The sequence below is a fragment of the Astatotilapia calliptera genome, chromosome 3 (genome assembly GCF_964374335.1).
Source record: "Astatotilapia calliptera chromosome 3, fAstCal68.1, whole genome shotgun sequence".
NCBI lineage: Eukaryota > Metazoa > Chordata > Actinopteri > Cichliformes > Cichlidae > Astatotilapia > Astatotilapia calliptera.
This window is the reverse complement of record NC_137424.1, coordinates 31,958,248-32,030,336: the sequence shown is the minus strand read 5'-3', so window position 1 is coordinate 32,030,336 and position 72,089 is coordinate 31,958,248. Positions and strand designations below refer to the sequence as shown.

At 42.6% G+C, this 72,089-nt stretch overlaps 3 protein-coding genes across 6 annotated transcripts in view; 2 read left to right on the top strand and 1 right to left on the bottom strand.

Moving 5' to 3' along the window:
- LOC113012116 (uncharacterized) overlaps window positions 1-15,057 on the bottom strand; it is a 63,499-nt gene extending 48,442 nt beyond the window's left edge. Inside the window, exons 1-4 of one of the 4 annotated variants that reach the window (XM_080299849.1) lie at window positions 14,747-15,043; window positions 13,354-13,447; window positions 10,688-10,791; window positions 9,206-10,244 (exon numbers count right to left, since the gene is read on the bottom strand). In XM_080299849.1, coding sequence (XP_080155975.1) covers window positions 9,336-10,244; window positions 10,688-10,791; window positions 13,354-13,411 — 1,071 coding nt within the window. In that variant the 5' untranslated portion in view covers window positions 13,412-13,447; window positions 14,747-15,043 and the 3' untranslated portion in view covers window positions 9,206-9,335. Of the gene's footprint in view, window positions 1-9,205; window positions 10,245-10,687; window positions 10,792-13,353; window positions 13,448-14,746 lie in introns of those variants that run through there. The other 3 variants (XM_080299851.1, XM_080299850.1, XM_080299848.1) reach the window with 3 other exon arrangements.
- A 31,639-nt stretch (window positions 15,058-46,696) lies between these two features.
- Window positions 46,697-55,272, top strand: LOC113012050 (interferon-induced very large GTPase 1-like). Its single transcript, XM_080295209.1, has 7 exons — window positions 46,697-46,828; window positions 48,304-48,373; window positions 48,460-48,568; window positions 48,684-48,794; window positions 49,367-49,388; window positions 49,649-49,692; window positions 49,832-55,272. The coding sequence occupies exons 2-7, from the start codon at window positions 48,368-48,370 to the stop codon at window positions 54,424-54,426; spliced, it is 4,887 nt and encodes a 1,628-aa protein (XP_080151335.1). The 5' UTR covers window positions 46,697-46,828; window positions 48,304-48,367; the 3' UTR covers window positions 54,427-55,272.
- Window positions 55,273-69,449: 14,177 nt separating this feature from the next.
- LOC145423074 (interferon-induced very large GTPase 1-like) overlaps window positions 69,450-72,089 on the top strand; it is a 3,666-nt gene continuing 1,026 nt past the window's right edge. The window contains exon 1 of the mRNA XM_080295203.1: window positions 69,450-72,089. This exon is cut by the window's right edge and continues 1,026 nt beyond it. Within this exon, the coding sequence (XP_080151329.1) occupies window positions 69,450-72,089 (2,640 nt within the window).

The window sequence follows — 72,089 nt, the reverse complement described above, 5'->3', positions numbered from 1 at the left end:
CACGCCTACTGCGCCGCTGCTGCTTGCCATATGGGTGGCCATCAGGCCAGCTCCGGGGCTTCCGCTGGAGGCGCGGGCGACCGCCAGAGTGGACACTTCCCTGTCGCTGGGCTGGGGCATGGGGCGTCGATGGTCTGGGTCGATTCCCTTGCCTGCTCGCGAGGTGAGGTGAAGCGGGCGAGGGGGGTATGTGGCAGGGTGTGTTCTGCGATGCCGCTGCAGGGTTGGTGGTGGTGATGTGTACGGCTGCCAGTGGGAGAGCTGAAGCCGTTGAAAGTACTGTTACAGCAACCGTGTGATTATTGTAAGAATAAATGATGCTGCGAAGCATGAAAATGCCATCGAGTCTGCCCTGGTGGCGATCTTTTTTTTTTTTTTTTTTAAATCTTAAGTGCACGCAAACCAGTAAACAAATTAAAACAAATACTGTTGATAAACTATAATACAAAAATTACAATTAAAATTCTCAACAACAAAAAAATATATATAAAATATATATAATATTTTCGAAAGGAGCCAGCTGAGGTGGTTCGGGCATCTGACAAGGATGCCCCCTGGGCGCCTCCTGGGTGAGGTGTTCCAGGCATGTCCCACCGGGAGGAGGCCCCGGGGCAGACCCAGGACACGCTGGAGAGATTATATCTCTCGGCTGGCCTGGGAACGCCTTGGTATTCCCCCGGATAAGCTGGAGGAGGTGGCTGGGGAGAGGGAGGTCTGGGCCTCTTTGCTTAGGCTGCTGCCCCCGCGACCCGGCCCCGGATAAAGCGGATGAAGATGGATGGATGGATGGATATATATAATTAATATGTAAACAACTTAACAACCCCCACCAGCCCACCACTACTTGCTACCATCCTTGCACCTCTCGTGGGAAACACCGCACACCACATCAAGAACTCACCGACAAGGTCCAGAAACTTACCTTGGATCCAGATGAAACCATGGTGTCCTTTGATGTAGTCTCTCTCTTCACTTGCATACCCACCAAGCAGTGGTGTGTGCGTGTCTAGAAAATTTTTGTTGGGGGGGGCCAGGTAAGGGCACAGATTTGGAGAAGGGTGGCAGATGTAATTGGCAGATAATGTTAAAAAAAAATTCTACCAACCGTTAACCATAATTCAGTAACCCTGTAAACCTAAAAACCGAATGCGCTTTTAACTCTTATTAGAATGAGATTTTAACCACTAAGAACAACACTGGCTGATGATGACATACAGTCAGCTGGCATGGTGACACTGCTGGACTGGGACAAAAAAATCGGGCATTTTGACTAGAGACCGGCCCACCAGGTATTAAAGCCAAAAAGCCTTTGAATGAAAACAAATGCTGTTGTGACAGTGATGTACACTGTCTTATTGGTATATGTATGATTTCTATACATTTTACGTCAGATAAAAACTTTGTTCGCAAGATTCAGATAATTATTTAATAAAAGCTAGATATTTTAAATGAGAATAAGAAAGAAAAGTATTTTTTGTGCCCCCAACTCGTTAATGAGGAACAAATCCTCATTTCATCCTATGATAACAGCATTTTCACCATTTCAGCCAGTGTGAGTGGAGAACAGCCAAGTCTCCTCCCCTGAGAAACCTCCACATGTACCACCGAAAAATTAGTTTGAATCTGAAATCAGGGCTCAAACTTCTTGTTCTGAGACCATTTCTTTATTTTTCACACCAAACTGTTTAATAAGACAAACTTTACACAGAGTTCATAAAATATAACTAACACTTTAACATTATCAGGATTTCATAATGCAAACTTCAAATTAACAAGAAAACAGCTGCAGAACATGTGGATCAAAATTAATTCATTAAAACAACATGTGGACTTCAACGATACAGTAAATACACTAAAGTGAAAGGAGGAGCCAAAAATAGATGTTTAATAGAATTTGAATTAACAAAAGGGTCCTTATGTGTGCTGCCGTTTTTAACATTTAACATTTCTTTGAAATGAATACATTTTAACAAAAAGAAGTTAATTTTGGAAAAACTAAGAAAGTTCAAATGAAAGAAATTGATATATATATCCATATCAGTAATTTTGATCGCCCTGCATGTAGTGACAGTGACAGAGAAGCTGCATGTATAGATGTACATATCTATACATGCAGCTTCCTAAATGTAACATTCAGGATTATTCACTGCAGGTCCAGAAATCAGAGCTACCTCATCAGATCCAAATGTGACATCAGCTGACACTCTTTACAGGAGATTCCATCTGAACTCTGTGGAGCCTGATCTCAAGGTTTTTAAGTCCAACCCTGAAGCCAGAAGAGGATCTTTCTCTCTCTTCAGATTCATTGTGATTCAGTGATTTCAGTCCAGGGGTCCGTTCTTCGTACCTCGCTTTAAGGATGGGTATTGATAAGATTTTCACGATTACGATTCCATTTTCGATTCTGTTTAACAATTTGATTCTTTATCGATTCTCTTATTGATTCTTTTTTTTTTTTTAAAAAGGAGAACACTAAGCTAGCTTAGAACTTTGTTTTATATCTTCTCTTTGAACAAGATAGAAATTTAGGAGTAACATGGCCTTACAAACCCAGCAGTGAGATCTTAACCCTTTAAAGCCGATCGGAGCGGACACGCTCCATTTTGCGTAACTATTTTAAAATCCCGGTAGCACTGCAATCACGTAAGCTAGCACAATAATTTTTTTTTGCATATGAAACCGGAGGAGTTGTACTTACATCTTATGCCATCAGCTTGTCCTAGGTCACAGTTTCCTTCCACATATAGCTTTGCAAAAATTGCATAAAAAGCGCTTGCAGCAACAAAAACATAATATTCCAGAAACACGCTTCGCCGATCCGATCAGCTGTTTGTAACACTTCCTACGTCCATCAGCGTGAACTGTCGCATGTCCGCCATGACATGGCCGAAACCGGAAGTGACGTCATTTTGCGGAAATGTAGTTTTTTACCATGAGCCTATACTGGTGTTTTTAAAAGTTATGTTTGACTTTATGACTTTCTGTGTCGTTTCTGGGATGCTGAGGACTCATATTGCACTGCTGGAAATAGTTTATTTTGATGCATATGCTGTTATTTTGCAAATTTGCATTATAATATTTATTTTCGTTTTTCCTGCAGTATATGAAAATTGGTGTATTTCAAAAATAAAACTATGAAGACACTCAAAATAAGTTTTCTGTGGTGGGAAACTAGTTTGTGCAACTTTTTTGTATTTACAGTTTTGAGGGATAAGCCTCTTAAATTTCTCTAACTAGAAATATATGTTAAAAAATCAAAAACGATTTTCAATTTTTTTGTAGTTTATTGCACTTTTTTTGCAATTTATGTAATTACTATGCACTTAATGCATACATATTATTAAAATTTGGGCTATAATGGTTGTATTGATGTATAGCAACTTGAAATGCTCCCAAAAATGGCTCCACAGCATGTAAAAATATAATATAAGCTCTGGCGGACTTGGTTCTATGGTAGGTCTTAAAGGGTTAAGAGATCCAGCCTACGGCTCTTCAATGGGGTGTCACAGGGTCCCAGGAAAAAAAAAATTGTAAATGTAGAATAATAAAAAAAAAATTCTTCTGTAGCAATAACAAAGTATAACATAAATTATTATGTAGCAATTACACAAGAATATCCAGTAATGTCCCTGCCTACAATTAAACACATTCACTTACCGAAAATTGGGGGCATCTGCTGTGCAAGGTGCAAGCCTTTTACCACAAACTTAGTCACTGCTTGGTGACATTCGTCTATCCTGGCCTGAAAGGAGATGCTACCGGTAGACTGCAGCGAGAACTGCCAGCATCTGAGCCAGAATCTGTCTGTCTCTCTCATCATGGTCACCTAAATGCAGCGCACAGTAATGGCAGGTTTTGCAATAAGGCAGATCGCGCTAACATAATATGCACTGTTGATTATTTACCTGCCGCATTAACGGGACAGGACGTGCAAACGTTACCGCTGCTGCTGGGTTGAGATTCACGAGTCCGGAGAGCGGAATTAAAAACATGACATTCATTTCAGGTTATCACGTGTTTTGTGAGTAAATGCTTTTGCATATTCGTAGTGTTTCCTCCCTTAAATGAAATATCTACTTTGCAAGTATTGCAAGTTGCCCTGTTGTCATCCGTTCTCGTAAAGTATAACCAAACTTTTGAGCGTTTGAACCGCCGTGTTTCCTGCCAGGTAAATGACGCTCCGCAACGTGGTGACATCATTCGGGGCGACTGGAATCGCTAAGAGAATCGATTGCAAAAATGGCAAACAATTCCAAGGAATTGAAACAGTGGGAACCGGTTCTCAACAAGAACCGGGTTTCGATACCCATCCCTACCTCGCTTACTACATCCAAGATCAAATGACACATCCAAGTTCAAATCATCGCGCCAACTTTGAGCTCGCTATTCCGGGTCTCCAAACACACCTGTTGTTGACGATTAGTACAGCTGGATGAAGTAATGTGAGATCACTGGGTGGCCCAACAGGGGCTACGCATCGATAGTAGAAACATTGATCTGCAACCCTTTGATTGGTCGGCGAAAATGTCGAAGGAGCACGCTCGGTATTTTTCGGCAGCAGAGCAAGAACTCCTGATTGAGGGATTTCAGGAGTTTCAGGGTTTAATTAAAACGCAAGGGAACACTGCAAAGGCTGCAAAAGCAAGGAGAGAGGGCTGGACGAAAGTTGCTGACAAATTAAACTCGTAAGTAATTTATTAATAATAATAATAATAATAATGGATTGGATTTATATAGCGCTTTTCAAGGCACCCAAAGCGCTTTACAATGCCACTATTCATTCACTCTCACATTCACACACTGGTGGAGTTGCTACAGCTGTGTAACCAAGAAAAGGGCAGAGCAAAAAAAGACAGGTGGTGGTCCTGCACCCTCTCGTCAACAAGTTGGTTAAGTGAATAATACCCTCACGGGAAAATCGATATCTCTCTATGAGCACACTGTCGCGCTGAGCTAAAGGATCCTGTCTATCACGCAGTATACGCTGAATTCTGAAAACTCTCCTTATCAATCTTGCACCTTCCGCAATGGGTTGCTCGTGTACAAACGGACAGGACATGGCTGCGACAGACTTCCCAAATCCACCTTCACTTTTATAGCTGTGGTCTCTCATCTTGATTACACGAAGTAATTTACTATTACTACTCTAAAATATGAATTACATCTGAAATAATCAAATACATGTAATAGAATGTCAATAGTACATTTCCCTTTTTTTAGGAAATGACCTGTATGTATCTGTATGAAATCAATAAAAGAATCAAATACTGCATTATCTTTAGTTACATTGATAATATTTATTTATGGAAATATAGTGATAAAATATCGCTGTTGCTTTCGTATAAATGAAGCGGACATACCTGAGTGGCCGCAATCTAATCCTGTTTACATAAAGTAAGCCTGCTCCCAAGCAGGTTTACGCTTACGGATCTGTTGCTATGACAGCAAGTCCCGGATGAGCTTCGGAGAACTGAACGATCCAAGATCACGCAAAATTGTCAACAATCAAATCCAGCTAACTTACTTGGCGAGGTACAAAGAACGGACCCATGCATGATCAGGCTGATGTTTGCACAGAGCAGATAATGAAGTGTATGTTTTGGCACATTGGTAACAGTGAAACAGTTTATTTACAGCGTGGAATCGTTTGTGTTTGGAGTATGAACTGAGATTCCTGAAGCTCTTGTCACACTGGTCAGAGCTGAAGTTCGCTTCCATGTGTGTACAATCATGTTTGTTACGATGACCTGATTGTGAGAAGTTTTTGTCACAGTGTCTGCACTTGTATGGTGTCTCTCCTGTGTGGATTTGCTAATTCTTGTTCGTTAAGCTCACGTGCAGTGGTGAAGGATGACCCACACTAGTCACAGATGTGCTGTTTGACCCCACTGTGGAAGAGTTCATGTATTTTTAATGTACTTGGTGTGTGGAAGCCTCTCCCACATTCTTTGCAGTAGTTCATTTTGTCTCCAGGGCCCTATTTCAGGAAGCCGGTTTAGTGCAAACTCTGAGTAAGTATACCCTGAGTTAACGAAAACTCTGGGTTTTCGGTTTCACAAAGCGAGTTTAGATTAATCCTGAGTGAGTTACTATGACGACACACTCCGTGAAGCTAACCTGCCCCCTAGCAGGTTTACTTCAACTAACCCTGACTTTCTCCGCCTCTTTGTCGGAAACCTGACTGTAGGTCAGACATGGCGTGCCCCTTCCTTGAAGAGCCAGTAGATGTTGAAGCCCAAATTCTCCGCAGAGCTCTCCGCCGGGAGAGAGTGATTAGAGCGGGAAATTAATGTAGCCTCTAACTGCAATTGATTTACATAGGACAAACAGATCAAGCACTATGGCTCATAATACAATTTCACCTTACCTGTTTGGACTATATTTTTATATTTCATTTTTACTTGTTGCCAGGAACGTTTGGGGCCTGTTGGGTTGCACCTGCGCTCACATCACATCACGAAATAAAATGTATAAAATAAAAAATGAAATATAATAAATAACGTGTTAAATGGGTGGAAATCCCTAGATCAATGTTTAAATTAACACTCACGCATTGACTGTCAGCTATGTTTTGCCATGCATGCTCCCTTTCTTTTGCAGCTGAGGCTGTGTTACTTTTTTTCTGCAAAATTTGCATGTTATCAACATATGCTGCCATCAGAATTTCAGCCTCAAGCGCTGTAAAATACATTGACCGTGCCTTCTTTCCCTCCGTCTCCATGGTGACTCGCTTAATCTGTGCTCCACTAATCAGGGCTTTATGTATCCTCGTGTGCGCGCTTAACTTGGGGTTAAAGCAACTCCGCGTTGATTGAACTACTTGTTATCAGCCTTTCTGAAACAGAATATTCCGAGTTGGACAGTTCAGGGTTACTCAACCCTGAGTATCGTTTTTCACTCTGAGTTTTCTAAACCGGCTTCCTGAAATAGGGCCCAGTGTGTCTACGTTGACGTGGTTTAAGGTCCCGTTGATGATTGGAGGTGACTACACTACAGTGACGACAGGGTTGAGAACTGGATCCATCTGTGTTGCTCTGCTTCTAAACAGTGACAGCGTAAGTGATCTCTGCCAATGTCCAACTACGTTTTACTGTTTACATTAAAACACTCAGCTTACCAAGCGAAAATGACTCTTCATTTTTCCAAACTGTTCATTCAGTATAACTCCACAAGTTTATTGATCAGACCTGTTCCAAACAATCAGGTTAAAATTACAAGATAAAAAAAATCAATACATCCTCACAGTAACTGCACTTGTAGAGTTAATTTCTGGTGTGGATCTGTTGGTGTTTTTTTCAGGTGATGTGGAACTTTAAAAGTCTTCTCACACAGTTCACTTTTGTAAGGTCTCTCCTCAGAGTGGCTAAACATGTGTCGTTGTAACTGTGCATCTGTTGTAAACAGTTTCCCACACTGATCACAGCAGGAAACATAATTTCCAGTGTAAATCAGTGGGTGAATATTTCGGTACTGTTTGTCACTGAACCTTTTTCCACAACAGGGCTCGCAAAATCGCTAGCCCGACGTCCCGGGGCTAGCGATTTTTCCAGTCGGGCTACCAAAATCTATCTCTGCCCTGCCCGTCGGGCTATTGTAGGAAGGAAAAATATATGTCAATGCTTTTGCATTCTTTCGGAAATGTAGCTGGGTAATTATGTCATTGGCATTGGTGAGCCACCGTCAACATGTGACATATTGAAATCGCGTTTGAATTTGCGCTTGTTTTTTGCTTTCACTTTGCAATCGTGTGAACTGTGTATAGAGAGCGACAGCACTGAGTGATGATAATTTGCGCACCAATTCCTCTGACATCGTCTTATCAATCGTTAGCTTACTATGCAAACATGACAAGTGAAATTTCCTGCAGCAAGCTTAAACATATGAGAGGTTGATCGCGCAGAGAATCGCTGACGGTTATGTGTGTGTGTGTGTAAAAGCAGCAGGATATATATTTTAGTTCTGCTGAGCCAAATAAGACAGGTCAGGGTGAAGAAGTGACAGCCAAAGAAAAGCTTACCACAAAACGGAAAAGTTATGACAAATCAGACTATAAGGCAAAAAGAAAGTGCAGCTTTATGGTTTCATGGACAAAAGAATCTCTGTGGCTGCAATATGACGAGCTAAATAACCAGGGCTGCACATAAGTGGTCCGCAGGTGCGCATTCACTGTCAAAGAAAAAAAAAAGAAAAAAGAAAAAAAAACGCGCACAAGATAAGAAGTTGCAACACGTGTTTGCATACATAAGATTTTCTGGAGGAGGACAGACATTTGTTTAAAACTCTTAAAGATGTCGAAGAAGCTCCTTTAAGCAATTACTTTGGTGTTCCTCCACCTCCAAAGAAATGTCAGAAGGAGTCCGAACCACAAAAGAAGCGCGTATTCTCGGAAAAGTGGTTGCAGGAGGTGATCTGGCTTCAAACAAATGATGAACGCACAGAGATGTGGTGCGGAATGTGCCGTGAAAATCCCACTCTAGCGGACAAAAACAGTGCTTTTTATATGGACGCAAACGCGCGTTGCAACTTCTTATCTGGTGCGCGTCTTTTATTTTGACAGCGAATGCGCACCTGCGGACCACTTATGTGCACCAGTGTAAATAACATAATGTTCTGCCGGGTGTGTTGTTGGTTTTCTCTCGATTTCTGAGTCGACAAGCGCCTTTGTTACTGGGACCAGTCATTTAAAAAAAGGCCCCCATTAGAAGCCATGAGAAATGCAAGAAATGCATTATTGCTCAGTCTGCAATATCTTTCCCAGAACAAACACCAATTGCAAATAACATACTAAAAATAAACCTGAAAAATCTGTTTATAACAGCGTACTATGTTGCAAAGAGTGAACTACCACTGGCAAAATTTAGCAGTCTTTGCAAACTTCAAAAAGCAAATGGCCTAGATCTTGGTTCCACTTGTCTCTTACCCGTGACTTCAGTGGAAATTTTAAATTCAGGATCTGACACAGACTGATTCATGTTCTACACAGTTCTTACAAGTTCATAGAAATTTCTGTTCAATTAGAACCAAGTATTTGAGTTGATGATTGTAATTTTTATACAATATTATACTTTAATGTATAATATTGTAAAGGAAACAAAACAGGAAACAAAACATCAATCAAAAAATTGCTCTCTTTTTTTATTCGGACTACTTACATTTATTTTGGGCTACCAAAAACTGAAGAGTCCCTGCCCGAAGGGCTACCAGGGATTTTGAAATTTTGAGAGCCCTGCACAAAAATCGCAGCTGTACACCTTAATTCCAGAGTGGGTAACTAGATGCTTCTGTAAGTTTCGACTTTGAGCAAAAGCTTTACAACACAAGTCACAGTAGTGTGCTTAAACTACACTGTGGATGAGTTGGTGTTTTTTTAAGCCTCCAGCCAGGGTAAAAGACTTTCCACACAATTCACAGCTGTACGCTTTAACTCCACTGTGGATGAGTTGGTGTCTTTTTAAGTCTCCTGCCTGGGTAAAAGACTTTCCACACAATTCACAACTGTACGCTTTAAATCCACTGTGGATGAGTTGGTGTTTTTTTAAGCCTCCAGCCAGGGTAAAAGACTTTCCACACAACTCACAGCTGTAAGGTTTAAATCCACTGTGGATGAGTTGGTGTTTCTTTAAGTCTCCTGCCTGGGCAAAAGACTTTCCACACAAGTCACAGCTGTATGCTTTAACTCCACTGTGGATGAGTTGGTGTGTTTTTAAGGCTCCAGCCAGGGTAAAAGACTTTCCACACAATTCACAGCTGTAAGATTTAACTCCACTGTGGATGAGTTGGTGTTTCTTTAAATCTTCAGCCAGGGTAAAAGACTTTCCACACAAGTCACAGCTGTATGCTTTAACTCCACTGTGGATGAGTTGGTGTTTCTTTAAGTCTCCTGCCCGGGCAAAAGACTTTCCACACAAGTCACAGCTGTATGCTTTAACTCCACTGTGGATGAGTTGGTGTTTCTTTAAGTTTCCAGCCCAGGTAAAAGACTTTCCACACAAGTCACAGCTGTATGCTTTAACTCCACTGTGGATGAGTTGGTGTTTCTTTAAGGCTCCAGCCAGGGTAAAAGACTTTCCACACAAGTCACAGCTGTATGCTTTAACTCCACTGTGGATGAGTTGGTGTGTTTTTAAGGCTCCAGCCAGGGTAAAAGACTTTCCACACAAGTCACAGCTGTACGTTTTCTCTCCCTTTCTTCTGTGAGGTTTGTCAGCCTCCTGAGAGTGCTGACTTCTTGCTCCATGTTGGTCCTGCAGTGACAGAGGCAGTGAGTGAAATGCAGTCGTGGAACAAACTGAAACTCCCTCCGTCAGTGGAATGAAACATGTCAACAAACACATTGCTGGTGTGTTACCACCACCTTCTGGTGATAGTATCACATTACAATGATGTGACACAAAGAGAGGTATAATTAAAATGACATTAGGAAATATTGATCAGCGGAGAAAATCTTTTATTTCACAAAATTTTTTTCAGTTCAACTGATGATATTGTTGTTTCAATGTGTGTAGATAAAATATGATCTTTGTATTTTCTTGTGACTTCTGTGGTTTCTGATTTTGAATGTAGATTCTGTATATATGGATGAGCCCAGGATAGAAAAGATAAAGCTGCTGTTAACGGGTTTTTAAAAACCAACCAGCTGAACACACAGTTTCAATAAGTGTTGTGTTGTCTGTGATGTTTTTCTCACCTTTTGTGTTGAAGACATTTTTTCCTCTGTAGTGGCTGAGCTGAGTCCAAATGGCTGAAATTGTTCCTCTGCTGCTCCAACAGACTCTTCTGCTCCTGTTACTCCTGTTGTAAAAAAAAAAAGTATCAATCGATATCGATATTGAACCGTTCGATACAGTGCTTTCGGTTCGGTACGCATATGTATCAAACAATACAAAATTTTAATTTATTTTATCAACTTTTCTTCTGATAATGCTGTCTGTGTTGAGAGCTCAGTGGATCTGCATTCGACTACTCCGCCTAGGCTCCACTGTCGAGCGCAGATCCACTGAGCGCAGCACAAGCTAGCAAGACAGTAGCTAAGCTCGTTGTAACATGGCAAATTGAACCTCCCCCACCCCACCCTCATTCAGATCTGGCCTTTGGAACTATTTTGGTCTTCATGTGAAGTATGACCCTGAAGGTAAGCGCGTCATGGACAAAAGTAAAACAGTATGTTGGATGTGCCACGCAATGCTCAATTACATGGGTGGGAACTATTGTGTTAGCGCAGTTAGCCCCGCGGTAGCTCGTTAACGGAGATTTGCCGTGTTGTGGCGTTAACGTCATTTCAGATTAACGCTGACAGCACTAGTGGGAACACAATGAATAGGACTGCACATTTACGCCGACATCATCCTAGTGCAAAGACAAGTGGAAGCAGACTAAAACAACAAGCACACATGCTACAAACTTTACCAGAGTCATTAGCACACGATTCTCCTTATTGGGACCTGATGTGTTTAATATGCTGCTGAGAATATAGCCCAGAAGAAGCGTATAGTATAGCTTTTATTTAGGAAAGAGACATTTCTCTGTAATAAACTCTCATTTCCAAAGATGAGTGATTCCTCAATCAGATAGATTTATTTTTTTATTACTTGGTTGTTTCAGCAACATTAAATTTAAAAACTGTACTTGTTAAAATATATATTTATAATTTTAATAAATGACAAATTACAAAGGCATGAAAATTTTTTTCTATTGAAAAAATATCGAACTGAATTGTGAATTTTGTGTATCGTTGCACCCCTAATATATATATATATATATTTCTTTTTTTTGAAGCTTTGTAAAAGCCCGAAAGAAGCAGAAATACATAGTAGGATTAAAGAGCGTAATAACTGACTGAAAAGGAAGATGGCAGCACTGCATGTACATGCATGTACAAGCCACTGATAAACATCGAAGAAGAAGAAGAAACAGTGTCCGGCATTGTATCTGGTTTCTGGTACAGATCGGGTAGTGGCAGGGCCACATCCTTCAGAGATTTAAGAAAGAATTTAGAAGTTTTTAACTCAGTGATGCTGAAGTGTTCGTTTGACTTTGGGACCTGAAGGGACGGAGTTTAGGACCCAGATTACTCCCAGATTTACGAGCGCCTTAGTCCAACAAATATGGCAATAATGAGGGCCCGCTTGCTTTTTCTACAAAAAAAAAATGTGCTTTGTTGTGTATCTGACGGACAAACACCAAACCAGCTCCACATTACTGAAGTGGAACCATTTTTACAAACTAATTCTGGTTCATCCGTTTCACTCAACGATCCGCTTTCTCCCTTCTCATTCTCTGTTGCCGCCATGCTTTTTCGGCCATGTGCGTATGAAAACAAAGGCACTGCGCATGCGTGTTTTACCCATATTCTATCGCAATAGTCCATTTTCTTATCGTTGCCTAACATTGTACCGGTATTACCGTGAACGGTATAATATGGCCCAGCCCTAGTGGCAAGCATGCAGGCTTGTCACTAGGGCAAACTATGGCATGCAGGCTTTCACATTTCACACCATTCGAAGACAAATATAACGTCGCAGAACACTCCAGCTCACTTGTTAGTCTGCTCCAAGCATTTCCACAAAGGTCAGTGTTTTGTAGTAGTTAATACGTCATTTTTCATAACATAATTGTCCACTAAAGGCTGATTGCCCTCCCCCAGGCTTGTACCCGCGGCTTCATGTCCTGGGGGTTGGTTGTTCTCCTCCCCTGCACTCCATCCTTTTGTTCATATTCCAAGATTATTTTGTTATATGTATTCTTACCTCCTAGCAACCGCCATATTATAATATTGCAAGCAATCACAAACTCTACAGTCTCCCTAACTTCAATGTGATGGCCCGCTTGAAGCTGACGCTCTGGAGCGTGTGTCGAAAAAAACAACACACTGGTTCAGAAGCACTGTGTCGAGGCTTGCTTCGTTTGGCAAAAGTCACGTGACCAGTGACGTCCGAAGCTTCATTACGCACGTAACTGCTTCGGTACCTGATTCAAACAGATATAAGGAAGTGAATCATCCACGGGATTCGTGGAGTGTGTTGATGGTGACAGTTAGCGACGAGGTGATCATTCCACTGACAGATATGGAGCCAGCGAGGAAGAGAGGACGTTCTGGCGTGTGGGAATATTTTGAGTTGATTTTGCTCAATTCATTTTATCTGCCGAAGTGAAAAACTTGAAATGTCCAAAATCATGTTTTCATAATGTAAATATCATTACAGCATATGACTTTAGGAACACTTCCATGTGAATTAAAGCTGATGAAGACTACAAAAATGTATTTGACACTATACGTACATGACATTGCTACACAGTTTAGAAAATCATTTTGTTTATTGTTTTTAGGTGATAGTCTGCAGGACCCAGGAATACCTGCATATCTACCAACTTGCAGTGTAGTTCCTGCACTCCACAGCCTCTTCTGTTCCATGCAAGTGGATTTTCTCCAGGGCAGGAGAAACTATTTCTAAGAAAAGAAACAGACTCAGCCAGCGCACAGTAACACTAATCCTCTTGTTAACTGTAAATAACAAAAGGGCTACCTTACATTGATCATGTTTTTACTTTGCAAGTTCTTGATTAGGGGTGGGTTTTGATTATCGCTTTTCTGATTACAATCCATGCTAAATTGAATAAAGTGATATTGATTCATTAAAATCCCGTGTCGATTTGTAAATTAACGTTATTATGCCTGAAACGCCAGCATCTCAGGTTAAACCTCACAACATGTCGTCAAACACCATGCAGCTAAAACAGTAACTGGGAGCAGGTTTACGGATTCTGCATACAAACGTGAACACAGAGCGCGGACCCGACACGTCAGAATCAGATTTTGATGTGTCGGCGGGTCCGCGCTGTGTTTGCCTCTTTTTTTTTCGCTGGCTTCTGCAGCTGCAGGTTTCATAACTCTCTGTTTACATCTCTAATTAAGTCTCACATGTGTCAGCTTTCTTTTAATAGATACGAAATTATGGATATATACTGTTAAATGATCAGACTTGTAATATTTCTGACTGAGGCAAAACTTTCCAGATTCCAATCAAATTGAATCGGATCCTGTATCGAATCAAAATGATTCTACAAATCAGTGACGATGCAGCCGTACTCAGCTCCCTAAGCATTTTCCCTTTCCAGTTCACAATCAATCCCACCCCTAGGTCAAAAATATGTATAGGACAATTGGCCTAATCTAATATTTTGTATGAACCTGTCCAGCTGTCCAGTGATTAAACGACAAGTAGATGGAGGCAGGACTTCACAGCAGGGGCATACTCCATAATGTGCTGTGCATTATCATATGTATATTATATATATTGCTCACTTATTGTATTTACCAACATCAAGGAGTTATGAGCAAAGAAAGGCCACCATAGTGCATGTTTAAATAGGGAAAGTTTATTGATCAAAATGTATTACGCAAATACGCATTACATTTTTTTCAGCCCCCCAATCGAGAAAACAAAACCAATTACATGTTCAAAGCAACGGAACGGTGGCCCAATATCAGAGAGAACTCCACTCTTGAGTGAGCAGTGATAATTGAGCAGTCCGTTTTATTTTGCAGATTCAAGCTGCTCTTCAAAATTTTCACCACCAGATGTCACCGGAGAGGACTGTGTTGAAAAGCTTCGAGTAATGAACCGTTTTTCAATACAAGCTTCAGTGCTTCGGAAAGCTTCATTTGGCCATCACTAGTAAGCAATCTATTATTCTCACCAGAGAAAAACATAAACTAAAACCACATCAAAGTTAGCTCCGTGCTTACCTTTAGATGAGCCCACAAACAAGAGAACTCTGTGATTAAGCTAGAAGCCTTTCCAAACACAGTTAACAGATCAGGAAGCTGAGACACACGTGGTTCGCGCTGATCTCAGCTACAATCCAAGAGACAGCGGTGGGTAGATCGATGCAGATATCGATTGAAAAGTAGGTAGTTGTATATGATCCTGTAGGTTTACTACTTTACTCCCGTTTCACGAAAAAGCAGCTCTCTCTCTGCTCAATCCTCTCCAGCGCACACACTTTGCTCCGCCCCCTTTACCCAGCTCTGCAGCGATTTGTTGCTGTGCGTCACGTGACTCAGCTGCACAACGTAATCACGTGGTGTGTTATTTCAAAATTAGCGCGCTTCGGGATTGACGGCAGGCCGCAATGCATTGTGGGTAGTGGTGTGCGATACTGCATGTTTTGGTATCGATCTTCTGCTTTTCTTTTCATTCCAATTAAAATTGTTATACTCTTAGAAATGATAATAATAATATTTCCACTGTGGGATTTCCACGCATCAGAAGTAACACTTCTACATGCTGTTAATAAATATCACTGTACCTGCCTCTTGTTTTGAGATTTTTGGGCTCACACCTTTTTTTGAATAATTAATGTTTGGGTTTTTGTCACCATTTCTTTTGGATATTTAGGTTGTCAGCATTGTTTATATATTACTTTCTAGTGACTTAGCTTATTATTCAAGTCTTGTGCCTACAACCTAGTGTAACAGGGTCATAAATCACATTGTTATAATTACCCAAAATGTGTTCTTAACCCCCAAACCATTCTTCTTTTATACCTGACTTTTAGGACCTCCAAGCCTGTAGTTATGTTCATTATCAGTTAGAGCCCCTCCTCATTCTTTTCTTCTTCTTCTTTGGTGCAATCCTATTGTAGGTTCTGCTTATAATAACCAGTCCACTGTAACTGTATGCCAGGCGTTTATTAGCAGCCAACATGAACGTCCGTACACTCATAACAGGAAGTACACATAACCCCTAGAGGGAACCACAGCGACACCTGCTGGAACTCTCCGTAACAGCAGCAACAGGAGGCAGTATGGACAAACATAACATTGCTGTTATCTTTTCAGTTTTTTTCTTCTTCTTAGTTTTGCACTTTTCAGGCAAACCCAAATCAAACAACACCACCGTAATTGAAGAACTTATCAGGTTATGGATTACAAAACAAAATGAGGCTTCAAATATCAAATGAAATTCACAGTAATCATTGTCATAACTGCGACAAGTATGCAATAACATAACACAAGATAAAACACATTTCAAAACAGAAAATACAGCACCAGTGTGCTTTTAATCCACGTATTTACTATTCGGTTTAGACACTCTACCAGATCTGGTTCGGTACAAGTTGTCATCAGAACGTACTTGGCATTTTGTAGGTGTTATCACCTGTTCCTGCTGTTTTGTGCCATGTTGTGGTGGGTCGAGTTGAACTTGAACTGTTTCATGTTTGTTGGTTTGTGTTTTATAAGGTTCAGATTCATCCGCTCTTCGAGATGAGTCCAGTTCATCTTGAGTTGTAGCGAGCTTTTCAGGTTGAGGCTCGCTCACAGGCAGAAGATGTTGTCTGTTGCGCCTGTATTCTTTTCCACCCGACTCAACGACATATGAGTGAGGTTCAGCACATACTTTACTTACAACTCCAATCTTGTCATGTCCTCTCTGTGTTTGTAATCTCACCACCTCGTTTGGTGTTAATGGACTGAGCAGCTTGCTGGACTTGTCGTAGTGCTGTTTTTGAGTTTTACGCTTTTTTGTGAGTTGAGTTTTGATAGTGGTTGTCACTTTTGCTGTTGGTGTTAGCAGTTTTCTGCACACAGGAAGGGTTGACCGCGTTCGTCTTGATAGCAGCCTCTGTGCTGGTGAGCCAAGAATGTTGTCTCGTGGCGTGTTGCGTAGATGTAACAGGTTCAAATAGAAATCAGTTCCATCTCTTTTTGATGTTTCAAGGAGTCTTTTAGCACTCCGGACAGCTCTTTCACTGAGTCCATTTGACTGAGGGAACTCAGGGCTGCTTGTGACATGTATGAACTCCCAGTGTGTGGCAAACTCACGAAAGGTCTGGCTGGTAAACTGGGTGCCATTGTCTGAGTACAGTTTCTGTGGTATCCCATGTACTGAGAAGTGGTGTTTGAGTTTGTTAATGACTGAGGCAGATGTTAGGTTTTCAAGTTTATCTATTTCAAACCATCCAGAATATGAATCCACGAGCACGAGGTAGTGGTGATTGTCCCATTCGAATATGTCTGTGGCTGTGATGGACCAGGGAAGATCAGGAATTTGGTGTAGTTTCAGGGGTTGTTTTTGTTGGTGAGGCTTTAGACCGTTGCAAATGCTGCATGATTTGACTTTGTTCTCAATGTCAGAGTTTATTGTCAGCCAGAATACGTTGTCCCTTGCTCTCCTTTTTGTAGACTCCATGCCTGGATGTCCCTTGTGTAGTTCCTGCAGATAGGTATCATGTAGTGATGCTGGAACGATGGCTCTGTTGCCTTTCATAATGACATTGTTGTCGATGATTAGTTCATCGTGGTAGCTGAAGAATGGTTTTATTTCTATAGGCACACTACTTGCTTGTTTTGGCCACCCCTGCTGGATGTAGCGAGCAAGTGTCTGTAGGGTAGCGTCCTTCGAGGTGTGTTCGGTGAGCTCTTTTGGTGATATGAGCTGAAGTGACATTACCTCGAAGTCGCGCCCCTCTTCCTTTAGAGGTTGCTCATCCAGCGTTGGTGTGCGAGAGAGTGTGTCTGCGATGTAAAGGTGTTTGCCTTTCTTGTACACCAGGGTCAAGTTGAACTTTTGTAATCGTAGCATCATGCGCTGTAGCCGTGCCGGGACTGTGTGGAAAGGTTTGTTTTGGATTGTGACCAAAGGCTGGTGGTCAGTTTCAATCACCACTGGCTTTCCGTAGATGTAGTCGTAAAACCTGTAACATGCGAACACTACAGCTAGTAACTCCTTCTCTATCTGAGCGTACCTTCTCTCCGCTGGAGTTAGAGTTCTTCATGCATATGCCACAGGTTTGTCGTCCTGAAGGCATGCAGCCCCTAGACCATGCTGGGAAGCGTCACATGTGAGAGTCACTGGCTTGTGCATGTCATAGTATTGAAGTACTGGTGGGCTAGTGAGGCATGTTTTAAGTTTGTTGAAAGCATCCTGCTGATGTTGAGTCCAGCTCTACACCACATCCTTGTGAAGCAACTGACGAAGAGGTGCTGACAGTTCACTTAAGTTTGGGATGAACTTGCCCAGGTAGTTGATCATTCCCAGGAAACGTTGGAGAGACGTCTTGTCCTCTGGTGGTGGCATTTCATTGATCGCGGAGATTTTAGTTAGATCTGCTTTTAGCCCTTCGTCAGTGAATATGTGTCCCACGTAGCTCACTTCTTTAAGTCTGAACTTGCACTTTTTTGGATTCAGTTTGAGTTTTACTTGTCTGGCCCGCTCCAGAACCTTTTTTAAATTTTTGTCATGCTCCTGTATTCCTTTGCCTCCCACTATGATGTCGTCCACAATCACTGCGCATGGATATCCCATGAATATTTGTTCCATGGCTCTCTGGAAGACTTCAGAAGCGGTGTTGATGCCAAAGGGCATCCTCAGGAATTTGAATCTGCCGAAAGGTGTTGCAAATGTAGTGAGAAGAGATGAGGCAGGATCTAATTTGATTTGCCAGAAGGAGCTCTTTGCATCCAGAACTGAGAAGATGGTTGCTCCCGACATCTGAGCAGCTACTTCCTCCACAGTATGCATGGGATGGTGAGGTTGCATTAGTGCCTTGTTCAGATCCCTTGGATCAATGCAGATACGAACATCATCTGTATTCTTTTTGTGTGTTGCGACCATGTTGGATACCCATTCCGTGGGCTCCTCCATTGGTTCAATTACTCCCAGGGCCTGCATTCTTTGGAGTTCCTCTTTAACTCTTTTCTGCATAGGAACAGGAACGCGTCTTGGAGGGTTGACGACAGGTGACACGTTTGGAGTGAGTTTCATTGAGTAAGTTACAGGTAAGTCACCGACTTCATCTTCAAACAGGTCTGTGTATTCATGAAACACTTTCTGCGCTAGTGTCTCATCCTGATCTGTGTCAACCTGGTAGACTTCCTTGCTGAAACTAACCAGTTTCATTCGCACGCTGTCCTTTAATCCGATGATGGGTTGCACATCGTGTTTTACAACTTGGAATTGCAGGTCATATAACTGTCCAGCTAGCTTGCACTTGAGAGTAACTGTGCCTGTGGTCTTGATCTTCGTGCCTCCGAAAGCAACAAGATTTACCTGTTTTTGTGACTTGAATAGGGTTTTGTTGTTGCCGATCTTTCTGTAAGTGTCTAGTGAGATTACGTTACATTTTGCCCCAGTGTCTACTTTTAGTTTGAGGGCCTTATCAGAAACTTTGACTGTGCAGTATCCTTCTTTGTTGTGATTGTTCTCACCCTCCATTGTTAGGTGCTCAATGCAAAATGTCTCATCACTGTCTGGGTCAGCATCCTCTGAAATTTGGTTCACTTGCTTGCCTCTGTGATGTGGTTTTGCTGATAGACCTGCTTTAATAAAGTTGACATAAAATTAGTCCCACGGTCTGTCAGAATCTCACGAGGGAATCCCACCCTTGAGAAAAATTGCACCAGACAAAAAGCCACAGACTTGGCCTTTACAGATTTCAGAGGAAAAACTTCAGGGTATTTTGTGGCATAATCAGTTATTACCAGCATGTAACGGTTTCCTGCCCTGCTTTTCTCAACAGCTCCGACAACATCCATCCCCAACCGTTCAAATGGGGTGCTAATAACTGGCAAAGGCTGAAGTGGAGCTCTGGAGGGGGTTTTGATGGAAGTCTTTTGGCACTGAGGGCAGCTTTTACAAAATTGGGTCACGTCAGCATGCAGGCCCGGCCAGTGGAAATACTTCCTAATGCGAGCCATGGTTTTATGCTTCCCTAAATGTCCTGCCCACGGCACAGAGTGCCCCAAATTCAGTACCACCTCCCTGACTCCACTAGGAACCATCAGCTGTACCTGTGATCTTTGCCGGCGATAAAGAATGCCATCTTTCAGAAAAAAATCCTCACTGCTGTTAATATCTGGTTCCATCTCATGTCCTTGCTTTTTAGCTTTCTGAAAAAAGGGTGCTAATACTGGATCATTGTGTTGCATCTCAGTGATATTAGCTGGGACTCTAAAGTCCAAAGACATTTCAGGCTCACAGACAGGAGATGCTTTCACAATAGTATGATGAAATTTCTCTCGCCTTCTCTCCATGCGGGACTTGCGCAACTTCCCGGGTGCTGTCTCTAATTCTGCCTCATAAAATGGCAGAGCACTAAGGGTCTGAGTGGCATCTGCTGGCTTCATAGCTTCAGCTTGAGCCCTAGTTACTGCAACATTGCATGTGTGGCTATAATCCAAAAGGTCAAACAGCACAGGTAGATCTCGGCCTAATATAACAGGGAATGGCAAATTATCAGCAACCCCAATATTCAGGAGGTAAACCTGTCCTTGCACCTTGATGTATAGGTCCGCTGTTGGATAAGGCTTTTCATCTCCATGAACACAACAAACAGGAATCGTTTCAGTCATATTAATACTATTTAAGGGGACAAACTGTCTGTGTACAAGAGTCTGTGTGCTACCTGTATCAATTAGTGCCTTTAATGTATCACCATTAATCTCAACTGATGTCATCTTTAACCCTCTGTCTAATTTTATCTCAGAGTTATCATGGTTTCGAGGCACAAAGCACATTTGGGTTAATTTAGCTGAGTTTTCAGGGCACATGGGCTTTGTATGACCTTCCATTCCACAAAGATAGCATATCAAGGTTTTGGCCGGGGACTTCAAAGACCCATTGGGTGGGTGGCTATATGAAGCCCTACTCACATTGGCAGCTGGTCTTTGCGGGAGTGATTTCCGGCTGTCCTTCGTTTTCCAAGCCATGAAGCTCCAAGGCTGTTCCTTTTTCCGTGCCGCCACAAAAACATCAGCCAGCTTTGCAGCCTCTGCAGCAGAGGGTGGATTATGCTCTTTTATCCACACCTGCAACTCAGGAGATAGCATTCGTAAATATTGCTCAAGGATGATGATTTCCCCAATGTCCTGAATGGTTTTATCTTCAGGGTGGACCCATTTTACATAAAGCTCCTTCAGCCGTGCATACAACTCTTTAGGGCTTTCTGCAGGGTTTACATCAAGAGATCGAAATCTCTGCCTATAGGTCTCAGGATTGATATCATATTTATAAAGAATAGCTGCCTTAACCTTGTCATAATCCAAAGAATCATCAACATCCATATGTACATATGCACCTCTTGCTTTGCCCGTAAGCAGCGGTACAAGATGAAAAACCCAATCATGTCTCTGCCACCGACAGGCCATTGCAATGCGTTCGAAGGTAATCAAAAAATGTTCAATATCATCCTCATCGGTGAGTTTTTGTAACTTAGGCTCCAGAAAATGGGACTGACCTGATGAACCAGTAACTGATATACTGGGACCAGCTTGAGGAAGAATGTCATCATCTAGAGATTCTGGATCAGGTGATTCAGCTGCCAGACCTTCAGGCACAGGAGAAGTGCGGGCTTGTACTTCTACCTGTAACAACTGAAACTGGTGTTGAAGTGCTTTAAAACGTTGTTCTTGCTTTGCACTCTCCTCCTTCTGTTTAGCCTCTCTGGCCTCCTGCTGGCCCATATGTGAACGGAGAAGAGAGATCAGATCCGATATCGTTGGCTCCTTACCTTGGCCCTCAGTGCTGTCTACCCCTGCAGAAGCTCCATTCTCCTCTTGTCCTCCATCGACTTGTCCTTCTGAGCCCATTTGCTGGCTTGGTACATCTCCTCGGACCACTCTCACACTCCTTGCTCCTCTCTGCATGGTTTAATAAGGAGTGGGAAAAAAAAACAAAAAAAAACAAACACTGTACCTTTTTTGTGTGTGTATTTTTTTTTTTTTTTTAAACTGGCTGTATCCCACTGCTGCCACCAATTGTCATGATCCAAGCAGCCAGGAACACACAGGCACAAATGCAATCTTCAAAAAATAGGTTTTATTATACCCCCAAAAAAGGACAAGATGATTATAAAAATACAAGATATCAAAAATAAAGTTTTTAAGAACCAAGTGGGCCCGTAAAAGAGGTTAACATAACAGAACGCTACTCAAAAGTCACTTAACAAAAACATAACTCAACAAACTGACCTGCCCAAATGAGAAACAGCTCCAGTTATATAGCAAATGAATAAACCATTATATACACCAAAGGTGAAAACTAAAGAGATAACAGGCAACCATCATTCAAGAAGAACCCCATTCCCCCTGCATGATCACAATAGATGGTCCAGTCCACTTTATTGGCTTCTGCATTTAAACCAGCTCCACCCTCAGCCTCCTCTTTCAGCCAAACCAGGAAGGACTGGAGCGGAGGTCAGGTAACTCAGAAAGAGCAGAAATATAATCAATATAACATATACCTATATAAAATAACAAACAATGCAAAGCAAAGTCTATGCCACCATTTGAGCTATAGTCTAGTGCTGTCATGCATTACAGGTAACTCAAAATATCAAATTAGTTAACTTATGATCACAGAAGCTTTAGAGCATAACGTAAACATAAGACAAAAGACCACATGAATATTACCTAAGTATCTCAGTTGTGTGGTTGCATACATCCATCACAGTAATGATTGTATTTTTTGCAGACGTGACACTGTTGTCCGAAAGCAGGACATTGCTCCCTTTTGGCTGGATGCGAACCGCCACAGTTTCTGCAATTTTGAATGTTCGTTAGAAGTTTATTTGTTTTCCTTTTGAACTTGCCATGTTTAATCTGTACAGTGTCCACACTAGCAGATGTAGTATGCTTTGGTGTAGAGAGGGCTTTGCTATGTTGATCTGTGAGCTCGCTTATTTGGCATATACGCACCGCCTTGGCAAGAGTGAGTTCCGTCTCTTTAAGCAGGGAAAGTCTGACGCTGTCACTGGTTATAATCTGTCTCTGATTGTAGTGCACCAAAGCTGCAGGTTCTGGCCATGTTCTTTAACGTGCTCACATATGCTTTAATGGTTTCACCGGGTTTCTGTTGTCTTTTGTTAAAGTTATGCCTCTCCATTATGACATTGGTCTCTGGGTTGCAGATTTCCTTGAACTCTCTCTTTAGACATGCGGGATCTTCCCTTGATTCCACGGCGACTTCTTCTATGCCTTCAGCTGATATTACTGCGGGGGCATACGTGAATGATCGCTCTCTTTTAATGGCCTCTGGTCCCGCCAGATTGAGGAGTATATAGGCCTTAGTCTTAGCATTTTTGTCACTATGGGCAGCGGCGATAAAGATGTCATATTCGCGCTCGAACTTACGCCAGTTTTCAGCGACGTTGCCGTCAAAGATGAGAGGATCTGGGCGCCGGAATCCGTCCGCCATGTTGTGCGGTGATTGCTTTTTTCGTCGTCCTTGCCGGCTCCGCTTTTCTTCTTGGACTGTGTAGGCTTTCTAGGATATCCCACTTCTGACACCATGTAGGTTTTGCTTATAATAACCAGTCCACTGTAACTGTATGCCAGGCGTTTATTAGCAGCCAACATGAACGTCCGTACACTCATAACAGGAAGTACACAGAACCCCTAGAGCATAGGTGTCAAACTCTGGCCCGCCATACCAAATTACTATCAGAGCTGGCCTACTGGTATTATACAGCTAATATATACATTGTTTAGTATTAAGCTTTGCTTGTTCCACATTCAGTTTTTTGTATGGAAGCCCGTTTCCACCACTAAAAAAAAAAAAAAGGATCCATAACTCAAAATTTCGAGTTATTTTCTCGAAATTTCGAGTTATTATCTCGAAATTTCGACATATTAACTCAAAATTTTGAGAAAAGCAACTCGAAATTTCGAGTTAGCGCTGCCAATCAGTAATCTACGTGAATGACGTCATTTCCATGTTACCCGGAAGCTGAAGCCCTCAGCTACAAATGCTACAGCTAAGCTACCGGTATTACATCCAGTCGTGAATGCACAGATTCCTGAGTTTTTTCAGCCTGGCTTCACAAATGATGAAATCCCTGTGTTATTAGCTGAATCACATGGTGTTACTATCAGCAAACATACTTTAATTTGTTGGGATCCGTTTTTGAGTGCGCGGTCCTGCGCCATATGCTTCCGGGTAACAAGAAAGCGACCTCATTCACGTATATTTTTGATTGGCAGAGCTAACTCGAAATTTTGAGAAAAGTAACTCGAAATTTCGAGTTATGGATACTAGCTTTTTTTTTTTTTTTTTAGTGGCGGAAACGGGCTTCCATATGTTTGAGTCCATAAGAAGAGATTCATTCTTAAATCTGGAGGAAGATATTTTTCAATAAATATTAATGTTAGCCCGCGACCTTGTTCTAGTTTTGAATTTTGGCCCACTGTGTATTTGAGTTTGACACCCCTGCCCTAGAGAGAACCACAGCGACACCTGCTGGAACTCTCCGTAACAGCAGCAACAGGAGGCAGTATGGACAAACATAACATTGCTGTTATCTACACCTATAAATAAATTAATGCTAGCATGAATACAGTTTGGAAGTTGTGGTGGGTTGTGCTAACTCTCTTCCCCACTGTTTGTATTTGGTCGTAGGAGCTGGAGTGGGCAAATTATTTACTTGGAGGTCTGTTGCGAAATCAGTTTTACCCCGGTTCTTTTATTCGTCGAGGCATCCAGAGACGGCACCGGAACTCAGTAGTCATTTCACAAAACCTTTATTATAGTACTTGATCACCTTTAAATGTCACTGTTAATTTTATCAATTTATTTATCATTACTTCAACACTAATCCACTGTTTATTTTCTTTCTTTATTTTCAGTTCACTTTCTCCTATTTGATCACTACGATTTCTTAACTATTATTATTTCACAGAAAATCAACTAATCTACTTTGTCTCCCTTTTTGTCATCAAGGAATTCACACACACTCACAGGCTGGTCACTCGCCCCCACCTTGTCTTTCTCTCTCACACACACGCACATTTTACTCTTCGTTCGTTCCACCTGTGAACCCGCCCCTCGAGGCTGGCTCACACACACTTCATGCTTCTCACAGTCCCATTCAAACTTTCTGCGAGACACTTCTGCTGATTCTGGACAACGCCCTAATCAGCACACAGAGCGGGTGCCGTCCGCTCTTGTACACTTCACAAATCATTCAAACTGCGCCACGGACTCGATACCGTGGCTACTCTTCCCCAAAAAATATAAAACCAAATTAAACCCCCCAATTGACTTCACAGTTTGCAACAATTCGCGACATGGCCGCCTGCTGCGATTACTACACACCACAAACACACACTTTTAGACACAAATTCTTTTTGTTACTTTAATTGACTCCCGTACTTCAGACGAGATGCCGACTCTAACGGCGCTTTCACACACACTACACCGTCTACACACACTGCAGTCAGTGGGACGAGCCAAGCAGTCGTTCTCTCACTAACAAAGCAACTTGCCCCCACTCTCATGCAGGTTATCAACCGTGACTAGGATCCAACACCTAGTTTTAGTTATTTAGGGCACCCCGGTCAGTGTTGGGGAGTAACGGAATACATGTACCGCCGTTACGTATTTAAAATACAAAATATGAGTAACTGTATTCCGTTACAGTTACCGTTTAAAAAGGTGGTATTCAGAATACAGTTACTTTGTTGAAATAAATGGATTACACTGCGGTACTTTCCAGTTTCATTTTGTCGCGGGTCAGGACTGTTTGGGTTTTGTTTGACAGCTACGCTCTGTTGTTCCAGGCGGCAGCGTTACGGTTGCCATGGTTACAGGGCGACGCTCTCTCTCTCTCTCTCTCTCTCTCTGCGACTGTGTGTTTCCTGGGTGAGAGAGCTCCTTTTGTTGTTGTTGTTGTGCTAAGCTAACAGGCAGAATGCTACAAGCATAGCTCTAAAGAATGTAGCATCATGGGTAGTGTAGTCCGTGCTGCAGGGAGAATGGACTGCCATACACGTTAATGTGTCTGTGAGTGAGGGAGGGAGAAAAAGGCAAAGTACGAGTTGTCATCGAGCAAAAACGGGAGCTGGAAGCATGTAAATATAATAATAACCACTGCAGCCAAGAAGAGTGCCTGACGAGCCCAGTTGTAAGTAAGCTATTAAGACTCGACTGTACACCGTGTTCGTGTTTTCCTCCGAAACAATAAGTTCCGTTGGAGCAGTCTTAAAACGCCTCTCTCTGTCTCTCGCAAGAAAAGTTGACCCACACAACAAAGTAAAGCTATTTTTCGGCTACGAGCCGACAGGGACCCCGCCGTATTAGTCAGAGGTCCCTTTACTACAGTTCGGAGTCGCGGACCTTCAGTAATAGTAATAAATCACACTGCAATAGTACATTCACGTTGTTGTAAAAAGCATGATAATATATTAAGTAATCCAAAGTATTCAGAATACGTTACTGTCATTGAGTAACGTAACGGAATACGTTACAGAATACATTTTGGGGCATGTAATCTGTATTCTGTAATGGAATACATTTTAAAAGTAACCTTCCCAACACTGACCCCGGTGCCCAGGTCACCAACCCGGCAAATCCCAAGGATGTGTCCAACCAAGGGTGGAGTTGCCAAACTCGGAGCGCACACGGCCCCGCTTTCTAACTAATAGTAACACACATTTCCTGCTTTAACACACGGGGAGGGATCACACACCGCCACTTTTTTCCTAATAACTAAGACGGATCACACACCGCCACGGATGAAACACCGATTCTATTAATCCGTAACAAACGTCTCCTGCTTTAACGCACTGAGATGTTCTTACGGGGCGCTAAACATCAACTTGGAGTTCTTAAAAAAGTCTCTTGTTTTAATGCACTGAGCTAGCCGCCTTTTTTTCTACTGAGTGAATTTACACTGCGATACGTTCAACTTAGCGAACAGATAATTTAGGCTTTAAACAATATGCACGGTTCGAAAATAAAAAGGTCGTGCTTACCTTTTAATCATGTGAGCTAGCTCTCTGTTCGCCTCGTTTCACGATCTCAGCTCTGACAAATCATCCTCTCTGGGCCTCGAGCGAATCCCAGGGTTTTGGCACCAAAGGTCTTTCTTTCTTTTACCTTTTTTTTATCAGGTATGTTGGATTTCATGTTGTTGTTTTTGTTATATCTTATGTCAAATATGTTACGTGTAAATGCATACGTTATGTTTAATGTAAAAATAAATGCCAGCCCTGTAGCTTGCCTCCACCAGTGTGTGAATGTGAGAGTGAATGAATAGTGGCATTGTAAAGCGCTTTGGGTGCCTTGAAAAGCGCTATATAAATCCAATCCATTATTATTATTACAATTCCCTTGTGGGAGAGGAGCTGGAGTGGGCAAATTATTTACTTGGAGGTCTTTCTTACTTTTACCTTTTTTATCAGACACAAAGCAGAATCACACCGGTTACACTAGCAGCAAATTTTGGGCCCCACAAAATTTACTGCTTAAAACGAACTATTATGGATTTCAACATCTTATTTGTTGTTCATATGTACTTATTTTCAGTGATATCTTTTATAGCAGGAAATCAAACAGGTGTATAATTTTTTTCTGTCTCTATTGCCATATTTTTCAAGGAACCCATATTTCACAACAGCATAATAAAACAGGAAATTCTGTTTTGCCACCCAAATATTTTTAGTGGCCCCCATATGGTAGCCTTAATGAAAAAAATCTGGAGGTGCAACTGGGGGTATGATCAGAAACATTATTTCAGTAACTCCAGGGTTTAACCTAAATGGTTCCAGTTCATAGAAAATGGGGCTGGTGTCACATTGAAATGGAACGCGGCCCTTCTGTGGAAGAAAGGTAACAGGAGCAATGGGACGTCCCACACTATAAAATCTAATTAGTACACAGAACTCAAAAAACAATGCAAACTCATTGCCCCCCAAAAAATTGAGTAAAGTTTTACTTAAGAAAATTAAGTTAGGGCAACTTACTGTCATGGTCCTGGGTCGGTGACCCAGCGCTTTTAGTTTGTTATCATTTTCTAGATGATGATTGTTTAAGTTCTGTGTTATATTCGGTCTGCCTCTGAGTCTGCGTCTGTATCTGTCTGTCTATGGTGTCACCCCATCTGTTTGTGAATCTGTCTGTTTAGTTCAATGTCTTGTCTGGTTCCATGTGTCTGAGTTTCCTGTTTTATTGTGAAGGTCCGTGTCATATGTGAGTGTGATCAGTTTATGTTTCCCCTGTCCCGTCAGCCCAGATTCCTCCCAGCTGTGTTGCCCTCCTGTCTCTCATCCCCTGATTACTTGTGTGTGTGTATTTAAGCCCTGTGTGTTCACCTGCCTGTTGCCGGTTCGTCTGTGTTCCTCCGTGTCAGTCTGTGTTCCTCCGTGTCAGTCTGGGTTACTCGGTGTCCTGCTCGTCTCTCTGCCTCTCATCCCTTTTTGTTTCATCTCAGGTTTGTCATTTAGCTTTCCCAGTTCAGGTCTTTAGTTTTGTCTTCCCTCTTGCCTGTTTGCCTTCTCACCCCTGTATAAATAAACTCACCGGCATCTCATCCACTGCCTGCATCTTGGGTCCTTCTTCTAACTCCACACGGCTTGCCTCGGCAGCCGTGACAGAACGAACCGGCCACTATGGACCCAGCAGCATTCAACCCGCCCAAGGAGCTCCGGGAGGACATTGTTTACTCCGTGGACAAATTAATTAACGCGTGGCTGGAGCACGAGGGGAGAGAATTTCGCCAAGCCGTGGCTAATCGGCTACAGCGCTTGGTTTCTGGTCTCCCCTGGCTGCTCAGCTCACTTCACCCGCTCGCACAGAATTTCATTCTGAACGGACTCCGTATTCACCCCCCGGCTGCTACCACCCACCCTGCAACTCATGCTTCACTGCCCGGTCCGACAGAGGATGTTCTGCCCGGCCCGTCAACCCAGCCTTCAAGGGGGAAACGGCGTTCACGCTGCCGACGCTCCTCGCCACAGTCGGACCTGGGGATTTCCGAGCGGCCAGCTGTGGTGAGTGGACAGGACAGTATTATTGGTCTGAACTGTGGGACTGTTTACTCAGGGGTGATGTTCTGTATGGCACAGGACAAAGACTGTTTATCGCCAGAAGCTCAGTTAGCCGCCCGGCCAGAAGCTCAGTTAGCCGCCCGGCCAGAAGCTCAGTTAGCCGCCCGGCCAGAAGCCCAGTCGCCACCTCCGCCACATTCAGCCTCACAATCCATAGCTCAATTACAGTCACAGCCAGACTTATTACAAACCCTGTTACAATCCATGGCCCAGTCAGAAGCCCGGTTGGCAGAAGAATCATTAGCTTTATCCTCAGTTCAGCCTCCTGTTCAGCAGCCACCAGCCCTGCATCCTGTGTCAGTTGCTCCACCACCTGTTCAGCCATCACCTTCACCTACTCCTCCTGTACAGCAAGCCATGTCAGTCCAACCCATAACGGACAGTTCAACAACTTCGTACTCTAAGCAGAGAGACAAACCCAAAAACAATGGAAACATTCCTCAAGAGCTGGCCAGTTCTGAGACTGCGACATGCTCCAGGGCCTCCCCAGAGGCTGGGGTTCAGCCCCCAGCTGACTCTGGACCCCTGGAGGTTAAGAAGCCAGCTGAGGACTGCACCGGACTATCGCTGCCTGAGCTGAGTCACTGCTCAGTGCAGCTGCAGTCCACTTTGTGTCTGCCAGAGGCCCGTGTGCCTGCTGGTTCTGTTGCGTCCCTGCCAGAGGCCCGTGTGCCTGCTGGTTCTGTTGCGTCCCTGCCAGAGGCCCGTGTGCCTGCTGGTTCTTTTCCGTCTCTGCCAGAGGTCTCCGCACCTGCTGGTTCTGTCCTGTGTGTGCCAGGGGCTTCAGTGCCCACTGGTTCTGAGACTGTTTTCGCTGGGGGGCCCGAGGAGCCCATCCAGCCGCCTGCCTCGTCAGCTGGGGGGCCCGAGGAGCCCGTCCAGCCGCCTGCTGCAGCCTCGTCATCTTCGCCTACTGCAGCTTCATCATCCTCGCCTGCTGCAGCTTCATCATCCTCGCCTGCTGCGGCCTCATCATCCTCGCCTGCTGCGGCCTCAGAGTCTTCGGCCTCGCCTGATCCAGCCCCCGTGTCTTCGGCCTCGCCTGGTCCGGTTTCAGCATCTGCTTCAGCATCCTCCTCGCCTGGTCCAGCATCTGCTTCAGCATCCTCCTCGCCTGGTCCAGCGTCTGCTTTGGCTTCATCCACTTCGCCTGGTCCAGCCACTGCTTCATCCTCGCCTGGTCCAGCCTCCGTGTCTTCATCCTCATCTGGTCCAGCCTCCGTGTCTTCATCCTCGTCTGGTCCAGCCTCCGTGTCTTCATCCTCGTCTGGTCCAGCTTCTGCTTCAGCATCGCCTGGTCCAGTTTCTGCTTCAGCATCGCCTGGTCCAGCTTCTGCTTCAGCATCGCCATCAGCCTCGCCTGGTCCAGCCTCGGCTTCCACCTCCTCATCAGCTTCGCCTGGTCCAGCCTCGGCTTCCGCCTCCTCATCAGCTTCGCCGGGTCCAGCCTCGGCTTCCGCCTCCTCATCAGCTTCGCCTGGTCCAGCCTCGGCTTCCGCCTCCTCATCAGCTTCCGCCTCGCCTGGTCCAGCCTCGGCTTCCGCCTCCTCATCAGCTTCCGCCTCGCCTGGTCCAGCCTCGGCTTCCGCCTCCTCATCAGCTTCCGCCTCGTCTGGTCCAGCCTCCGCTTCCGCCTCGTCTGGTCCAGCCTCCGCTTCCGCCTCGTCTGGTCCAGCCTCAGCTTCCGCCTCGTCTGGTCCAGCCTCCGCTTCGCCTGGGGCTGCAGGGGCCACGCAGCCTTCAGGTCCCCTACTACTACCTCCACATCGTCGGTCATCTGCCAGGCCGCTTGTTGGGCATTTTCGCCACCGTGGACGCCCTCCTGAACGCCACCACTGCCTTCCGCGTGGCCGGCCTCCGGACTTGAATCCACGCCGCTGTTGCCGTCCGCACGGTCGGCCCCCGGAACTGCTTCCTCGCCGTTGCCGTCCGCACGGTCGGCCCCCGGAACTGCTTCCTCGCCGTTGCCGTCCGCACGGTCGGCCTCCGGAACTGCTTCCTCGCCGTTGCCGTCCGCACGGTCGGCCTCCGGAACTGCTTCCTCGCCGTTGCCGTCCGCACGGTCGGTCTCCGGAACTGCACTGTTTTGGCCTCCTGCGCTGTCGGCCCCCTGAACTTGGCCGTCTGGGCCTTTTTGGACTCTGTCCCTCCATCCTGGGCCCCCTCCGCCCGCCCTGGTCGGGTTGTGAAGGTCCGTGTCGTATGTGAGTGTGATCAGTTTACGTTTCCCCTGTCCCGTCAGCCCAGATTCCTCCCAGATGTGTATGTATTAAGTCCATAGTAACTACATTAATTGCAAAAAAGTGCAATAAACTACAAAAAAATTGAAAATCGTTTTTGTTGTTTTTTTACATATATTTCTACTTGGAGAAATTTAAGAGGTTTATCCCTCAAATCTTTAAATACAAAAAAGTTGCAAAAAATAGTTTACAACAACAGGAAATTTATTTTGAGTGTCTTCATAGTTTTATTTTTGGAGATACAGCAATTTTTATATACTGCAGGAAAAACAAAAAAACAATCCTATGATGCAAATTTGCAAAGAATGTGCATGTGCATCAAAATAAACTATTTCCAGCAGTGCAATTCGAGTTCTAAGGCCTACAAGTAAAAAACTACATTTTCCGCGAAAATGACGTCACTTGCGATAGTTCGCGTTGACGTCTTTTTCAATGTGGGAAGTGTTAAGAACAGCTGATCGGATCGGCAAAGCGTGTTTCTGGAATATTATGTTTTTGTTCCTGCAAGCGCTTTTTATGCAATTTTTGCAAAGCTATATGTGGAAGGAAACCGTGACCTAGGACAAGCTGATGGCATAAGATGTAAGTACAACTCCTCTGGTTTCATATGGAAAAAAATTTATTGTGCTAGCTTAGCGGTTCAGGTTCTACAGGGATTTAAAAATAGTTATACAAAACGAGCATGCTGTTCTGACCGGCTTTAAAGGGTTAACAATAACAATGTATTGAATAATGACTTTAAAAAATAATATAAAATAGTGTGCAAATACTGATAACAGTGCAAATGTTTGCAATATAAGAAATAAATAAAAAATGTAAACTTTGCAGTGTTGCTCTGTGGTGCAGCTACGACACCATAGCAAAGTTTACACACTGTGTCTACTTGATCCACGTCTGACTCCGCGAACCCATAATGTTTCCACACCACTGAAGTTTTTTTTTTTTTTTTACCTCTCTTTTCAACCAACGGCAGTCCACTCCTCTCCAAATAACTTCTGCTTAGCTTTCCGAGCTTCCCTTGGGTCCTCTTAATTGTTGTGACGCGTGTTCGAAATGCAGAGCAGTGCGCTTGATTTGCCACACGGAGCAGCGCGAGAGTAAAGCATGAGGGAGGGGCTAATAATTGGCTCAGTCATTTTTAATGATCGTTGAAAGCCCAGATCGTAATCCTGATTAAAATTCGATTAATTGAGCAGCCCTAATTCTATGTCTCCCCTGTCTGTATTGTGCTTTCATGTATTTTCTCCCAAGCCCACCATGAATATCTTCCTCTCCCTCTGTGTCCCTCTGTTTCTGTCTCGTCTCTCTTAAATGTTTCTGCGCTCCCCTTCTTTGTGTCTCCTCCCGTTGTCTCCCAAGTCCGTCTGGTTCCCATGTGCATTCCTTTGTCCCAGCTCCTGTGTCAAGTTGTGTTAATTAGTCTGCTTCTTAGTGTTTCCTGTGTTACTTTGACAGTGTTGCTTCCTGTGTTCAGTGTGTTTAGTTTTGCTTCCTCTGTGTTGTTATGTCTGTTTGTCCCCGCCATGTTACCATTACTCTCCTATCCTTATATTGTGCCTGTTTCCCTTTGTTGGTTTGTCCATGGTTCCTCGTCAGGTCTCATGTTTGGGCTTCCCGGTGTCTTAGTTTTAGGTTTAGTCTGCCCAGTTTAGTTTATTTATTGAGGTGTTGGTTCACGTTTCGCCTGCCACTTGTACCATCTTCCAGCCTTTAATAAATGGCTCGCTTTTGTTTAAAACTACTTTAGTCTACAGATGTCTGCTTTTGGGTCCTCCTCTTCAAATCTCATGATCTGCTATCACAGATTTTGACAGATATCTGAAATCATTAAATATTTTAGTCTTCTGTAACAAAATCGTGTAATAAATCACACATAGCTGTGTCAAACATCATATTCAACTGATATTGGTTCAAATGACAGCTAAAAATGACTAAGCAAGTGCCTGCTGACTCTGTATCTTTCTGCTCATACCTCTGATGGGAGGGACACGAGAGAATTAAGGAAATGAGAACAAAGGAATTAAGGATGTACAAACAGAAAAATATGAAGAGGGGAAATAATTTACTTCTGTGTTGTCTTTAACTGCTGCTTTGCTACTTGCAGTTCCTGGATGGCAACGTTATTGTCAAAAGTCCAATCATCCATTTTCTTCCATTTACCCAGTTCATCGTCACAGGGTCCATGAAGGGGGCTAATGCAGAGTAAAACTCACATACAGTACACTGAGAATCACCAACTGTCCAAGAGTCTACACTAACTTGTACACTCTTGGACTGTGGGGAAAAAAGTTGGTGCATCAGGAGGGGATCCATGCAAGACAAAATCAATGCAGCCAACAACTCGATTAAAATTAAATTAAAATTAAACTGCTATGGTTTAGTATTACACCACTATGCTTTTAAAGATCTGCAAAATGAGAAAAAAACTCTGAGTAAGGGACTTACTTACAAAAAATTCAAGCAGTTCTTCCAGTTAGGGTGCACAAAGCCAGAGTGAAAGTTTCCTGCCACGCCTCCTCCTGTGCTTCATTCATTATGATTCAGGGTTGTTGATTAGTTTCTTCAGCCAGATATGGTGAAAGCAAAGTAACGCAGCATGTTGATCAATTAATAAAGCATTTACTAACGGGCACTTAGAAGAGAGCTCTAATCTTTCAGTCACATCTGATATTTGAAATCATAAAATATTTTAGGATTATTCTGCTGTAACAAAACCATGTACGGCTGGGCCAAATATCATATTCAGCTGGCATTGCTTTGATAATGATGATGATGATAATAAAGACGGCTCTAACGCAAAAACATCTTGTTTGTTTAAATGCCTGATATTCAGGTTTTTCATTTCTCATCTGTTCATTTCTCTGGTGGGAGGGACACAAAGAGAGAAGTAAGGAAATGAGCATGAAGGAATTAAGGATGTACAAATTGAAAAATAAGAAGAGGGGAATTTATTTCTGCATTGTTTAACTTTTGCCTTGTTATCTGCAGTGCCTCGATGCCAAAGTTATTCTGTGTTTGGTCCAAGCCTAAAATGTTCAATTCATTCATTTTCTTCCTGTTATCCAATTCATAGTCACAAGAGTCGATCACGTGGCCAATGCAGAGAGACAGATGGTGATTTATTCCCACATACACCCTATTTTGTCATGGTCGGACGGTCCTTCCCGGAGCGACCTGTCTGTGTGTGTATGTGTGTGCTTCTCTCTCTCTCCTCCTCCACCCAGTGGCTGACACACCTGCACCTAATTTGCCATCCAGCTGTCACTGATCATCCTCGTTGTGGACTGAGGTACTTAACTATGTGTCTGGATGGCAGTCGACGCTGGATTGTACTGGAGGCTCGGTAGTAAAGAGTGTTTTCTTACTTTTAACATAGCCTTAGCCGGCTACCCTTCTCACCTGTAGCTGTCGTCACTTGTTTATAGGAGGAAGTGATACGGAGCAGAAGGTTGGAGAGAAGGAGTCCGCTGGATTAAGCCCTCGGAGGAGAAACACACTCAGATAATCACTTGGGAGACTCACCTGCACACCACTGGGAATTTGGAGATGATCACCGTTGGATTTTTGTACTTCGCTTTGTGACTGTTTTGAGCACTGTAAATAAACGCACTGTTTGCTTCGCATCCAGAGCTCCGCGACTGAGTCTGTATTTCCCCCATTACCCGTGACAGAACAATCCAGCCAGCTATGGACTCAGCGGACTCAACCCCCATCCAGCGCGAGCTCGCGCTTCAAGCTGAACGGTTGGAGCGGCATGAACAGATGCTGCAGCATGTTGCCAAGGAGCAGTCCGCGCTACTACAGGTGGTATCTGAACTGAAAGGTATGTTGCTTGCTACACCTAGGGCACCCATTCAACCACCAGAGCCCAGTACACCACCACAACCACCAGTGGAGCTTCTAAATATAGCGGCGGCCTGTCCCCTTCCCCCATCTCCGCCTCCGCCTCAGCGAGAACACACGTTCCCTATACCTGAAAAATTCAGTGGAGAGTTGGACAAGAGCCGGGGGTTTTTGGCTCAATGCTCTCTGATTTTTAGGCAGCAGACTCGAGCCTATGCCTCTGATATCGCCAAGATCACCCTCATGGTGGAGCTCATGACTGGACGAGCGCTACTCTGGGCTCAAGCAGTCCTGAGCGCCCAATCCTCCATCTCATATAGTGATTTTTTGAGCAAATTTCGGTGTGTGTTTGACAAAGGCTCTAACCCTGACAGTGCTGCTCATCGCATGTTTACTTTAAAGCAGGGCCGGCGAAGCGTGGCAGACTTCTCCGTGGACTTTTGGATCCTGGCCGAGGAGACGGGTTGGGAGGAAAAGGCGCTCCGAGGAGCATTCCTAAACAGCTTAAATGAGAATGTCAAACGTGAGTTGGCCACTAAAGAGCTTCCTAAATCGTTAAGTGCCCTGGTTAACATGTGTATCAGTCTAGACGACCATATGCGGGAGTTTGGCAGGCGGACTGGAGATGGGCGACGGTCAGTAGGGGTCGTAGGAGTTTCGACTGGACTCCCCTCTCTCGAGTGGAGAGAGGAGGGAACGGACTCACCTGCTGACGAGGAGCAACCCATGCAGCTCGGACGGACTAAATTCACCCGGAGCAGAAGACAACTGGTGGGTGAGTGTTTTGTGTGCGGGAAGAAGGGGCATTTCGCGGACTCCTGTCCCTCACGGCTAAAAGACTCAGCCCATCAGTAAAGGTGGGGATACTGACGGGTGCGCCGGTGAATACATTCCTCCACCTCAGCTGCCCTGCTAAATTATGGTTTCTTTCCCGCACCCATTCTTGTGATGCACTAATAGACTCAGGAGCTGAACAAAGTTTTTTGGATGAGGCCTTGGCCCACAAGATGGGTTTGCCTGTTGTTCCTCTCCCGGAAACACTCCAGGTGTCAGCGCTTAATGGCAGGCCTTTAGCCGCTGTCACTCACCGCACTCAAGAAATCACACTCACTCTCTCCGGCAACCACACTGAACAGATGTTCCTGTTTCTCTTCAAGGCACCTGACACACCCTTAGTTTTGGGATTCCCCTGGCTCCAGCGACACAATCCACAGATTGATTGGGCCAAGGGATGTATCGTAGGGTGGAGCACCCGTTGCCATGAGCAGTGTTTACGCTCTGCTGTGCCGGGTTGCATGTCAGACGATCTTGCGGGGCCGCCCTCTCGCCTCGACTTGTCAACCGTGCCAGCCGAATATCATGATCTAGGTCGAGTCTTTAGCAAAGACGGGGCCCAATCGCTGCCCCCCCATCGTCCGTACGACTGCGGGATTGATTTGCTCTCAGGCGCCCCCTTGCCCACTAGCCGACTCTACAGTATCTCGAAACCTGAGCGCGAGTCTATGGAGCGCTACATCACAGACTCCCTGCCAGCAGGCATCATCCGTCCCTCCACCTCTCCCTTGGGTGCAGGCTTCTTTTTTGTTAAAAAGAAAGATGCGTCCCTACGCCCCTGCATTGACTATCGGGGACTGAACAAGATCACTATCAAAAACAAATATCCTCTACCTCTGCTCACCTCAGCTTTTGAACTCCTTCAAGGAGCCACCCATTTCACCAAACTTGATCTCCGCAATGCTTATCACCTGGTCCGCATCCGCGAGGGGGACGAGTGGAAGACGGCCTTCAACACCCATCTGGGCCACTTCGAGTACCTGGTAATGCCGTTCGGACTCACTAACGCCCCTGCCATTTTCCAAGCCCTGGTAAATGACGTCCTACGAGATTTTTTAAACCACTTCGTGTTCGTCTACCTTGATGACATTCTGATTTTCTCCAGGTCCGGAGCTGAGCATGTTAAGCATGTGAGACTGGTGTTGCACCGCCTGCTGGAGAATCGGCTGTTTTGTAAAGCGGAGAAATGTGAGTTTCATGCCTCAACTGTCTCTTTTCTGGGTTTCATCATTGAACAGGGCCGGTTGCGAGCAGACCCGGCTAAGGTCAAAGCTGTGTTGGAGTGGCCTGTGCCCGGCACTCGGAAGAAGTTGCAAAGTTTTCTGGGATTCAGCAACTTCTACAGACGCTTCATCCGGGACTTCGGTAAGGTGGCATTGCCTCTTACCCAACTCACGTCGCCCAAACAGCCGTACCAGTGGTCTCCAGCGGCTCAGCAAGCATTCGACCGTCTCAAGAGCTTGTTTGCCTCGGCCCCCATCCTGGCCCAGGCTGACCTCGCCCTGCCGTTTGTGGTGGAGGTGGACGCTTCTGATTCTGGAGTTGGGGCGGTTCTCTCTCAGCGCAAGGCAGGTAAATTACACCCCTGTGCCTTTTTCTCCCGTCGGCTCACTCAGGCTGAAAGGAATTATGACGTGGGCGACCGGGAGCTTCTTGCCATCAAGTTGGCGCTGGAGGAGTGGCGGCACTGGTTGGAGGGGAGCGAACATCCTGTTATCGTGTGGACGGACCACAAGAACCTCGCCTACCTCCAAGCGGCTAAGCGCCTGAATGCCCGACAGGCCAGGTGGGCACTGTTTTTTGCACGGTTTAACCTAACCATCACCTACAGGCCCGGGTCCCGGAATACGAAGCCAGACGCCTTGTCGCGCCAGTTCACGCCAGACACGGACCCTGAGGAGAAGGAGAAACCCATTCTGCCAGCCTCATGCATCGTGGGGACCCTCACCTGGGAGATAGAAAGGGTGGTCCAAGATGCTCAGCGACAAGAACCCGACCCCGGCACCAGTCCAGCAGGTAGATTGTACGTTCCCTCAGCGGTCAGGGGTAAGGTCATCCACTGGGCACACACCGCACGGTTTACCTGCCATCCGGGCAGGAACCGAACTGTCACCTTCTTACAAAGGCTGTTTTGGTGGCCCTCTCTCTCCCAGGACGTCCGGGAGTATGTGGCCGCATGTCCTGTGTGCGCCCGAAATAAGACGTCCAACTCCCCTCCATCGGGACTCCTCAGACCACTGCCTGTCCCCAGCCGGCCGTGGTCGCACGTCGCTCTGGACTTCATCACTGGCCTCCCTCCGTCCTCTGGTAAAACTGTTATACTCACCATCGTTGACCGTTTTTCTAAGGCTGCCCATTTTGTTGCCCTTACCAAACTTCCCACCGCTCTAGAGACTGCCCAGCTCTTGACCCAACATGTTTTCCGCCTTCACGGCATTCCTCTGGACATTGTTTCTGACCGTGGGCCCCAGTTCACCTCGCGGGTATGGAAGATGTTTTGTACCGAGCTGGGGGTCCAGGTCAGCCTGTCCTCTGGGTTCCACCGCAGACTAATGGGCAGACTGAGCGAGCGAACCAGGAGCTGGAGGCCATGCTGCGCTGCGTCGTTTCCTCCAACCAGTCGTCATGGAGTGAGCAGTTGGCGTGGGCCGAATACGCCCATAACTCTAGCACGTCGGCCGCTACGGGTGTCTCTCCCTTCGAGGCGTCCCTGGGGTATCAACCCCCGCTCCTCTGCATCACGGAGGGAGAGGTGGCCGTGCCTTCCGTGCAACATCACATGAGGCGCTGTCGACGGATCTGGCGGGCAACTCGAGCGGCACTGCTGCGTACGAGCGCTCAAAACAAGAGACTGGCTGACCGCCGCCGCGTCCCTACACCGGCCTATCGGGTGGGCCAGCAGGTGTGGCTTTCCTCTAAGAACATCACTCTGCGGACTGAGTCCAAGAAGCTGGCTCCCCGGTTCCTTGGACCCTTTTCTGTGCAAGCCATCCTGAATCCAGTGACTGTCCGACTGGCCCTCCCGCGCAACATGAAGGTACACAACGTGTTTCATGTTTCTCAAATTAGGCCGGTCCGGACCAGCCCGTTGTGCCCGCCTCCCAGGCCCCCGCCACCCGCCCTGGATATCGCTGGCGCTCCGGCGTATTCCATTACTCGCATAATGGATGCCAGGCGCCGCGGTAGGGGCTTCCAGTTTTTGGTGGATTGGGCGGGGTACGGTCCGGAAGAGCGTTCCTGGGTGCCGCGGTCTGCGGTTCTCGACCACGCTATGGTGAGAGAGTTCCGCCGTCGGCACCCTGACAAGTTTCGTGGGTCGCCCGGGGGCTCCCGTTAGAGGGGGGGTACTGTCATGGTCGGACGGTCCTTCCCGGAGCGACCTGTCTGTGTGTGTATGTGTGTGCTTCTCTCTCTCTCCTCCTCCACCCAGTGGCTGACACACCTGCACCTAATTTGCCATCCAGCTGTCACTGATCATCCTCGTTGTGGACTGAGGTACTTAACTATGTGTCTGGATGGCAGTCGACGCTGGATTGTACTGGAGGCTCGGTAGTAAAGAGTGTTTTCTTACTTTTAACATAGCCTTAGCCGGCTACCCTTCTCACCTGTAGCTGTCGTCACTTGTTTATAGGAGGAAGTGATACAGAGCAGAAGGTTGGAGAGAAGGAGTCCGCTGGATTAAGCCCTCGGAGGAGAAACACACTCAGATAATCACTTGGGAGACTCACCTGCACACCACTGGGAATTTGGAGATGATCACCACCGTTGGATTTTTGTACTTCGCTTTGTGACTGTTTTGAGCACTGTAAATAAACGCACTGTTTGCTTCGCATCCAGAGCTCCGCGACTGAGTCTGTATTTCCCCCATTACCCGTGACATATTTAGAATCACCAGTTAATCTAAATTGCATGTCCTTGGACTGTGGGGAAAAGCTGGCATATCAGGAGGGGATCCATGCAAAACCAAATCAACCTGGCCAGCTACTGGATTAAAATTCCGAACCTATGATATGATGGTGCCACACCACTATGCTGCCAAAAATGATATCCTTTAATTAAAAAAAAGACAAGCAATGTTAGTAAACAGATGAGTCATTGTTGTGAACTACAGGCAGACAAACTGGTAAAGTGAGTTTTTCTACCTCTAGGAAAGAAGGAAAGGGATGGAGGATGTGCAAACTGAAAAATAAGAAGAGGAGCAAGAATCTTAATCTGCATTTTATAAATTGTTACCTTTCTATCTGCATTTCCTGGATGGCAAAGTTAGTCCATCTTTGGCTCAAACTCAAAAGCCCCAGCTACCTGTTGGCTGGGGCTTCCCTGTAGGCCAGCCTTTCTATTTATCCTTAAAAAACAACTATTTGAAGACTAGAAACACACGTACAGACGTTGAGAAGTTGGGGGTAAAGTTGACCTCAACCTACTATAGGACATCTCACCGAGGTTCATCCTGCTGGTGACTGCATTTCCCAAACACCCACATTGATGGTTTCGAATACGTTACCGTTTACTCTGATCACTCTTTACTTTACACAATATTACTCTGGTGTCTCTGTTTACATTACTTTGGTCATTTTGTTTAATCTACTTTCATTGCTCTGTTAATACATTGCTGTGCTAATATGGCACAAACACTGCACAATGTACATTTTTGTTTTTTTAATTTAAAGTTTCTGTTTTTACTTTTTAATTTAAATTTAGTTATTGTTCATAATGTTTTGCACAGTCAAGGAGCAGTTCAGGACAGATTTCACTGTGTGTTGTACTTGTATGACTATGCATGTGACAAATAAAGAATCTTGGAATCTTGAGTATCACACACCCATTTGTCACACCCATCATACTTTACCCACTTATTAAATTTACAGCCATATAGGGCAGGAGCCTGTTCGATCATAGTGGAAAAGACAGAGTACATCCATGCTTGGCACAAAGTCAAGCCCATTTCAATGAGTGCTGAAATCCACCAGGGTTGCCTCTTGTCTCTGATCCTGCTTTTGATTTTCATGGACAAGACCTTAAGGCATAGCCAGGGCAAGAAGGACATTTCTGGGGGGACCCTCATAATAGTAGTGTTGGGTTTGACTTTTATTTGAGATTAGTAGAATCTTTAGTTTCTTAAGGATTGAATAATTACTTAGAATCTTGCAGATATATCAGTATAAAGGAATGTGCCATGGCCGCTGTAGACATGATAACTGGTGCCTGGCAGCAGACAAAAGGAAAAGAATGACAGTCCCTATTGAACAGACCTTTTATTGGTGAAAAAGTTGGACGAAAGCAGTGATTTAAACCTATTGGTCTTCAGTACTGTGTCTCACTTTCATCTTCTGCACTGGGCTTGTCTAGCAAGAGAAGGCCAGACAACTCCTCCCTACTTCACATTGGGAACCTCTTGTCCTCAAGTCATGTAGAGAGAGAGAGAAAACCCATCTCTAGAAGCGGTCTTCTTTCATTTTGTGGGGGTTTGTTTGTGAGTTTGTCAGAAACACTTTAAGGCCAACCAAAACTCGTGCTATGTTCCCACACACATATATATATATACATACATATATACATACATACATACATACATATATATACACATATATACATACATACATACATACATATATATACACATATATACATACACATATATACATATATACATATATATATACATATATACATATATACATACATATATATATATATACATATATATATACATATATACATACATACATATATATATGTATATATATAGGGTAATCAGTTGACAGCTAAGATTTTCTTTAAAGTCTTCTTTCATGATCAGTGATACCTATTTATCTGCAGTGATACAAACAATGAATAAAACATGATAAGGAAATTTAGACTAATTAATAGCACACATTAACCGCTATGTCTCATAAGAAAATATACAGTGGGGCAAAAAAGTATTTAGTCAGCCACCGATTGTGCAAGTTCCCCCACTTAAAATGATGACAGAGGTCAGTAATTTGCACCAGAGGTACACTTCAACTGTGAGAGACAGAATGTGAAAAAAAAAATCCATGAATCCACATGGTAGGATTTGTAAAGAATTTATTCGTAAATTAGGGTGGAAAATAAATGGTAAAATGGTAAATGGCCTGTATTTATATAGCGCTTTTACTAGTCCCTAAGGACCCCAAAGCGCTTTACATATCCAGTCATCCACCCATTCACACACATTCACACACTGGTGATGGCAAGCTACATTGTAGCCACAGCCACCCTGGGGCGCACTGACAGAGGCGAGGCTGCCGGACACTGGCGCCACCGGGCCCTCTGACCACCACCAGTAGGCAACGGGTGAAGTGTCTTGCCCAAGGACACAACGACCGAGACTGTCCAAGCCGGGGTTCGAACCGGCAACCTTCCGATTACAAGGCGAACTCCTAACTCTTGAGCCACAATCGCCCCACATAAGTATTTGGTCACCTCAAACAAGGAAAATCTCTGGCTCTCACAGACCTGTAACGTCTTCTGTAAGAACCTTTTCTGTCCCCCACTCGTTACCTGTATGAATGGCACCTGTTTGAACTCATCATCTGTATAAAAGACACCTGTCCACAGCCTCAAACAGTCAGACTCCAAACGCCGCCATGGCCAAGACCAAAGAGCTTTCGAAGGACACCAGGAAAAGTATTGTAGACCTGCACCAGACTGGGAAGAGTGAATCTACAATAGGCAAGCAGCTTGGTGTGAAAAAATCAACTGTGGGAGCAATCATCAGAAAATGGAAGACATACAAGACCACTGATAATCTCCTACGATCTGGGGCTCCACGCAAGATCTCATCCCGTGGGGTCAAACTGATCATGAGAACGGTGAGCAAAGATCCCAGAACCACACGGGGGGACCTGGTGAATGACCTGCAGAGAGCTGGGACCAAAGTAACAAAGGTCAGCATCAGTAACACACTACAACGGCAGGGAATCAAATCCCGCAGTGCCAGACGTGTTCCGCTGCTGAAGCCAGTGCATGTCCAGGCCCGTCTGAAGTTTGCCAGAGAGCACATGGATGATACAGCAGAGGATTGGGAGAATGTCATGTGGTCAGATGAAACCAAAGTAGAACTTTTTGGTAGAAACTCAACTCGTCGTGTTTGGAGGAAGAAGAATACTGAGTTGCATCCCAAGAACACCATACCTACTGTGAAGCATGGGGATGGAAACATCATGCTATGGGGCTGTTTTTCTGCCAAGGGGACAGGACGACTGATCCGTGTTAAGGACAGAATGAATGGGGCCATGTATCGTGAGATTTTGAGCCAAAACCTCCTTCCATCAGTGAGAACCTTGAAGATGAAACGAGGCTGGGTCTTCCAACATGACAATGATCCAAAACACACCGCCCGGGCAACAAAGGAGTGGCTCCGTAAGAAGCATTTGAAAGTCCTGGAGTGGCCTAGCCAGTCTCCAGACCTCAACCCCATAGAAAATCTGTGGCGGGAGTTGAAAGTCCGTGTTGCTCAGCGACAGCCCCAAAACATCACTGCTCTCGAGAAGATCTGCATGGAGGAATGGGCCAAAATACCAGCTACTGTGTGTGCAAACCTGGTAAAGACCTATAGTAAACGTTTGACCTCTGTTATTGCCAACAAAGGTTATGTTACAAAGTATTGAGTTGTATTTTTGTTATTGACCAAATACTTATTTGCCACCCTGATTTACGAATAAATTCTTTACAAATCCTACCATGTGGATTCATGGATTTTTTTTTTCACATTCTGTCTCTCACAGTTGAAGTGTACCTCTGGTGCAAATTACTGACCTCTGTCATCATTTTAAGTGGGGGAACTTGCACAATCGGTGGCTGACTAAATACTTTTTTGCCCCACTGTAAGCAAATGTCTGCTATTATCGGTCACCTTTACCAGAGTTTGCATTTAACACCTAAAATAAAATACAATCTGCTTAAAGCTTAATTTTCATGTTGTTGTTGTTGTTATATACACATTTAGATTTCTTAAAATGTAAAACTGCCATGTATTGGTCAAGATGAACAATAATTAAGAAGTGGCACATATAAACAGTTTGGGAAGTGGCCACTCAGTGACATTACACAGGCTGGATCACAACCTGATTATCTGAGTTTACCCATGACACACTTTCCTGATCAACACGTTCTCGGGCTGTCCTGATGAATTGAACAGAAACACTTTGAGGCCAACCAAAACTCGTGAGGAAATCTTGGTTCTGAGCAGGGTGAAGGAACTGCCTCTGATTTTGGTGGATGGTAGAGCTAGCTAGCACATCTGCTCTATAGCCCACCGTGCACCACTGCCTTGGCACAGAGACAGAGAAAAAGTGCCGGGGCATATTTTTCATCCACAACTGGAATAATTAGCTCCATGCGCTTGAAACATCCTTCAAGCGCATGGAGCTAATTATTCATTTTTGTGCACTGCAGTACACATTTAGTTTTTTCTTGTACCTCTCATACTCTACTTGCCACTCTTCTAAGTCCTGATGTTTCTTAGAGAGGACAACAGTACCTTTAAAATGATATCACATGTGTGGGGGTGTGGCCTTGCCAATTGTCTTTTTCCCACCTTTTCAAAATGGCTGGCATGCCCACAAGCACATTTTATGGAAGAAAGAAAGGTAAGCATGATATTTACATTTAAAATGTTTTTTGAAATCGGATTTTGATAAATTTTCAAAAATAAACATCTAGTAAGTAATTTGAGGTGTTTTTAAGAATTAAGCTTATTTAATTTCACAGAGGACTTTGTACTTATATTTATTTCACTTTTTCCTAGTAGACAACTCTTTGACAAAGGCGGAGAGAATTCTTAACAGAATCATTGAGGGAGATTCAAACATAGATTCTTCAGAAGATGAGAGTCATGTGAGCCAGATAGGAGAGGGTGAGAACCCAGGAGGAGCCACACAAAGATTATCAAGATGCAGTGGCAGATGTAATAGAGAAAGACACAGGGCCACCTGAAAACTGTCGTCCTATCTGGTCCAAAACCAACATGTAGGAGAATCTGGAATTTTTGATTTTGAGTTAAAAATAAAATATGGGTAAAATGCAGGAATGTTTTCCAGTAAAGTAAAAAAACAAGAGTCGCAATTATAGCTGAATCCATGACACCTGATTGTTTCTACAAGATCACGTCGTTGCTGAAAGTTGTCAATGATCTCAATCTGTGAAAAGAACTCACAGTTTCTGGAGTTCAAGCTCCTCTTGGCTGAGAAACCTGGGAAAAAAACATGTGAACAAGACCTGAATAATACCAGTAATGAAGAGTTCTCTCCAAAAATCAAGAAAAGGAAGCCCCAACCAGATGAGAGTAACAAAATATGGTTCACTCCACTTGCCTGAAATGGTTAACAGTCCAAGGCATTTCAGTTGTAGAATGGTTGGGTGCAACAGTAAAACATATGTGAGATGTGGGAAGTGCCAAATGTTCCTTTGTGTCTCCAAATAAAAAAATCACATTAGTTCCTCAGATATCATAAATTAATTGACTTTTGTGAAATAGAAAGCCCAGTGCAATCACTTGTTCCTGAACCAGTGGCTTACAGCTAGTGAAGTGTCAGTGACTTCTAAGTTGACCCATGATCTACATTTTTATGATATTGTTATATAAATAAGTTTTAATATCCTGCTTACAAAAATTTCAGTGGAGCATTTAATTTTCTTAAATAGCTCTTGAATTTTGTTAGTTTCACATTCTTGATCAATGAACTCCCCTTGTGCACTGAAGTGCACATGTTGTAAAATTTAAATAAAATTAATTAAAAACAATTTTGTTTTTGTAATGTGTTTTTTACCATCCCAACACTTGATTTATCTGGAAAAAGATCAAAATTAAAATACTTTTTTTCCCCTGGGTCTCAGGAGGATATGAAAGGCTGAATTGTAATTAGTTAGGCTACCCTTTGAGTGAGACAGAAACTATGAATGGATAACTACTCTTCACCTCTCCTTCATCCATTCATCCATACCTTCCTCACAGCTGTGACAGAATCCCCCCAGCCAGTTCATGGTTTTGAATTGAGGTGGTAGTGCTAATCACTGCACTTCCAAAAATGGTGTCCTTTAGTTCGCAATAACAATTGGTGTGCTTACTAATACTGATTGTCTTTTTATTAGAGGTAGACAAACTGGTCAAGTGAGTTTGTCTCCCTCAAGGAAATGAAGTCAAAGGAATCAAGGATGTATAAACTGAAAAATAAGAAAAGGGAAAACAATTTTTTTTCAGTGTTGTTTTAACTGTTTCCTTATTATCCACATTTTCTGGATGACAAAGTTAGTCTCTGCCACAAACTCACAAGCCCCAGCTAATTGTTTGCTGGAATGCAGACAAACTTTTTCAGCTCTTTCACATCTGTGAGTCCTACCCTACTAAGCATGTTATGTTTTTATTTTTGTCAGTGTCTGAACTAATTATTTCATGTGAGAGACCAACATATCAGAACCTCCGACTGTGAAGTTGGTGAAAACCAGCTGACTTAAACATTTAGTGATGCTTTGTTCTCCTGAGGTTATTCCTGCGATCAGTTATGTACATCTGGTTTTAACTTTTAATTACAGCATTTAATTTAATACAAAACTAATCTAATCTCTCTGCAATGATTTCGATGGGTGACTGAGTACTTTTGTCAAATGTGGTCTATTTGGGCAATCATTTTGAAGCACTTTTAAAACTAACCACAGTTTCAATGAAAATAAAATTGCATATACAAAACCATCAGTCAAATATGAGGAAAAGATTTGCTGATCTTATTCCAATATAAGCTTTTTTTTCATACCATTTCTTTTTCTTAAAATGCCTCAATCATTAACTGAAGCTTGACTGGTTGATTGTGACTGTGAAAGTGAAAAAAAAATTGCTGCCTCACCTGAGTGAAAGTGAAAGTATTCGCCTAACAATATAAAAGGAGAGCTCAGAATCACCATCAGTACACTGCTATAGGGACAGTAGCAGTAGACTGTTACAGGGATAGAAACAGAACAGCAGTTTTACTGTGAATATTGTAGAAAAGAGGAAAGAAGAAAGAAAAAGAACAAACAAACACTGGATCAGAGAACAGCATTTTGCCGTGATCAGATATCTGCTATAAAGGTAGGTTGTTTTATAGTCTTTTTTTTCATCAGTGATGCTTTCATTATGCATATGATTAGGAAGACAAAAACACAAAACAAAAAAACTAGCTAGTGAACCATCAAAACTGATTTTCCAGTCCATTGTGAAGCCACCTTTGGCACACTGACCACTAGCAGACAACCTAGGGAATTTATGCTTCCGTTACCTACACATAATCTGAAATGCACCTCTTGGTGATGTGCCAGCAAATACTGTTGCACAAGTATAAATGCTATAAATGCAAAAATGCTAAGAAGTGGATTGTTTGTTAATGCTTTCAGCCCATTCCAACTTTATACATGTCTCTCAATGTACTACAGGTGCCATGTTCCTATAATTACCCATTAGTTAAACTTACGTCTTATGAGCTTTAGTATTCTCTTTCCAAAGTCATAATAATTATTTTTACAGTATGTAAATTAGTGCTGCAGTGCAGTAATTTGTGTAAATTATTGTAAAACAAATACTTATTAATTATTAATAATTAAATTACTTTAATTTACATACTGTTAATTAATTAAAGTTCAACTCAATCTATCTTGTTTATTATGATCCAGGAATATAATACATATGATTGAAATGGGCTGGGTTTTCACCAGGGCTGGACTGGGACAAAAAATTGGCTCCGGCATTTCTGGTCCACAAGCCCCACCATATGCATACACATACTATGTATATATTTAATTTTGTTTATTAATAGATATTGAAACAGCTTTTAATCAGATTAGTACAGTCGTACACTCCACTGCAGTATGTACCAATGTCTCAATTAACAGCTACACTTTAGGTATTAACCCTGTAAGACCCAACCCATCAAAACATAGCCAGAAAATTCAGATTTTATGGAACTGAGATGTTTATATATATATATATATATATATATATATATATATATATATATATATATATATATATATATATATATATATCGCATTTGATACATTGGACGTCTTTGGCAACTTTTTCTTAACAACAATGTTAATTTTAGACAAAAAAAAAAGAGTTATGTCCATAACAATTTGAAATTATAGCAAGTATTGATCATGTTAATGAGCTAGAGGTCTAAGAAGCTCATGTATCACATATGATACAAAGTGCATTATAGGGTTAATATGGCTCGTCATGAAAGCAGCCTTTTGTTTTTCCTGAATCCTTGAATCTCTCCCTTCTTAATTATGTGCTTCCATCTATTCCGGAAAATCATGATCAGTGTTTTCAGATCCAGTTTTCATATTTTCTCTTCTTGCCTTGTTTTTGAAATATATATATTTATATATGTTTTATATATCCAAATTAGACCACTACTCATTTTTTCACCCCTGCAAACTAGAAAACCAACTCCACGGAGAGTCGGGGAGTTGGTTGTCTAGTTTGACATTTGAGTTTCATTTTGACAGCTAAACTTCCATTTAGGAAATAATCTTTGAAGAATAATCACTTTACTTTCATTATAGTAATCAGAGAGACACTGCTGGAATAACCTAAAGCAACAGTGGGGTGTTAGGGACTGCACCCACAATGAAGGTAAGCAGCTACTTTGTACTTGAATAAAAAATTAGGAGATTATTATGTATTTGTTTTTTAATATAGAATTAATCATTTATCAAAAGAAAATCAGTGCCGAAGACTTGTTTGTTGAGCTTTACTGCGAGGAAGTAGAGACCCCTCCAACTCCATGCAGTATCTGCAAAGATCCCCGCCAACAGACTGATGCAGGAGGTAAAATACATTTTTATGCAATTTCATGTTTCAGCAAAAAGCTGCATGATGAAATCTCTATAAGTCGTTTAAGTAAAAACATTATCAATCACTATTACTATTATTTTTCCCACAGCTCCTTGTTGTCATGTGAAAAAAACACTGTTTAATATCGACAGTGAGTTAGTGTCTCAGCATTTGGAGACTCCTGCTGGTGAAGCTAAGACCTACATTGTGACCAGCTGCAGCAGACATACACACACAAGTAAGTAAATTTAAGTCATAGCTATTTAAAATACAAAAAACAAACAAAAATGTGTTACACAGGGAACGGGTGCATGGACTTGCTAAGTCTCAGTGTAAACATGGAAATGTCTTTATAAAGTAATTTCATTATACTTTTTGTTTATTTGAAAAGTTGTGTGATAATACTGCACATTCAAAATAGGTGAAAAACAAACTTGTAGGTTGGAAGTAATATTTTAAAGTTCCACTGTAAGGTTATCCCAAATATAACAGTTATCAGTGTGAATTTAGCTAAATTTAATGCTGTTTCGTATAATTTGTCAAATCTAAATTTTAGAAATTTACATTCATGGTACAGATACTGAGAAAATTACTATTACCTATCCATCCATCTACCCATTTTCCTCGGCTAGTTGTTTAGTTTAATCTGTACAGTGGATAGCGTTTTTGAAGAATCTTAAAAATAGAGTTAGCCAATTTTGAACAGGATCTCTTTCCAGACGAGTTTACTATCTGAACAGCATAGTGGAATCTAACTTTAGTATTTGTAGATCAGCGAAATAGTATGACTAGAAAAGAAAGACACTCTAGATTAGCAATATTTAAAGAAGACGATACCCCTAAAATGAACCTATCAACACATCACTAAAACTAAGAAACTAAACTTAAAGAAATGCTTTTATAGCTTTTATTTGTTTTGTTTTTTAAAGCTTTTATAATACAAAACAAATCACAGTGATGAATACTTTGCATAAACAAGTAACTAAACATTGTTTAAACTAAGTATAAAAGACTAATTTGATGATTTTAATTTCTAGGAAAACAAACGATTTAAAAAACCCTCCCAATGTGTAGTAAACACTTGAACAATGATACGATATACCTTGCAGTATACCTATGTATATATATGAAAGCTATAAGACTACCACAGGAAGTGGTCGTTTTATGCGAACGATGTTATTAGATTTGTATGTGTAAGAAACATACCGGTAGTCATTAAGATGGTTACAGAAATAACAAAATTTTTTATATCAACAGGGAGGCACCTGGTGAGCATACTGGAGGACTTGAACTTGAAGCGGTACTACAGGGAGAAACAATCACGTAGCAAATTACTTGAGATTGATGAGCAGATGATTAATGATGAACCTGCCAAGTATAAATCAGACCTCCCATGGTATTTTCTAAAGGAACTGATGATGGTTAATGTCACAGCTAGAAATAGGATAAAACATAATGATCAATCATTGATCACAGACATGCCAAACCCACTCGACATAATCACTGCTCTCTTTCTGTGTTCTGATGGTTTTGTACAGCAGGAAATGGCACTAAAAATGTCCATGTGTCAGTTCTCTGTTCCTCTGCTGCTTCCCAATTGTGACACCAATCAGTGCACACTCATGCTGTGGGCCATGAGAGACATTGTTAAAAAGTACAGACCCCAGTCTCTGTCAGAGTCCAAGGGCTTCATTGAAGACAGAATCGTTCTCTCTGAACTTCCAATGATCTCTTTTGTCAGACTGGGTGAGTGCTCCTGGTCCAAGTCAGAGATTCTCAATAAGCTTCTGAGCAATTCTCAGCAGTACCATGACACCTTTGTTCACTACAACATGGAGTGTGGTGACAGTCCAAGAGCAATATCCAACGGACTGACTGAGATTACTTGGTATCTTCCTGGTGGAAACACAAACATTGATATTTTCAGTCAGCCAGTGGCTGTAGCTAACCTTCGTGGGGACATTGAATCTTTTGAAACACAATACTCCTTTCTGTGTCAGACATCTGCAGCAGTTTTTGTGTTCTTCGGCGATTTGGATGAGTCTGAGTGCAGTCTACTCACTAACATAAACCAAAAGACACAGATCTTCTTGGTTGGTAATGGTGAAAGTAATAACGAGGTTTTAAGAACAGTAGCAAACAAATTGGGCTTGAGTAACAACAACATCATAACTAAGAAGAAACAGAAAAATGATGCAGATTTTGTACAAACTTTGAGAAAAAAAGTCAGAGATGTGGTGAAGAACTCAAAGATTAAGATGACAATAGAGCAGATGGCAGACATTGCCTATAAACTGGGAATCCTGGTTGATGAAGACTCTCCAGAGTGTCAGACTGCAAAGACAAATGCAGAAGCCATCACTGCTGAAATTCATGACATCCATAAATACAAAGAAGATCAGCTTCCACGACAAGGTGAAATATGGAAAAAACTGACCTGCTTAGAGAAGGAAGAATTTCGACTTCAACATATCGGGTCTAGAAATATTGAAGATTACAGAAGTGAACTTCTGTTACAGAAAAAAGAACTGCGGAAAAAGCAGAACTCTTATAACATGTCGACAGCTATGACATGTTTCATCAATGCAATATCAAGCCCAGGAACAGAGAGGTTTTATTTCCTGAAATTGATGCAAATGAACCTCGATAACCTGTCTCATGTAAAATTGTCTGAACTTCGGGAAAAATATAAAGAAAAATTTAAGAACTCTGAGAACAAAGAAGAGATCAAGGAAATTGACAGACAAATTTCCAACAGCTCACTGGGGACTGAACACTTCTTCCGTGAAATGGGTCAGATCTATGAAGCCTCACTGTCCCTTCCACAAACAGATCCAGCACATCAACAGCTGCAGCATCTGCCCAAACTGTGTGCACAGTTGTTGCTTGATGGATTTCCCCTTGAGCTTGTAGATGGAGATGCATCCAACATCCCTCTCAGATGGGTGAGTGATGTTCTCTCTCAGCTCAGTGACTTGATTTCTCCAAACAGAAAGATCCTGGTAGTCACAGTTCTTGGAGTTCAGGGCACAGGAAAGTCCACTCTCCTTAACACCATGTTTGGAGTGCAGTTTGCGGTCAGCAGTGGTCGATGTACTCGAGGTGCTTTTATGTCGCTCATCAAAATCGATGAAGATATGAAAAAAGTCCTAAACTGTGACTTCATGCTGATCATTGACACTGAGGGCTTAAAGTCACCAGAACTTGCACAACTAGACAACAGCTATGAGCACGACAATGAGCTTGCTACACTTGTTGTGGGGCTGAGTGATGTCACCATTGTCAATGTTGCAATGGAGAATTCGACTGAAATGAAGGACATCCTACAAATAGTTGTGCATGCTTTTCTCAGGATGAAGGAGGTGGGCAAAAAGCCTAAATGTGTGTTTGTTCATCAGAATGTGTCTGATGTTTCAGCCCATGAGAAGAACTTACGAGACAGGAAACTGCTCCTGGAACAGTTAAATGAGATGACCCAGGCAGCAGCCAAAATGGAAAAGAAAGAGGAGAACAAGAGCTTCACTGATGTGATGGAGTACAGTCCAGACACTGGGAACTGGTACATTCCTGGACTCTGGAATGGAAACCCGCCAATGGCACCAGTCAGTGCAGGCTACAGTGAGGCTGTATATGAGCTCAAGAAACACATCATCCAACTGCTGGGAAACTGTCAGTCATCGGCCAAGGATATCTTGGATTTTAAAGAGTGGATGTCAAACCTATGGAATGCAGTAAAGCACGAAAGCTTCATCTTCAGCTTCAGAAACAATCTCGTAGCTGATTTATACATGAGACTCTGCACAGAATTCAACAAATGGGAGTGGGAATTCAAAAAAGAGATGTACACCTGGGTAACAAACGCAGAAACAAGAATTTCCAATTTTGGTACAATTGTAGCAAAATCTCAGTTTTCTGACATCAGAGAATTTCTCAAACGTTTGAAAATTGAAGCCTCCACAGTGCTGTCCACATGGGAGACAAGACTTCTAGAAAATCTGAGACAATATTTTAAGAAAACAGACGGTCATGTTCATCTTGTCGAAGGATATAAAGAGGAATTTTCAAGCAATGTAAAGAGCCTTCGGCGTAAAATGGAAAGGAGTGTTTTTAATCAACTCACAGCAGCAGCAGAAATCACACAGGAAATGATAGAAATTGATCGAATCAAAGAGAATCACATAAAAGAGATTGAAAATGCAGTTTGGCTACTGATTAATGAGTGTTGGAAAAATAATGTTCCGATGGGAGAGACAGAACTTGAAAATAAGTTTCTCAAGATGTGGTGTGAAACACTGAAGAAACTTCCTTGTTCTGAAAAGCAAGCTGAGCAAATCTTTACCAATGCATCATCTTATCTGAGAGAAAGCCTGAAACATAAAGGGGACGTTACACTTGAACTCTTAGAAAAAAGGCTGGAAGATTGTGGTTTGGTACCTTTCAGATATACAGCTGAAAGATACTCAAATAGAGTTGAGGAAGTAGGTATGTTTTTTGACATTCAAGATTACATAATGGCTGCACAAAAACTGGCTGACAGCATCATAGATGTTTGCACTCAGTTTGTGAGTGAAAAAGTGAGAAGGAAAAAAATGTACTGTGACACATACATCAAGGAGATCCTACACATCACTGATGAGAACCTTGAGAAAAACCAAGACGTCAAGGGAGACATTATGTTTGAAGTTTTTCTAAAACAGCACATCTGTGGAATTGCAGCCATAGAGTTTAAGAAAGTGTATGAAGAAAATGATCCCTACAAATGTTTGATTAAGAACAAGGACAGGTTTTGTGATGATTTCAAACATGTGGTTAATAAAGAAGACCAATGTCAAAAGAAAGCAGAAGAATTCACCAACCAGTGCTTGAAGCCTGCTGTTCAAGACTTTATCAATCAGTCCCTGGGTCCTAAAATCATTGATGAAATGCAGACATGTGAGCAGTTCAGCACACGAATGTCCTTCCAGTATTCAGTTTTATTGGATTTACTCTCAAAGAATGATTTAAAAAACTATCTGAGTTATATTTTTTCATATGAGGATTATGTAAAAACATGGATTTACCACCAAATAGTGGAGCGCTACTCAAATGTGTCAACAGCATTTGAATTTGAGGACCGACATCTCCAGTCATGTATCAGAAGCATAAATGATGCCATCAACAAGGCAAAAACAGGAAAGAGTCATGACTTGAAGACATTTGTTGAAGATATTTGTAAAGAACTTGGTGATAAACTGGTAATTTCCAAAGATGCTCTTGGTGCTTTCATGTTTTTGAACAATGCTGACAAGAAACAGTTTGCTGACTGGCTCACAGTGTCTGTGAATGAGATGGAACAAGTTCTGAGAAAAGAGTTTCAGACACTGAACTTTGAAGTGAAACTACAGCAGCTCCATGTGCAGCCTGAGAATGAGCTTTTCAACAAACTGGTTGGTTGTGGCAAACAGTGTCCATTCTGCAAAGTTGTCTGTGATGCAAGAGGAGGAAAACATAATGAGCATTTTGCTGCAGTGCATAGGCCACAGGGTCTGGGTAAATACACTTGGCATGTAACAAACAAACTTGTCACTGACATATGCTCTTCCTCTGTGATCAGTGAGCAGTGTTTTAGCTGCATTGATACAAATGGTAGATGGCACCCTTACAAGAATTACAAGGAAATTTACCCAGACTGGAAAATCCCTCCAGATTCGAGCCTTGAGGCATCAGACTACTGGAAATATGTAATGGCAAAGTACAACACGGACCTTGCCAAAGAATATAATGCAAACCCTGCTGATATTCCTAAAAGTTGGAATGACATCACAAAAGAGCAGGCAGAAAAAAGCCTCAAGAAATCATTTAACATCAAGTAACAACTTACATACCTTCTCATTTTTGTTCTTGTGTACAGAAGAACACATCCCAGATATTGTAATTTTTGTTTTTGTGAGATAGAAAGAAAAACTAGTATTTCATAAGACAAACCTTAAAATATTTTAACACCCACATACATATTAAACAATATGATTTAAAGCAAGTTTTTTAAAGAAGTTTTTGGTTACGTTTACCTCTGTTTGAAAAATAATCTGCTCACAGGTTTTTTGCACTTTTAAGTAATTAATTCAAGTAATTATATTAAAACTAAAAAATTTTTTAACGCTAATCATTAGCTCATGTACATTCGCACATGCATATGAACATCCTTTTGCTTTGTTTCAGATAGTCACTATGTGTGTTATAGATGACTCAGTCTCCATTCTTTTAATAGGACAGTCAAAATGAAAAAGCTAACAGTGCTGTATCTGGGGGATCTGATGTAAAATATTTACATGTTTGAGGTTTTTGAAGCAAATCTGAGTATATACTAAATATTTGACTTTGTTATTCTGTATTTAAAATTATCTTTTCCTGCTCTGACATATGTAATCTTATATGTATCTATATGTATTTTTTAAATGTTTTAATGGAACATTCATTCTATATCTGTCATGATCTGCAGAGTTAAACTTCGGTCAGTGTTAAGTTAAAATGACCTCAGTGATGTGGATTTAAAATTGTCTTTCTGTCCATAGAATGTTAATCAACAGATCTTGAAATTATGTTAGTGATGTATTATTGCCTTCATTTTTAATGTGTTGGGAGAATTAAATTAATTAATTCAGACAAACTGTGTGGCCAAAGACTCATTAGTGTTTCCACATTTGTCTGATCCAGTCCACTGAGATGGGTCTGAATATAGGCTTGGTTGAACCCCAAAAGAGACTGCTCAAAGCTTCCTGATGAGAGTTTTAGATCTAAAGCAGAAAGTCTTATTTGCTTCCCAAGAATCAGAGTCAGGACTCAAATACGACCCAGCTTTTGTCCAGCGTATGTGTTTGCACACCATACTCACAGGCTTCCAGAGTGACAGTGTCAGGATAGATATGCAGCCACTCCTGTTGGACTCTAAGATACCTGATGAACTCCTGTTAGAGAGGTTAAATATGGCTTGTGCCAATGAGGCAGAAAGGAAAAACAAGAAGAGATGTTTAGCATCACAGACTGCTACAAGTGTGAGTGCAGTGCAGTCAGATGATGTGTCACCGGCTAAGAAGCCTGTAAAAGAAGTTAAAGCTAAGATACCACCCGAGCTTTTAACTGAGTTAGCGGAGCTTAAGACAGGTGTAGCCTCCCTGAAAGGTCTCAGTGCAGAGATAGCTCAGATTAAAGAGACTCTACAGCAGCCGGTGCCTGGTCCTCAGTCATATGCCCCACCACCAGTTATGCAGTATGATAGGGACCAGCAGTATTATAGCTTCCAGGGCCCCCGTCAAAGACCACCACCCCCTCAGTATCCTGTACACTACACAGGTAGTCCAGCCTGCTGTGAGAGGAGGTGCCACATCTGCCAGCAGAATGGAGTCAACAAGCGCTGCACCCACTGCTACCTCTGTGGGAGTAGAGAACACTTTCAGGCTGGTTGTAGAAGCAGAGGTATGAGACCATATAAAGAGAAACATTTAAACCAGCAATGGTTACCACCGAGGGACGAGTGTTAACCATGCCCATCATCCACAAGTCCCAACATTGCTCCAACTGTAAACAAGAAAAGTCAGGCATGAGACAGTGTTCAGCATGTAAAAATGCACTTTATTGTTCAAGAACATGCCAGAAACAACACTGGAGAAAACATAAGAGACAATGCACTGGCTTAAAGACTAAGAAAGAAAATGAGACTGTCCAGGTACCACTGTCGCCAGCTCATGTAAATTCCCCTCACAAAGTCACATCTCTGGTGGGCAGGCAATGTCTGGTTGAGTGTCTCCTGGACGGCCACAGGCTTCAAGCTCTATGGGACTCAGGCTCACAGGTATCAATCATCGATGAGAAGTGGAAAAAGTACTATCTGCCACACACAGAGCTGAGAGATGTAGCAGATATTATGGATACATCTGAACTCACCCTGACCGCAGCAAATGGGACCAACATGCCATATCTTGGGTGGGTTGAGACAACCTTCCAACTTGTTTCCGGAACTGAACAAACTGAGAAATTGACCATCCCCATGTTGGTAATGAAAGGTTTTCAGCTCACATGCCCTATTATAGGCTACAATGTAATTGAATACATTGTGAATAAGACTGACCAAGCTAAACTGTACAGCACAGTGAGAAAAGCATTTCCCAGCCTCAAAAGACACAAGGTGAAAGCTTTTATACAGGCTGTTAGTGCAGATGCAGTTGACAAGTACAAAGTGATGACAAAGAAAGACTGTATTACTGTACCAAAAAAAAGCCACATGCATGTTGAGGGTCGTATAGCAGCAGGGCCATTCAAACAAGACATGGTCATGATATTTGAGCCAGACTTAAACCCCCAGTGGCCAGACAATCTTGAGTTTTTTGATACTTTGGTTAAAGTTAAGAAGGGTACTTTACCCGTCATAACACTAGGTGTCTCTAACCCAACTGACCATGAAATTGTCATACCAGGCCGTACATTAGTTGGTTCGGTTCAGACTATTACAGCTGTTTAACTGCCCAGGTGTTTGAAAAAGCCACATCTGTAGCTACTGTTAACCAGACAAATACACAAGCCCAGTGTAGCGCTAGTGAAGAGTGGGACCCACCTGTAGATCTTAGCCACCTGGGTGAAGAGCAGAGAGTATTAGCGAAACAGATGCTCAGAGAGGAATGCCAGTCTTTCTCTAAAACAGACAATGATATAGGCTGTATTGAAAAACTGAAAATGACCATATCACTCAAAGACTACGAACCAGTCAAACGCACATACGTACCTGTCTGTGCCACGGCCGCTCTACCAAGAGATGAAAAGTTACCTGCATGATTTAATAGCACAAGGCTGGGTCAGAAAATCAGACTCGTCATACTCCTCACCAGTTGTTTGTGTTAGAAAAAAAGATGGTACTTTAAGACTGTGCATAAACTACAGAGACCTGAATCGGAAAACCCATCCTGATCGCCAGCCCATCCCACGCGTCCAGGACATTATGGACAGTTTGGGTGAAAACTCCTGGTTTTCGCTTTTAGATCAGGGGAAAGCGTACCACCAGGGGTTCATGTCAGAAGAAAGTCGTCCACTCACTGCTTTTGTGACCCCCTGGGGATTATATGAGTGGATTCGCATCCCCTTTGGACTTATGAATGCCCCTGCAGCATTTCAGCGCTATATGGAAGAGTGTCTGGATGGGCTTCGCGACAACATCTGCATCCCCTATCTGGATGACACATTAGTTTACAGCAAAACGTTCAAAGATCACTTGGAGGACGTGAGAAAAGTGCTCCAGAGATTGAGAGGCTTTGGTATAAAGCTTAAGCCAAGTAAGTGCGACATGTTTAAGTCTGAGGTGCGCTATTTGGGCAGAATAGTGTCTGCAGAAGGCAGTAAAGTGGATCCTGCAGACTCTGAAGCAGTCAAAGCACTCAAAGGTATAAAACCACAAAATGTTGGTCAGCTCAGAAAAATGTTAGGCCTTCTCTCCTACTACAGACAATACATAAAAGACTTCTCCAGAAAAGCAGGTTGTTTGTATGAACTGTTAAAAGCTGACAAAACCCCAGAGAACTCAGACACCACAAAAGGGCCAAGGGCAAGACCAAAGAGAGCCAGTCAAGTTGTGCCCTCCTCAAAACAAATCGTGTGGACTGACCAGCATCAACGTGCGCTTGACTAGAGTAGCTTAGCTAGACTGTTTGCTTCACCCACCAGTGCTGGGGTTCCCAGATTTCACACAGCCGTTCATCGTACACACAGACGCCTCACACAAAGGGCTAGGCGCAGTGTTGTACTAGAGACAAGATGGTAAGCTGCGAGTTATTGCTTATGGCTCCCGTACTCTAACAGCGGCTGAAAAAGACTACCACTTCCATGCAGGAAAACTAGAATTTTTAGCATTGAAGTGGGCTATCACTGACAAATTCAGAGACTATTTGTACTATGCCCCAACATTTACTGTCTACAGCGATAACAACCCGCTAACGTACATTCTGTCAACAGCCAAACTGAATGCCACCACATCAAGATGGGTCGCTGAGCTCGCTGATTTTCACTTCACCATTAAGTACAAACCAGGGAAGGAAAACAGTGATGCAGATGCTTTATCAAGAATGCCACTTGATGTAGAAACCTTAATGAGAGACTGCTCTGAGGAAGTGCCACCGGACACTATTGCAGCTGCTATCCAGGCCATTGAGGTACAGAAAGACACACCTGCCGCATGGACACTCTCAGCTGCAGCAATGTCAGTCACAGCAGAAGGTGAGCCAGCAGAAGCAACATTCACACCCATACCAAAAGAACAGCTTAATGAAGCGCAAAAGTCTGATCCTGTTATAAGCCCTGTATTACAGTGTAAACAGACAGATTCAAAACCACTGCCCAAAGAGCTAAGAACATTTGACCCTAAGACAAAATGCTTGTTCAGAGAGTGGGGCAAGTTAAGACTAGATAACAATGGCACCTTGTACAGACTTACTTCTGCCCGGAAACAGCTAGTCCTACCAGATCAGTTCAATAGACTGTACTTGAAGAGCTGCACAATAATATGGGCCATCAAGGTGTTGATCACACAGTGTCTTTGATACGTGAACGCTTCTTTTGGCCACACATGCAGGCAGACATCGAGCATTATGTGACCAACGTTTGTTCCTGTGTAAAGCAGAAAAAGCCCAGCCATGAAACAAGAGCTCCTTTAACTAACATTGTAACTACGCAGCCCTTTGAGCTGGTGTGTATAGACTTTCTCCATCTTGAAAAATGCAAAGGCGGTTATGAATATATTCTAGTGATAACTGACCACTTCACACGTTTTGCCCAAGCCTATGCCACCACCTCCAAGTCAGGCAAAACTGCTGCAAACCTGATATTCAATGACTATGCCCTAAAGTTTGGCTTCCCCTGTCGCATTCATCATGACCAAGGAGGTGAATTTGAAAATCAGCTATTCAGTCAGCTCAAAAAGCTTTGTGGCATGGCCAGTTCTAGGACAACACCCTATCACCCAATGGGGAACGGTCAAGTTGAACGTATGAACAGGACATTGTTGCAAATGCTTAGAATGCTAACTGAAACACAAAAGTCAAACTGGAAGGAATCTATCAACAAGTTAATGTATGCATATAATTGCACACATTGTGAAGTCACTAGCTACTCCCCATTTTACCTACTGTTTGGACGGTCACCCAGGCTACCAGTAGATATGCTCTTTGGACTGTACTCAGAAACAGATTTTAGTGACCACAGAGACTATGTTGAAAAATGGAGAAAGAGCATGGAACAAGCCTATAGCAAATGAGAATGCAAAGAAAGCTGCTGAAAAGGGCAAAAGACACTACGACACAAAAGTAAGGAGTTCTGTGTTACAACCTGGCGAGAGAGTTCTGGTCAGAAACCTGACACCTAGAGGAGGCCCAGGGAAACTGAGAGACTATTGGGAGGACACTGTTCACACAGTAGTCAGAAAAATGGGGCCTGACCTCCCCATCTTTGAGGTAAGACCGGAGAGAGGCAGAGGGCACTCTAGAGTGCTTCACAGAAACTTGCTTATGTCATGTGACCACTTACCTTTTGAAAAAGTGCCTGAAAAAGATAATTGTACAAGACATGAACAGAAAAAGACTGATAAACCTGTCGCTGTTGTGCCAGACTCTGATGATGAGGGCAGTGTTGATGAATACCGCTGTCATTACGCACCACCTCAACCTGTGTCCCAGCCATCAGAACAAGAACTTCTCACAGCAACTTCTCAGCCCGCAGCTTCAGTCCCTGCTCTTGCACCAACACCAGAGCCTCTTGCTGCAGACCATCTGGAGGCGCCTGACCCAGCTGCCGTGGAGACAACTTGTGAGGAGGCAGAGCCCACTGCAGGTGACATACCTGCCCCTCCTCCACCTGTTGTACTCGAGGGACTTGAGGAGGAGACACCTCAGTGGCCACAGCAAGAGAGACACCCGCCAAGACGGATGACGTATGACCAACTGGGCACCCCATCTTGCTACAGTGTTCAGCCAGCACCGCAACTGCTTCCTGTGTACCCGGGCCTGGTTGCATGGTTTCCAGCTGTGCAGTCATACTGCACCCAGCCCATTGGTTTGTATGGACTCCAGCAAATGTAAGTTGACACTTTTTCACTGATGACTTGAGAACTGTACTTACAGACTGTCATCAAGAAAAAGACATGAACTTTTCCCCATCTGTGGATTATAACCATAGACAATAGACTTTGTGAAGACTCACATATGGACTGGTTATAGACTTTGTCTTCAGTCACCAGTGATGGACTGTGGTGAAACAGGTGTTAAACCTACAGAATTGAGGACATTGGTTCACCCTACTGTTGATGTCCTGACTAGCGAACACCATGAGACCGGACAGTGTGCGCACCGCGGATGACGTCAGTGCGCACACTGTGTCTGAGGAGGATGTGCGGAAGTGCTTCAGGAAGGTGAACGCACGCAAAGCTACTGGTCCGGACGGGATTCCCGGCCGCGTCCTCAGGTCATGCGCGGCTCAGCTGGCTGGAGTGTTCACGCACATCTTCAACCTTTCCCTCTCTCTGTCTGTAGTCCCAGCCTGCTTCAAAATGGCCACCATCGTCCCTGTACCCAAATCCTCCACCATCTCCTCATTGAACGACTGGCGACCTGTAGCCCTGACCCCCATCGTAAGCAAATGCTTCGAGAAGCTGGTCAGGGACTTCATCTGCTCTGCACTACCCGACTCACTGGACCCTCTACAGTTTGCATACCGCCACAACAGGTCCACTGATGATGCCATAGCCCTGACACTACACACTGCCCTGTCACACCTGGAGAAGAGAGACACGTATGTGAGGATGCTGTTTGTAGATTACAGCTCAGCATTCAATACCATCGTTCCCTCGAAGCTGGACAGGAAACTGCAGGATCTAGGACTGAGCAGCTCCCTCTGCAGCTGGATCCTTAGCTTCCTGTCTGACAGACGCCAGGTGGTCAGACTGGGCAGCATCACCTCATCCCCCATCACACTGAACACTGGTGCTCCACAGGGGTGTGTACTGAGCCCTCTCCTGTACTCACTCTACACCTACGACTGCACAGCCACTAACAGCTCCAACATCATTGTGAAGTTTGCGGACGACACTACAGTGGTGGGTCTTATCACCAACGGTGATGAGACGGCTTACAGGGAGGAGGTCAACGCCCTGACCCACTGGTGTCAAGACAACCATCTCACCCTCAACGTCGCAAAGACAAAGGAGTTGATAGTGGACTTCCGGAGGTGCAGAGAAGTACACACCCCCATCACCATCAACGGCGCTGCTGTGGAGAGAGTGAGCAGCTTCCGGTTCCTTGGAGTACATCTGGCTGAGGATCTTACGTGGTCAGTACACACAAACAAAACAGTGAAGAAGGCGCAGCAGCGCCTCTTCTTTCTCAGGAGACTGAAAAGATTCAGCATGAGCCCCCGCATCCTCAGGACCTTCTATCACTGTGCCATTGAGAGCATCCTCACTGGATGCATCACCACCTGGTATGGCAACAGCACCGCCTACAACTGCAAAGCTCTCCAGCGAGTAGTGTGGTGCTCTGAACGGATAATTGGAGGTGAGCTTCCCTCCCTCCAAGACATCTACAGGAAGCGGTGCCTGAGGAAAGCGGGGAGGATCATCAAGGACTCCAGTCACCCCAGCCATAAACTGTTCAGACTGCTTCCATCAGGAAGGAGGTTCTGCAGCATCCGGTCCCGAACCAGCAGACTGAGAGACAGCTTTTTCCATCAGGCCATCAGACTGCTGAACACGTCATAGACACCTCAGCTTCACTACTGGAACTTCAACATTATGCACTCCACACTGTATATAAATGCCACTTGTTTTGCACATATTCAACTCTGTATATTTTATATATTTTATTATTATTATTATTATTATTATTATTTATTTTATTTTATTTTTTTATTTTTTTTAATATTTAATTTGTAAAAATGTGTATACACACACACACACACACACACACACACACACACACACACACACACACACACACATACACTATTATATATTGTACATATATTTATTAGTTTCAGGTTGGCCATTCTTGTATTTTGCTCGTTTGTGTTGTTGTGTTTGCACATCTCTGTTGCTTGTGGGGCTCGCACACAAGAATTTCACTCGCATGTGCTGTGCCAGTGTGCCTGCACATGTGATGTGACAATAAAAAGTGATTTGATTTGATTTGATTTGACTACAAGAGAATATAGACTGAAAAGCATCTTGTTGGTATAATGTCGGGACGACATTTTTTGAGTGGGGGAGAGTGTGACAGGTTGAAGGACTACTGCATATAAAACTGTTCAGTTAATACTGAACAGAATACTGAACGAAAATAATGTAAATATGGTAAGAAAATGGTTAAGAGTTTATTATTGTGTGGATGCCTTAATAGGCATCCACACTATTGAGATCCTGTTTCTCTTTCTTCTTTATTATTATTCCGGGTGTTTCCGTACACTTTTTGCCGTGGATCTACTTCCACAATTTTTGTGCTATTTTCACCGTTCAAACTCTAAACTGTTCTGCTCTTTCTGCTAATGCCGGCTATGACTTTTGGTGTTTATTACTATTATACTTTTTAAAATATTACACTTTTTTCCTTTAATTTGTCCCATTGAAATGAATGGGAAACTTCCACAATTCTGCTAAAACTTTCTTGTCTTTGAAACTTAACTACTGCCTCATACTTTCACCTAGAAACTTCATTCAAACTTTAAAATGTTCTCAAATGATTTGGCTATTCCTGTATGATTCAGCTTTTTCAGATCTTCTACCGTTTTAATCTTATCCCTCTTTGAGTTTTCAGTTGCAAAATTGTGATTTTTCAGAAAATACATGCGTTGCTATGGTTGCTATGCAATTAACTCAGAGGGGACAGTGAAACTGTTTGAATTTTCTCTTCATGTCCAAACAACTTCTTGCTACTCGCTCAATTTCCACTCAAGCCCCACAAATTATACACCAAAACGTAGGTATTTTTGCTGGCTTTCAGAAAATGTCACTATCATTGTTGTGGGACTCATAGATATTTTGCAAATCTCCTCAGAGTAACACAAAGTCAGAAAACTCTCCATATAAACTTAATGGAGAGTTTGTTCAAAATCACCGCTGGATTTCTCTAATGAGAGGCATTTTCAAATTGTCATATCTCCTTAACGAAGCGAAGTTAAGACATGAGGCTTGTCCCCGTATATGTTCAGACACTCCTGACGCTCACAATTCAAGAATTTCTTTCTCACCTATTACCGTTCTGAAATGAGTTGGACTTGTTTGAGGGTAGGAAATTTGTCCCTCGCTCAGATTTCATCAGATTTCAATCTCTGGAAATGAACCACTTTTTCTCTCGTCATATCTTTTTGATGGATTTCCACAGAGCCCTGAAAATTTCCATGACTGTTCACCAAAGCCTGCTGTTTCTTACGGTGAAAGAATGATTTTGATGCTCCATATAGATTTAGAGTTACCAAAGGTTGTTTGAGCGCAAGTCAAGGCAGTTTTTGCTTCGCCTCTACTCAGTTACAGTGTATTACAAGTCATATATCTTTAAGAATTTATGTTTTATCTCTGAATTATGAAGACCTGAAGATTCCCCCATCTCTTCTGAATAAAACGATGCCTGAATGACCGTTCTAGCCTCTACGGTTAGGAAATTATGGCCATTTGTTCGAGGGGAATCCTGAATGTCAGAAATACACTGAAGAAAACTCACACCTCTCTCTGTGTCTGTGTGTGTAAGGGCTGACTACAGCAGGTGCAGCTAATTTAACTGACCTACATATACCAAGCCCAGACTCTCCACAGCTCCTGTTCCCTTTACTGTCTGTGTATGTGTGTCTGTGTATCAATATTTCTCCTATGTTTAGGTATTACTCCTCAATCATAGTATTTCTGCTAAAGCAAAGTACTTCTACTACATCTAAGTACTTTTGCCAAATCATAGTATTTCTGCCAATTCATAGTATTTTTGCAAAATCATGGTATTTGTGCAAAATCATGGTTTTGGGGCCAAATATTTCTGTTATTTTATAATATATGTGCTGAATATATTATATGTGCCAAATCATAGTATTTATCCCAAATTATAGTATTTATGCCAAATTACAGTATTTCTGCTAAAACGCAGAAATAGTACCTTTTAGCAGGAATTTCTACCAAAAGATAGTACTTCTGCTAAATCAGAGTATTTCTGCTAAACCAGAGTATTCCTGCCAAATCATAGTATTTGTACTGAAAATGGTACTTCTGCCCAATCATAGTATTTATACCCAATCATAGTATTTCTGCTAAATCATAGCATTTGTGCCAAATCATGGTATTTGTGCAAAAACATAGTATGTCTGCAAAACCATAGTATATCTCTTATGTTATAGTATTACTACTAAGGCATAGTATTTCTGCCAAATCATAGTATGTGTGCCAAATCGCAGTATTTATACCAAATCACAGTATTTGTGGTAAAACATAGTATTTCTGCCATATTGTGGTATTTGTGCAAGAACATTGAACTGTTATGTTATAGTATTACTACTAAGTCATAGTATTTCTGCATTGTTATAGTATTTGTACTAAAACGTAGTATCTCTGCCAAGTCATAGAATTACTGCAATTTCATAGTTTTTTTTAGGAAATCTGTTATGTTATAGTATTACTACTAAGTCATAGTATTTCTGCCAAATCACAGTATTTGTGCCAAAGCATCGTATTTGTATGGAGTCATAGTATTTCTTCTAAATCATAGTATTTCAATCAAATCTCAGTAGTTGTTGTTAAAACGCAGTATTATTGCCAAATCATAGTATTTGTACCCAATCATAGTATTTCTGCTAAATCATAGCATTTGTGCCAAATCATGGTATTTGTGCAAAATCATAGTATGTCTGCAAAACCATAGTATATCTTTTATGTCATAGTATTACTACTAAGGCATAGTATTTCTGCCAAATCATAGTATTTGTACTAAATCATAGTACTTGTGCCAAATCATAGTATTTGTTGAACATCATAGTATTGGAACCAAAACATAGTATTTGTCCCAAAGCATCGTATTTGTATGGAGTAATAGTATTTCTTCTAAATCATAGTATTTCAATCAAATCTCAGTAGTTGTGTTAAAATGCAGTATTATTGCCAAATCATAGTATTTGTACCCAATCATAGTATTTTTGCCAAATCGTGGTATTTGTGCCCAATTAATAATTCTGTTATGTTATAGTATTACTACTAAGTCGTAGAATATCTGTTATGTTATAGTGTATCTGCGGAATATAGTATGTGTGCCAAATCGTAGTATTTACACCAAATCACAGTATTTTTGCTAAAACATAGTATTTCTGCCATATTGTGGTATTTGTGCAAGAACATTGAACTGTTATGTTATAGTATTACTACTAAGTCATAGTATTTCTGCGTTGTTATAGTATTTGTGCTAAAACGTAGTATCTCTGCCAAGTCATAGAATTAATGCAATTTCATAGTTTTTTTTAGGAAATCTGTTATGTTATAGTATTACTACTAAGTCATAGTATTTCTGCCAAATCATAGTATTTGTACTAAATCATAGTACTTGTGCCAAATCATAGTATTTGTTGCACATCATAGTATTAGAACCAAAACATAGTATTTGTCCCAAAGTATCGTATTTGTATGGAGTAATAGTATTTCTTCTAAATCATAGTATTTCAATTAAATCTCAGTAGTTGTGTTAAAATGCAGTATTATTGCCAAATCATAGTATTTGTACCCAATCATAGTATTTTTGCCAAATCGTGGTATTTGTGCCCAAATAATAATTCTGTTATGTTATAGTATTACTACTAAGTTGTAGCATATCTGTTATGTTATAGTGTATCTGCGGAATATAGTATGTGTGCCAAATCATAGTATTTATACCAAATCACAGTATTTGTGCTAAAACATAGTATTTCTGCCATATTGTGGTATTTGTGCAAGAACATTGAACTGTTATGTTATAGTATTACTACTAAGTCATAGTATTTCTGCGTTGTTATAGTATTTGTGCTAAAACGTAGTATCTCTGCCAAGTCATAGAATTACTGCAATTTAATAGTTTTTTTTAGGAAATCTGTTATGTTATAGTATTACTACTCAGTCATAGTATTTCTGCCAAATCATAGTATTCGTGTGAATTTGTATACTGTAATATCACTGTATTATGTAGTGGCTAAGTAGGGGCTGTTTACTAAGTGCATCAGTGTAAATAGGTCATCTCTTGTGTTGGAGTGCCCTCTTGTGGCGCCTTTTGGGTAGTGCCTTAGTAAACGGGAACCCTGTAAAAAGTGGCATCAGACTGATTTGTAGTGGAGGAATTTGTTACCAGTTTTCTTAATCTTTAATCTGTATGCATGTTGTAATGCATACCCTGTTCTTAATCATAGAAACCACACCATATCACCTCTCCACATCCTCCTACTGTATGCCATACCTCCCTGTACCATCCATCTGACCGCAATAAACTCCACCTGTGGTAATCTAATCCCTGGATGTCAGCCTCTCCTTCTGACCGAGGATAGTTATAGTATTTGAGCCAAATCATAGTATTTGTGCTAAAACATAGTATTTCTTCCAAATCATAGTATTTGTGCCAAAGTATAGTATTTCTTCCAAATAATAGTATAACTGCACAATAAAGGTTCTTGAGCCACATCAGTGTTTGTGCCAAATCTTAGTATTTCTTCTAAATCCTAGTAATTCTGCTCAATGATAGAATTTCTGCTATGCTTTAGTACTTTTTTCCTAGATTGTAGTACTTCTGCTAAGTCAAAGTATTTCATGTAAATCATAGTATTTCTACCAAGTCCCAATGTTTCTGCTAAATCATAAATAATGTTTTAGTACAAATTGTATGATTTGGTGGAACTTTCTGTGTTCCAGCACAAATGCTATGATTTGGCAGGAAAAAAATATTATTTAGTATAAATACTAAGTTTTAGCAGAAATGCTATGTTTAAACTTTAAAAAATTCTGCTATTTCTGCTGATGTGTGTTATGACTTTTGACCATTGAAATGAATGGAACACATTATCAATGTGGTCACTGATTTTGCATGATGGGCTGAGCTGTGCTTTCCCTCAGTGAGATAAGCATCCGTTCTCAGACTGGGAGGCCTGGGTTCAAATCCAGCTTAGGGCAACATTTCTTTCACTTAACAGTTAAACTTTCAGCTCTTTTTCAGCAAAAACCTCTTTTCAGCAGAATTCTGCTCATTAAACTCTTTTCAGCAAAATTTTCAGTTTTTTCTGCTGTTTTCAGAAAAAAACTCTTTTCAGCAGAATTCTGCTCATTCACCTCTTTTCAGCAGAAATTCTGCTGATGGAACTCTTTTCAGCAGAATTTTCACCCCTTTTTTTTTGCCCAAATTCTGCTAGCACAATTGTCAATCTCTCCACCTTTTCTTTGTGAGAAAGTGTTTGGCTCAGTGAGCTAAATAGCTGCCCTTTGATCAGGAGGGCCAGGTTCGAATCCTGCTCAGGGCATCTTTTTTTTTTTTTTTTTTGTTTCAACTTTTTCAGCTTTTTTCAGCAGATATCTTCAGCCGTTAAGGCATCCACACTGCATTTTCGCAGGAAATGCAAATTTTTCTAGTTTTTCATGTTATATTAATGGCTTTCATGTTACTTAAGAGAACTACAATCTATACATCAATGATCGGCTAGTAAGCCTTTTCTGGGATCGATTAGTAGTGTCTCTATTCTCCACTAGGGGGCTTTCACGCATTCTCCTCACTGCAATAAACTACTGCATGAGAGACGCAAGTCATAATCACTGTCGTGATTCTTTTCCCCCTGTTTTCAGGTAAAAGTCTTTAAAAGTTGATATATTTCCAATGTGTACACTGTTAAGATATTTAAGAGGTAATCCTTCATTGTTTTGTAAGCGTTAGAAGCATTATACTACAGTTTTGTGCACATATACGTGGCGGTTTTGAGCTGTGTTTTGTACTGTGTAATTGTCAGGCTCAGGAGAGACTCGGAGGCAGACCGTCACTAAAGTTCACAATTTATTTACACACAGACACCAGGTGCGGATATATACAGGTGAGGGTCTCCGGGGAACACAGGCACGGGAAGAGGACGGCTATATACACAATCCACTGAAGCTCAGGTAGCTCGGACTCCGGCTTTTAGCTCACCCAAACGGCGGTCCTCAGGCTGGCGAGAAATCTGGCACAGGGAGGAAAAACAGGTAAGTTGCGGCACGAAAGAAACTCGGAAAAAGGCTCAGATTGGCGATGACACTGACAAGTGTTACACAATAATCCAGCGAGGAAGCACTCTCAGCAGCCGCCTTAAGAAGTGAGTAAGATGATTGTTTGCAGGTGTCCGAGCCAGGGGCTGGAGCCGTCATGACTCCGCCCCGGTAGAGCGCAGTGCGCGGGAGGGGAGAGAAGGAGATGCAGCACAACAAAAACACTTGTACCCATACAGAGTCAGCCGAGAAGGCACAGGGTCATGACAGTAATGGCCATTAAGATAAAAGAGCTAAAAATGCCGCGATTGTCAGCCATTTTATCAGGAAACCTGCTCAAGTATATGTAGTAAGCACTTTAGTATTTCGGTTTATTATTTAGTGTTTTTCTTCCACCATGTGACATTTAGCAGTACAGAATGTGAAACGTTTCTGCTCATTTTCACTGCAATAAACTACTGCATGAGACACGCAAGTCATAATCACTCTCATGATTCTTTTCCCCCTGTTTTCAGGGGTGTAACAATTGCTGCTCTCTTTCTGTGTTCTGATGGTTTTCTACAGCAGGAAATGCCACTAAAAATGTCCATGTGTCAGTTCTCTGTTCCTCTGCTGCTTTCCAATCAAGACACGAAACAGTAAACACTCATGCTGTGGGCCATGAGAGACATTGTTAAAAAGTACAGACCTCAGTCTCTGTCAGAATCCAAGGGCTTTATTGAAGACAGAATTGTTCTCTCTGAACTTCCAATGATCTCTTTTGTCAGACTGGGTGAGTGCTCTTTATCCAAGTCAGAGATTCTCAATAAACTTCTGAGCAATTCTCAGCAGTACCATGACACCTTTGTTCACCGCAACATGGAGTGTTTTGTCAAAAGTTTGAGGAAAACAATCAGTGATGTAGTTGAGAACTCACAGATAAAGATGCAAACAGAGCAGATGGCAGAAATTGCCCATGAACTGGGGATCCTGGTTGATGAAGACTCTCCAGAGTGCCAGACTGCAAAGACAAATGCAGAAGCCATCACTGCTGAAATTCAAGACATCCATAAATACAAAGAAGATCAGCTTCCACGACAAGGTGAAATATGGAAAAAACTGACCTGCTTAGAGAAGGAAGAATTTCGACTTCAACATATCGGGTCTAGAAATATTGAAGATTACAGAAGTGAACTTCTGTTACAGAAAAAAGAACTGCGGAAAAAGCAGAACTCTTATAACATGTCGACAGCTATGACATGTTTCATCAATGCAATATCAAGCCCAGGAACAGAGAGGTTTTATTTCCTGAAATTGATGCAAATGAACCTCGATAACCTGTCTCATGTAAAATTGTCTGAACTTCGGGAAAAATATAAAGAAAAATTTAAGAACTCTGAGAACAAAGAAGAGATCAAGGAAATTGACAGACAAATTTCCAACAGCTCACTGGGGACTGAACACTTCTTCCGTGAAATGGGTCAGATCTATGAAGCCTCACTGTCCCTTCCACAAACAGATCCAGCACGTCAACAGCTGCAGCATCTGCCCAAACTGTGTGCACAGTTGTTGCTTGATGGATTTCCTCTTGAGCTTGTAGATGGAGATGCATCCAACATCCCTCTCAGATGGGTGAGTGATGTTCTCTCTCAGCTCAGTGACTTGGTGTCTCCAAACAGAAAGATACGTGTAGTCACAGTTCTTGGAGTTCAGGGCACAGGAAAGTCCACTCTCCTTAACACCATGTTTGGAGTGCAGTTTGCAGTCAGCAGTGGTCGATGTACTCGAGGTGCCTTTATGTCGCTCATCAAAATCAATGAAGACATGAAAAAAGTCCTAAATTTTGACTTCATGCTGATCATTGACACTGAGGGCTTAAAGTCACCAGAACGTGCACAACTGGACAACAGCTTTGAGCACGACAATGAGCTTGCAACACTTGTTATAGGGCTGAGTGATGTCGCCACTGTCAATATTGCAATGGAGAATTCAGCCGAAATGAAGGACATCCTACAAATAGTTGTGCATGCTTTTCTCAGGATGAAGGAGGTGGGCAAAAAGCCTAAATGTGTGTTTGTTCACCAGAATGTGTCTGATGTTTCAGCCCATGAGAAGAACTTACGAGACAGGAAACTGCTCCTGGAACAGTTAAATGAGATGACCCAGGCAGCAGCCAAAATGGAAAAGAAAGAGGAGAACAAGAGCTTCACTGATGTGATGGAGTACAACCCTGACACTGGGAACTGGTACATTCCTGGACTCTGGAATGGAAACCCACCAATGGCACCAGTCAATGCAGGGTACAGTGAGGCTGTATATGAGCTCAAGAAAAACATCATCCAACTGCTGGGAAACTGTGAGTCATCTGCTAATGATATCTTGGATTTTAAAGAGTGGATGACAAGTCTGTGGACTGCAGTAAAGCATGAAAACTTTATCTTCAGCTTCAGAAACAGCCTCGTAGCTGATGCATACATGAGACTCTGCACAGAATTCAACAAATGGGAGTGGGAATTCAAAAAAGAGATGTACACCTGGGTTACAAACACAGAAACAAGAATTTCCAATTTTGGTAAAGTTGCTGTAAAATCTGAACCATCTGACATGAGAGAATTTCTCATATGTTTGAAAAGTGAAGCCTCCACACTGCTGTCCACATGGGAGACAAAACCTCTCGAAAATCTGACACAGTATTTTCAGCAAACAGAGGGTCATGTTTATCTGGTTGAAGGATACAAAGAGGAATTCTCAAACAGTGTAAAGAGCCTTCGGCGTGAAATGGAGAGATCTGTTTTTAATCAGCTCACAGCAGCAGCAGAAATCAGAGAGGGCATGAGAGAAATTGAAAAAATTAAAAAGAACCATACACAAGAGATTGAAAATGCAGTTTGTGTGTTGATAGACAAATGCAAAAAGAAAAAAGTCCAGATGACAGACAAAGAGCTGGAAAAAGAGTTTGATAAGATGTGGAATGAAACACTGGAGAAACTTTCTTTTTGTGAACAAAAGACCTTCAGTGTCTTCACCAGCGTATCTCACTTCCTGCGAATCAATCTGTCACACAGGGGGAGTCATGCATGTGAATTATTAAGTCTAAAGAGTTTGGAAGATTGTGGAAAAGAGCCTTTCAAATATACAGCTGAAGGATTCTACAACAAATTTAAACACAAACTCAGCAAGATGTTCAACATTCAAGATCACACAATGGCTGTACAACAATTGGCTGACAGCATCATCAATTTTTGCACTCAGTTTGTAAGTGAGAAAATGGAAACCAGAAACAATTACCATGACACCTACATCCAGGAGATCCTACACATG

Excerpts from the sequence above, each read along its gene's own strand:
- LOC113012050 (XM_080295209.1), top strand. Across the intron at positions 48,569-48,683 it reads CCAACAGACTGATGCAGGAG|CTCCTTGTTGTCATGTGAAA; the intron begins GTAAAATACATT and ends TTTTTCCCACAG. Across the intron at positions 49,693-49,831 it reads ATACCTTGCAGTATACCTAT|GGAGGCACCTGGTGAGCATA; the intron begins GTATATATATGA and ends TTATATCAACAG.